We start from the raw sequence: 72,089 nt of genomic DNA on the forward strand, positions 1-72,089 counted from the left end.
CTCAAAAGAGAATTAAGAACACTTAGAAAAATTCAAATTAAAAGTAGTATTTATTTAGACTATCATTTTTAGACAAAATATTTTAGTAATAATTATAGTGAATTTTATATATTATCTTGGATTCATATACTTTGAGTTAGATACTTAAATAAAAAAAATTCGACATTCAATTACCCATGTATAAACTTCTCCTATATAATCTTGCATTGATATACTTTCAAATATTTATTTAAATATAAACATTGGACATTAACACATTCGTGCAATGCGCATATAAAACTAGTCAATGAATGAAAATGTTTTGTTGATAATAAGTCAATAATGCATATATTCCACGTACATCAAACAAGATAGAAAAAAAAAAAACTCATTAACCCCCCCCCCCCCCCTCTCTCTATATATATATATATATATATATATATATATATATATATATATTTATTTATTTATTTATTTATTTATTTTACATAGTGAGAGTAGAATTGACCCAAGAAAATATTGAGGGTAAATTTGGTAAGAAATTATAAATGTACAACACAAAGAATCAAAGATAAGTATTTAATGCCACTTATATCACTAAAAATTTTTAATCTCAGTTAATTAAGCACTAATGTTAAATGTCAAAAAGAAAAATGTGAAGAGTAAAATTCAAAAAAAAAAAGGTAAAAGAACAACACAAATCTACTATACTAATAAGAGCCAAAGAGAGTTAGGCCTAAAATGGGTAGAAAAAATGGCGGTCAAATTATTTAATCAAATAGATAGTTCAGATGAATTATTTAATCTAATAGATGGTGTTGAAATTCATCTATTTAAATAAAAAAAAAAAAAGTAACAATTTCATTTTTAATAAAAGTTATGCAGATAAAACCCTTCCACCTGAGAGGTCACAGGTTCAATTCCCAGAGGGAGAGTTCTAGTGCGAACTGGATACTTGCAAAACTAGATATATAATCTAAATTGACAGATTTTTAGATTTTATAGCTGATAATTAATTTATGAATGAAAGTTTAATATACACACTTGTTTTCTGTAACTATATTTTATAATTTTAAAATTTTGCTTCTGTCTGAAAAAAAAAATCTTGAATTTCTTAATTAATTACTACCGAAATCAACATATCACAATCACCATAGTGCTAAACATAATCCTATCCAAACAATAACAATTACAATCATAGATTTGACATTTCATGAATGGGGAGGGGCATTAAGTGGATGCGGTTGGCACACTCATCAAAATTGCAAGATCGGCCAGAAAATTTCACTATATTCATTTTTCTCATATAGAAAGAGAAGGGGATAAATGTGCAGATTAACTTGCGAATTTCGGGTAAACTAAAGATTGGGGGACGCTCATTTTAGATAACGCCGCGAATGACATGAAGGATCTGCTCTAGGTGGCCGCTCATAGTACTCCGAATATCATAATTAAATGGTGCTCTCGTTGGAGAGCTTTTGAAGCGCAAAAAAAAAAAAAAAAAAAAAAGATTTGACATTTCAAATTTTATCTCAATCACATTAATCATAAACAAAAAGCATCCAATCACATACTAACTAGTAAGCTAGTTCATTCCCCGTACGCAATATTTTTATTTATTTATTTGATGATGATAATTAAAAGAGAGAAAGAGAGAATGAATTGAAACTTTTAGAAACTAACATTACGATAGAAAATAAGAATATTATAAAGTTAAATTGGATCAATTTGAATTTACCAAAATTAAGAATTGATTAAAATGAAAACAAAAAAAAACAAAAAAAAAAACAAAAAACAAAAAAAAAAAACAAAAAAAGAAGAAGAAGAAGAAGAAGAAGCTTTGGTACAAATTAAAATTAGAAAAATAGTATTTTTGTCCTTGAATTATAGATTAATAGATGACTAGGTATGTATTTTAATTTTTTAATTATTCGCGTAGATTTTTGCCCTTCACAATATGTTTGGTTAATATAATAGATTTTGAAGAAATATAAAAGTTATTTTATAGCGAATGAAATATGCAAAGAATAGAATAGTAATTCTATTATATTGTGTGATTCGTTAAAGGAAAAGACATAACAAATTGTATTCCTATCAAATGTTTGATGGTTTAAGTAAGAAATATAATATGTATTTAAAAGATATGAATATTGCCAAGTACTTCGTGATCTGGTGGCATCATCTTACCATTCTAATCAAAAGGTCCTAAGTTTGAGTCTCATCCCAATTAAGGATGTTGGCATTATCATGTTATTTGAGTACATACTATGTATAGGTTAGAGTCCTATGAATAAATAATGGAATAAATTTTATTTTAGAAATGACATTCTATTTTTGATCTATTCCATGAGCCAAATGTGTTATAAATACTACGTAATTACTATGGTCACCTTTTTTACCTAATGCTTGGCAGAATCCTTAAGATATCACGAAAATTTTATAAAATCTAAAATAAGAGAGATAGACTTGTAAAAGACAATCCTCACTTCTTATTCCTTCAATCAAATGAGTCTAATTCCCATGAAGAAGCCTTGCAAAAATCAGAGACTAATTGTCAATTCATGGGACTATCCCTCTAATCTTCACAGATCTTCTCTTCTGATCTTCATAGGAATGCTTACAGAATGCAATGCTTGTATGGGTAGCTCAGTTGGTTCTTGAGTGACAGATTGTGTGTAATTTAAAGATGCATAATTGAGCTTTGCAATTGTAGTGTGAAAGTCACTTACAATGTGGTGGGCTCATTGTGAACAACAAACACTGATCTTCCTAACTAATGAGCCATTGAATTACTGCGATTTACTACCTCCACAAATTCTATTGGGTTAGGGTGTGGGCGGCCCCAAAGTGAGGAACTTATATTAGCATATATAGCGTTTGTTTGGTTTTAAATTTTATTCAATTAAAAACATTTTAAACAATTCTTATCTGCATAACTTTTATTAAAAATGAAATTGTTACTTTTTTTTTTTTTTTTTTGGTTTAAATAGATGAATTTCAACAGAGTTTTGACCAAATAAGTGCTATCTGTATGTCTCATCTGTGGATCCCATGCACTTGTCTGTGGATCTGTGAAGTTCCCAAATCAATTTTTTTATTAATTTATTTTGGAATATTACAATGGAGAGAACAACTAACGTACACGTCCACTATGTTTATATATTCACCATGTATATATTCAGTCACCAATTACGTGCACACCCACTATGCATATATAAAAATGCTATTTATATAGCTCCAAAGAGTGATCCGGCTTAAGCATAACTCTTGTACTTGAATGTTAATCTTTCATTTCTTTTCCTATGGTGTTGATCAGTAGTATATATTCTTTGTTTTTCTATGTTTCTTTTTATTTACAGCAAAGTCGACAACCATTACTGGATCGAATCATTATTGCCTGGGTCATGATTCACATAGCTGTGTATCACGGTCTAAAAACACATAAAGTACATTATTATAACAAATAGAATACATTATTTTAACTCATTAAATACATTTTCTTACCCCAAAAATTTTATTATTCTAACATATAAAGTACGTTATACATTATTCTAACTCATAAAATACATTATCTTACCCCATAAATTTCATTATTTAACACAAAATACATTATTTAACACATAAAATACATTATCTTACCCCCAGAATATTTATTATTTTAACACGCGCTGAGCAATATATTCTTATTTTTTTTAATATCAAAACGACTTCGTTTGAATCTACGTGGTCCCTTCTCCACTCGAATATATGCCTTATGCTCTTAATCGGGTAAATGACCACAAAAAATAAATCAGCATAGGTTGTACATTGCTAATCAATTCAAATTAAAAAGAAAATAAAATGTGTAGGTTAAATTTGTAATTTTGTGATTACCGAATAAATCAGCTGATGATCTATTTAGGTGAGTTGTGGTATATATTCATTGTATGTAGGCGAGAAATTACGTGATGAACCTTATCTTTAATGTCGATCCATCCATTTTCACACCTCTATCTCTTCCTATATATACCCTACACCTCACTCCCCAACACATCACATCTACATAGAGCCACTCAAACACCCTCTCTGATCTTCCCAATGGAACAGTGCCTTATTAACGACACCCTCTTCTTCTTCTCCTCCTTCTTCTACTACTACTACTGTCTTTCCTTGTTTTCTCCGAATTGAACCAAATCTTGTACTCTTCGGATTGGTACCATGATGTTTGTCTGTCCGGCCTGTTCCATCATTATTTCAGAAAAAAAGGGGTAAGGTTGGCAGGTGACAGAAGAGAGTGAGCACACATAAGCCTTTCTTGCATCATATATATATATATATTTCGATCTCTACATGCTTGAAGCTATCTGTGCTCACTCTCTATCTGTCTCACCAACTCTCTCTCTCTCTATGTCTATCTAATCTGTGTATGTGTATTACTGTATTTATATACAATCTAACCTTCCGACATTACAAGAGAAATCAAATTTATTAACTGATTGAAAAATTTATAAGTGTTTAAATTAAATTTGTTAGTATTTTACTGTTTTATTGTAATGCGATTTGTGATTATACCTTAGAAATGTTTTGAATATATCTTAAATTTATGTTTTTGAATAATTTTTAATTATTGCAACAATATTATATTTAATTTATTTATATAGTTGACTGATAATATTATGGCCATGGTGCTATTTATATGATTGAATAGGTTAGTATAATGTTGGGCAATCAGTTAAATTAATCCAGTAGTTAATTAACATAGTAATTTGTTCAAGTTTTAAGTTTGACTTTTGGTGATGATGATATATTGAATTTTTATTATTTTTTTTTGGTTTAAGCTAACCAATTGTAAATAATTTAGATTAATTTTACTTTTTTACTGATTGGAATCACATACAAGGCAGGGCTTTTATAAACCAGAGGGAGTCCATGAAATATTTCTCATAGTGTTTCCTATTTAGACTAGAAAGATAATGATTGATAGAAATGGATAGCGAAGACAAAATCCCACATTGACCTGTCGCTTTATAAAATCTGTAGTCTCAGATAAGCTTTGCCGTTTTTGATTTGATTTGATTTGTGGCGTTATCAAAATGCCAAATCTTGAATGTTCTTAATTGGATCTAATCTCGATTATGTTTGGTATGCATGTGTTTTTGGTGATGAGAAAAATATACATTCATTATCCAAAGAGTATGCACTTGGTAAATTCTGTTTTGTTACTCTAGTCATGAAAGGACTATAATGAGGTAAAATATATGTCTTTTCTACTATAATGTTTGGCATTTTTTTTGATAATCATGCATTGATTATGTTATTATTATAGTATACTTTTTTTCTCCAAAAGGTTGAATCCCCAACCAATCTCAAAGACCATCTCACACTTTGGCATGACATAGTATTTGGAAGGACGTAAATCACGATAATTTCAGTTGACATGTCAAATATCTGCGGACTCAAGGGATCTGCCTACTTTTGGCATAATCTCCACACTGTTGTTGTCGAGTTTAGAACATTGGCCTCTTCTTCCAAATACTACCTACTGAACCAGTAAGTTAAACTTGTGCCGCCTATTATAGTATAGTCTTGATAGGATGATTGGACAAAAGATCCAAAGTTCAAGACAAAGTGTAATTGATTTTCTATAGAAACTTTCTATTGACTTTTTTGTTTGAGTCGATTATTTATATGTAATTTAAATTGATTTTTTTCCTTAAGGTTTTGTCGATTAAAGTTACAAAGTGAGTTTCACTCAAAACATATATATTCAGATACCAGTTACATACAGACTTTTTTGTGTGGTTTAGGAACAAATTGGGATTGCTAATGGCTCTGGCAAGGAGTTGGCACTTGGCATGTTGGAGCTAGCCTGGCTCATGGGACCTTAATTAGCCCAATTAATGTGGTCATCATTGGAAGACTGGCAACAACTGAATTAAAAGGACATATAGTAGATACAGCAGCAGTGCGTGGGGTATATATTGCAACCAAAGTTGAGATTTTAAGGTTTTCTTGAATCTTTATTAAGGTCATATTGCAGTGTACATGAAGTCCAGATTGCTGTTAAAAAGTGTCAAATACTCTCATATACAAATACTTTTATGGGTTGTTTGGTTTATGAAAATTTCAATTTATTTCCTACTTTATTTCTAAATAATTTATGCGTTTGGTAAAAAGAAATTAAATTTCTATGTAATTTTAACTCCTTCATAGCAGAGTTGCGAATCCCGGCTCATGCCCACCATTAGATTTTTTAATTTCATGAATTGTGGGGGGAAAAGCATGGGGTGATTGTACAATAATATTCTTCATTTTGTAGGTCTATTTTTACTTACCAAACAATAAAATTTAGATTCTTACTTTATTCTTCTTCCCAATGGTAATTCTTTTTCCATCTAATTCCCTCGTGGTTACCAAATGTCCTATTATTACTTACGCCTAATATAAGGGCATCTCCAACCATTTCCCTTTAGATATGTATCTCCACATCATCACTAATAACAATTTAAAAAAAAAAAAAAAAACAAAACAAAAAGTCACACCCAAATGCATATGTTGGGTGCAACCACTTCTTAACAACTAACACACGGCCTGCTGGATGTCGCTTAACTTTTATTTTTAATGTAAATGTCAAAGATGTTGTGACACATCCTTATCTTTTTTCCAAATCACTTCTCCCATTAGTGGATAATCATGCTTTCCTAAATATTTAGGGTTGGAGATGCCCTAAGGTTTATTAGTGAATAAGGAGGCCCAAATTTGCTCTACGTGTGCTCACCCCAATCTTAATTAAATTTGTTGGATATATTCCTTTCTTCCCCAGGTCAAAGGGAAGAAAATATATTCTTAACTGTCCTTGTTTTGATGGATGATGGATGATAGAGAAATGAATGCTCTTCATGTTGTAGATGTGTAAGGAATGGAAATAATGATGAAATTCAACTAGCCCTAGCCCTATCTACCCCGTGATTTAGAAGCATTTGTTTGTATTTTCCTAAGCTCATATTCTCCCACCTACTCGCCAGCTTCTATGGTTGAAATTGAATTATAATGCATATGGACCAAATTATCATTAAAAGATTCAATTTAACTTATTAAATAATTTAACCCATGAAATTACAAGTTTATTTCTCTCTATCTAATTTTTCAATCATCACAAATTAAATCTTTGACTCTTTTATATATATATATATATATATATATATATATATATATATATATATATATATATATATATAATTTATTTGAACAGTTCTAGTAGTTCTAGTTCCACCTAACTGGTAAGATCTCTTATAACTTCAAGCAAGTAACAATGAGTTGAGAATCTTACCATTATTACTAGCATACTTCACTCTATTTACTATCGTCAAAGAGTTAGTCACTTTCTATCAAGTGATAATAATATGTTTTTGAAGCGCCTAAACATTAGCTATACATATATGGTTCACCATCTCCCCTTCGGCCCTTCTTAACCGGCCACTCTGACAACAAACCTAATAACTAATAACCTCAAGTGCAATCTACTCTTGCCATCTACTATTACGACTTATAAATAACTTATAACTCAACAAGAATTTCTATAAATCTATAATGTTGTAGGTATAAGTGTTACATATTTGATAAAATTATATGGGGTGCTAATGATATAAAAGAGACAGAACAAAGCTTTATCAAAGGCAAATTAAAGCAATAAAGTTACTGAAACTTTATTGGCAACCTCTCTCCTGTTTATCATAAACATACAAAAAGAAATAAATGTAAAATCTTACGTTTAATTTCACCCCCACTCTAAATAAACCACATTAAAAGAGTTTTATGCAACAAATGTGATTAAATCGATATTAAATATTAACCATAATTAAACTCATAACTTGATATTATAATTATGTTCTACTCACTCATCCACCCTTTTGAGCAAACGAAACATATCATCAATCTGCTATTAGAGCACACAAAATAAGCTGTGATAGCAAACTCATGAGTTATACAAAATATGGGAATACTATGTTTGACTAAACTGTTTGATAGCTCCATATATATAAACTGGATCAAATACAGGCAAGGCTGCTTTTCATGGGATTAGTACGAATTGCATCATTACAAATGCATAAATGTATTACACAGTATTCAAAAATGCATCAGAATCAAAGCACAAATGCATCATATCTAATGATGCATTTTTGAACATCTTGTAGTGTATGTATTTATGCCTAATTAATGGTGAGTGAGGGCAAAATCACACAGTTGTACGGAAAGCTCTGCATGTACAACAACCTGACCCTGTATGTGTGTGTATATATATATATATNGGTCCCTTCTCCACTCGAATATATGCCTTATGCTCTTAATCGGGTAAATGACCACAAAAAATAAATCAGCATAGGTTGTACATTGCTAATCAATTCAAATTAAAAAGAAAATAAAATGTGTAGGTTAAATTTGTAATTTTGTGATTACCGAATAAATCAGCTGATGATCTATTTAGGTGAGTTGTGGTATATATTCATTGTATGTAGGCGAGAAATTACGTGATGAACCTTATCTTTAATGTCGATCCATCCATTTTCACACCTCTATCTCTTCCTATATATACCCTACACCTCACTCCCCAACACATCACATCTACATAGAGCCACTCAAACACCCTCTCTGATCTTCCCAATGGAACAGTGCCTTATTAACGACACCCTCTTCTTCTTCTCCTCCTTCTTCTACTACTACTACTGTCTTTCCTTGTTTTCTCCGAATTGAACCAAATCTTGTACTCTTCGGATTGGTACCATGATGTTTGTCTGTCCGGCCTGTTCCATCATTATTTCAGAAAAAAAGGGGTAAGGTTGGCAGGTGACAGAAGAGAGTGAGCACACATAAGCCTTTCTTGCATCATATATATATATATATTTCGATCTCTACATGCTTGAAGCTATCTGTGCTCACTCTCTATCTGTCTCACCAACTCTCTCTCTCTCTATGTCTATCTAATCTGTGTATGTGTATTACTGTATTTATATACAATCTAACCTTCCGACATTACAAGAGAAATCAAATTTATTAACTGATTGAAAAATTTATAAGTGTTTAAATTAAATTTGTTAGTATTTTACTGTTTTATTGTAATGCGATTTGTGATTATACCTTAGAAATGTTTTGAATATATCTTAAATTTATGTTTTTGAATAATTTTTAATTATTGCAACAATATTATATTTAATTTATTTATATAGTTGACTGATAATATTATGGCCATGGTGCTATTTATATGATTGAATAGGTTAGTATAATGTTGGGCAATCAGTTAAATTAATCCAGTAGTTAATTAACATAGTAATTTGTTCAAGTTTTAAGTTTGACTTTTGGTGATGATGATATATTGAATTTTTATTATTTTTTTTTGGTTTAAGCTAACCAATTGTAAATAATTTAGATTAATTTTACTTTTTTACTGATTGGAATCACATACAAGGCAGGGCTTTTATAAACCAGAGGGAGTCCATGAAATATTTCTCATAGTGTTTCCTATTTAGACTAGAAAGATAATGATTGATAGAAATGGATAGCGAAGACAAAATCCCACATTGACCTGTCGCTTTATAAAATCTGTAGTCTCAGATAAGCTTTGCCGTTTTTGATTTGATTTGATTTGTGGCGTTATCAAAATGCCAAATCTTGAATGTTCTTAATTGGATCTAATCTCGATTATGTTTGGTATGCATGTGTTTTTGGTGATGAGAAAAATATACATTCATTATCCAAAGAGTATGCACTTGGTAAATTCTGTTTTGTTACTCTAGTCATGAAAGGACTATAATGAGGTAAAATATATGTCTTTTCTACTATAATGTTTGGCATTTTTTTTGATAATCATGCATTGATTATGTTATTATTATAGTATACTTTTTTTCTCCAAAAGGTTGAATCCCCAACCAATCTCAAAGACCATCTCACACTTTGGCATGACATAGTATTTGGAAGGACGTAAATCACGATAATTTCAGTTGACATGTCAAATATCTGCGGACTCAAGGGATCTGCCTACTTTTGGCATAATCTCCACACTGTTGTTGTCGAGTTTAGAACATTGGCCTCTTCTTCCAAATACTACCTACTGAACCAGTAAGTTAAACTTGTGCCGCCTATTATAGTATAGTCTTGATAGGATGATTGGACAAAAGATCCAAAGTTCAAGACAAAGTGTAATTGATTTTCTATAGAAACTTTCTATTGACTTTTTTGTTTGAGTCGATTATTTATATGTAATTTAAATTGATTTTTTTCCTTAAGGTTTTGTCGATTAAAGTTACAAAGTGAGTTTCACTCAAAACATATATATTCAGATACCAGTTACATACAGACTTTTTTGTGTGGTTTAGGAACAAATTGGGATTGCTAATGGCTCTGGCAAGGAGTTGGCACTTGGCATGTTGGAGCTAGCCTGGCTCATGGGACCTTAATTAGCCCAATTAATGTGGTCATCATTGGAAGACTGGCAACAACTGAATTAAAAGGACATATAGTAGATACAGCAGCAGTGCGTGGGGTATATATTGCAACCAAAGTTGAGATTTTAAGGTTTTCTTGAATCTTTATTAAGGTCATATTGCAGTGTACATGAAGTCCAGATTGCTGTTAAAAAGTGTCAAATACTCTCATATACAAATACTTTTATGGGTTGTTTGGTTTATGAAAATTTCAATTTATTTCCTACTTTATTTCTAAATAATTTATGCGTTTGGTAAAAAGAAATTAAATTTCTATGTAATTTTAACTCCTTCATAGCAGAGTTGCGAATCCCGGCTCATGCCCACCATTAGATTTTTTAATTTCATGAATTGTGGGGGGAAAAGCATGGGGTGATTGTACAATAATATTCTTCATTTTGTAGGTCTATTTTTACTTACCAAACAATAAAATTTAGATTCTTACTTTATTCTTCTTCCCAATGGTAATTCTTTTTCCATCTAATTCCCTCGTGGTTACCAAATGTCCTATTATTACTTACGCCTAATATAAGGGCATCTCCAACCATTTCCCTTTAGATATGTATCTCCACATCATCACTAATAACAATTTAAAAAAAAAAAAAAAAACAAAACAAAAAGTCACACCCAAATGCATATGTTGGGTGCAACCACTTCTTAACAACTAACACACGGCCTGCTGGATGTCGCTTAACTTTTATTTTTAATGTAAATGTCAAAGATGTTGTGACACATCCTTATCTTTTTTCCAAATCACTTCTCCCATTAGTGGATAATCATGCTTTCCTAAATATTTAGGGTTGGAGATGCCCTAAGGTTTATTAGTGAATAAGGAGGCCCAAATTTGCTCTACGTGTGCTCACCCCAATCTTAATTAAATTTGTTGGATATATTCCTTTCTTCCCCAGGTCAAAGGGAAGAAAATATATTCTTAACTGTCCTTGTTTTGATGGATGATGGATGATAGAGAAATGAATGCTCTTCATGTTGTAGATGTGTAAGGAATGGAAATAATGATGAAATTCAACTAGCCCTAGCCCTATCTACCCCGTGATTTAGAAGCATTTGTTTGTATTTTCCTAAGCTCATATTCTCCCACCTACTCGCCAGCTTCTATGGTTGAAATTGAATTATAATGCATATGGACCAAATTATCATTAAAAGATTCAATTTAACTTATTAAATAATTTAACCCATGAAATTACAAGTTTATTTCTCTCTATCTAATTTTTCAATCATCACAAATTAAATCTTTGACTCTTTTATATATATATATATATATATATATATATATATATATATATATATATATATATATATATAATTTATTTGAACAGTTCTAGTAGTTCTAGTTCCACCTAACTGGTAAGATCTCTTATAACTTCAAGCAAGTAACAATGAGTTGAGAATCTTACCATTATTACTAGCATACTTCACTCTATTTACTATCGTCAAAGAGTTAGTCACTTTCTATCAAGTGATAATAATATGTTTTTGAAGCGCCTAAACATTAGCTATACATATATGGTTCACCATCTCCCCTTCGGCCCTTCTTAACCGGCCACTCTGACAACAAACCTAATAACTAATAACCTCAAGTGCAATCTACTCTTGCCATCTACTATTACGACTTATAAATAACTTATAACTCAACAAGAATTTCTATAAATCTATAATGTTGTAGGTATAAGTGTTACATATTTGATAAAATTATATGGGGTGCTAATGATATAAAAGAGACAGAACAAAGCTTTATCAAAGGCAAATTAAAGCAATAAAGTTACTGAAACTTTATTGGCAACCTCTCTCCTGTTTATCATAAACATACAAAAAGAAATAAATGTAAAATCTTACGTTTAATTTCACCCCCACTCTAAATAAACCACATTAAAAGAGTTTTATGCAACAAATGTGATTAAATCGATATTAAATATTAACCATAATTAAACTCATAACTTGATATTATAATTATGTTCTACTCACTCATCCACCCTTTTGAGCAAACGAAACATATCATCAATCTGCTATTAGAGCACACAAAATAAGCTGTGATAGCAAACTCATGAGTTATACAAAATATGGGAATACTATGTTTGACTAAACTGTTTGATAGCTCCATATATATAAACTGGATCAAATACAGGCAAGGCTGCTTTTCATGGGATTAGTACGAATTGCATCATTACAAATGCATAAATGTATTACACAGTATTCAAAAATGCATCAGAATCAAAGCACAAATGCATCATATCTAATGATGCATTTTTGAACATCTTGTAGTGTATGTATTTATGCCTAATTAATGGTGAGTGAGGGCAAAATCACACAGTTGTACGGAAAGCTCTGCATGTACAACAACCTGACCCTGTATGTGTGTGTATATATATATATATATATATATATATATATATATATATATATATATATATATATATATATATATATATATATATATATATAAAGTTAAGCTAAGAGTATTGGGAAAAGATGGAGATTATTATGAAGAAAAGAAGAAGAGTGGAGCGGTGAATTTGCAGAGAAGTGAGAGAAACAGCATTGGAGGCGTAATAGTAGAAGTAAGGATAGCTATAGTTGATCTTCCCCAATCCTCCGCCGGCAGCCGGCGTTTCTGTGGCCGGAGGAGAGTCCAAGTAATTGGAAGGAGAAGCCGGAGTAGTTGCGCCGCCCCACGAAATGTACGATGACGGTGGCAGAGGTGGTGCTGGAGGCGGAGGCCCATATGCAAGCAGCGGTGGCAGCGGCGGCGGCTCTGAAACGACTTCCAGCTGAGGCGGTGGAGACGAGCATATGATGGGACATGTAGCGCAGTCGCTAATGCAGACCAAACCGCCGGGGGATTGAGATTTGAGTCCGGGAACCATTGTGCCCAGCAAGAAACACAGCCAGTTGAGTGTGAAGAATGAAAGATTTGTGGGTTTTACAACTTCCATGGATTTGGAAACACTTTTCTTTTCTTCAGCTTCTTTTGGGCAAGACTTTGTGATCTCTGCTTTTTATTTACTTAAGACTTTGTCATCACCTCGAGGCTTGTGTGCTTTTGCCTCTGCTATTTCAAAAAGTTTGATTTTTGTGCTTTCTTTTGTAAAGAAAATTGGATGCTTTTGTTCCCTTTTGATTATCTGCTGTAATGCACTCTATTTTTTCTTCAAATTTGTGATAGATTTCACTATAAAATATCATTATATATAGTTTTTTTTACTAATTGAATCTTATTGTATGATATGATATGGTTAATTTGATGGGTACAATTGGATTTATTAGAGTAAATTTAATTACTTTTTGTTCATATTAGTGTAATATGATTCAGGTAATTGAGTTAAGATTTGTGATATAGTATAAATTTATTAAACGAGTTGAAAATGTAGCTAGTAATAAAAATATTATTTCAACTAGCAAATGATTAATAATATGGGTATTATTATCTAATAAGGTCTAGTACAACTAAATGGGAAACTATATATAATTTGGTCTATATAGTGTAAAAGAGTTGGATTTGGTTGGTATACTAGCGATGCGGGGAGTAGCATGCTAAAAATACACTAATGAAGTTGGTGTGACGCCCCGTGGCTGGGGTACTCAGGTCGGTCACAACATGTATTGACTATTGATGTGATGGTTAGTGAAGTGGCGGCAAAATTAACTTGTGTAGTGATTGCGTCCAACCTTGGTAATGATTTTTCGACCGTATATGACCATCAAGAATTGGCATATACGTGATATCTAAGATATCGAGCCAATAGAATTTTCCTATAACAACATCAATAGATATTGGCATACTTGCATACACTTGTATGCATTAAATTTTATATATTAATGCTAAACTTAATATTATTAAAAATTCGATTAAAAATAACTTCAGTCAAGCCTCGTTAAACGAATCAGACAACCATTTTGGGACGGAGGTAGTATTAGATTTTCCAACCTCGATGTTAGTAGACTTTCTAACCTCTGGCTTAATAGACTTCCGAGCCACACTATTAGACATGTTAATTAACTCTGACATCACTTCACTAATAGCCACATCAATACCTTACACACGTCATGGCCAACTTGAGTGTCCAATTAATGAATGTCACGTCAGCTCTGTAAGTAACTTGTCATCATTATGTCTACTTGCCACTTAGTATAAATAGGATATCCTACCTATTATAGGAGATTTTCTTCTCACAACTTGTATCGTGTCTTATTATTATGCTTCTATTATTCATATTTATAGTGTAACTTGAACCGATCTAATTTAGAATATGAAGAGAAAATGTAGGGCAAAGTGGAAAAATTGTTTGTTGTTGTATGATGACATTTCTGCTAGTAACCAAACAGGAATGACAACCAAATCATCTGAGCATTTCACCACTTTTCCTTTCTTGCATGTGCACCTCTTACACTACTTTGGCTAGTGTTTTTTTGACTAACAAGTAAATTTTACTACCCACGGTGTGAAACTTTGAATTTTGAACTTAAGTTTGTCCCATTTTGCCTTCTTTTTCTTCTCTTTTTTCTACTTTCAGACAGGCATTGATCAAATATTGAGACAATGTAATGACCCCACCGGCCCAGTCTTCATCAGATTACAGTTTTGCTAATCATGAAAAATAAGTTGATCAAATCTTCATATCTTTTTACCAACTCAATCAATAATGTAATCTTAATTAGTATATTTAAAATGTACATTGTATTCAAGAAAAGTACATTATTTAGTACTGAAAGTACATTATTTTGTACAATGTACATTCAATACATGAATAATATACTTTTTGTTATGATCCAAAAAATAATTTGCCCCCAGTCAATTAACCCATAGGCTGCAACCCCTCTTCCTACATTTACCTCTAAATATTCATATCTTTATGTACGGTTATTTATTTATTTGAGTATAATTAGTATGTTCATTTTTTTTTTTAAATTTGTGATGGGGTGGACTAAAATTATAAACTGAATATAATTTTTTTTTTTATTTAGGAAATGTGAATATTAAGAGGTAATTTAGGAGGAAAAATATCAATTTTCTTGTAAGTATGACACCAACTAAATTAAGAAAGTTAAGACAACCTGGTTTTTTTTTTCTTATGAAAGAAGCAAAGACAAATGAAAATTAAATAAATTGAGGCCTCAAAACGTCAACAAAGTCACCCCTGAAGAATTGTCATACCCAAGAAAGAAATTAAAAAATAAACTCTAAACTAAAAGTCACTGTAGCCAATCATACTTGGATTCCTCTCTCTATGAAATGCTTCACCACATTCATGGACTCAGTCAAGGCTACATCATATCAATGCTTCCTATACTGATGGGAAAGTGATTGGAAATATGGTTATGCCTTTTTATTGACAATATCCATCATTTGTGGGCACCAATTATGAGTCACACTTTATGCTCTTTTTTTCTTTTGTTTTGGCAAATTGCATACATATATACCCTTTTGTTGTGGACAAGAATTTTAAGATATTCCTAGAAGCTTCCATTTTCTTTTGGGAAGCCTGCTAGGCAAATCAAAACTAATAGTGGCTAGCTCCTTATTCACACAGTGATGACTCAAACTGACAATCTATTAGTTGCAAGGAGAGTGTGTGTGTGTGTGTGTTTATCAGCTGAGTTAACCCCAATTGCAAGCAATTCAATCTTGAGGGAGCTTTATACCACCATAGCAGATAAAGTTGGTATCACCAGTCACAACATTATCTAATGGCCTCAAGGATATCTGTTCAACACACAAGAAGAAGCAAATCAACAAGAAGAATAAATAAAGTAAGAATGTTGAGCCCGCACGGGCTTAGCTTAGTGGTTTAGTAGACAGTATTTGGGAGAAGAAAAGAAAGAATGTAGATTATCAATTAAATGCACTATAGGATGACCTTACACCACCATGAAAAGCAAAATTGTCAAATTTATGTATATGTGATCACAAAAACGTTGTGTTATGATTGATCTGAACACAAAAAAGTTCTCAGATTCTATTCAAGTCTACACAAATTATCTTCTTGTCAGGAAGTAAGGGTGCCTATGAAGCAACTCGTGATGAGCAACCATCCTCCCAAGTCCTGGTTTCCCAGAAGCTGCTCTTCAATTGTTACTGCTGTTTGCTTCCTTGTTTTTGGAAAGGTATCTTAATTTCTTCATATCATTCTCCAGTAAATGTGCCTAAAAAGTTTTGAAGTATGTGTGCATTAGTGGATTTCCTAAATGATTTTGCAGTTCATGATTTAGAAACAAAAAGATTTTTCCTTAATATTCTTATGAATGTGTTATATGCATCTATTGCTATCAATTAATTAATAAAATAACAATTCTCTATATCTATGATTACCCAATATGATTGACTTAAAAATTCTGGTGGATGCAACCCAAGGCATAATTTTTATCCAAGACGAAAACTAATGAAAGAAACATTTAAGCAATGTAGTAAGGTCCATGCTTAACTGATCCTGTTCCAATGAAACTACCACAAGAAACGACGAACCTGGCAGAAAATTTAGGATCATTCCATTTGAGAAGCAAATGCAGGATAATTCAACAGCAAGGTCCAGCATTATGACCAGTATTTCTTTTGCACGCTTTCCATCCCAAGTTCTTTTAGCCGGTTAAGCTCCGGTAAGACTACTGAACTAAGGTCTGGCCTATCCCTCTTCCTGAGCTCAGCACAGCGGAGTGATAGTTGCGCAAAGTTAAGAGTTTCTTCTATTGGCCAGCCTTGCACCGTTGGATCTAACAATTCTGCAAATGTACCCTTTTCTATAGCCTTTTCTACTTGGTGGGTTAAACCCATTGGGGGCCTTGCTGTGATAATTTGAAGTAACATTACTCCAAGTGAATATATATCTGATTTAGTCCCTAGTCTTCCAGATTGCTGATATTCAGGGTCTATGTAACAAAATGTCCCAGCAGCCGAAGTCATGTGATACTGTGTGACACTATCAGCTACAGATTGTGGGACTAACCGTGCCAAGCCAACATCACTGATTTTGCAGACGTAGTGGCGGTCTAAAAGGATGTTGGCTGGCTTAAGGTCTCGGTGCACAAGAGGTTCTGGCTTTGATTGGTGAAGGAATAAAAGACCTGTAGCAATATCTGCGGCAATCTTGAACCGAATTCCCCATGGAATTGGAGGGGTATTGCCCTTTCGAAACAAACGATCTTCCAAGCTACCATAATTCATGTATTCATATACTAAACATCCATACTCAGGACATGCACCCAAGAGGAGGACCATATTCGGATGTCTAATGAGACTGAGGATCTCAACCTGAGGGTGATCAAGAATTTTATTGATGAGAAAAGTGCCAAAAACAGCCCATACTATATCCTGTTTCTAGGAAAAGTAATTTTTAAAATCTGGTTAGGAAGGAATTATGTACCTCTTGTTGAAATTGTTTCCTTCCTTGAGCAGCATCAGGTCTTAGAACTTTGATGGCAACAGGTGTATGATCAAGTTTTCCCTTGAAAACAGGTCCATATCCACCTTCACCAATTTTCATTGCTTTTGAAAATTTATCAGTCGCAGCCTCAATCTCTTCTATGGGATATTTTCTGTAGCGGGCATCATGAGATAAAACATTTAATGCTTGAGTTTTTTCTTGTGCTTCTTTCTTAGCCTTCATCTCTGCAAACTTTACTCTTTGTGCTTCTATCTCAGCTAACTTTTGAGCTTTCTCAGCTGCTTCAATGGCAGCTTTGCATTTAGCCTTCTCCATCTCCACCATCGCAAGAGCAGCCTCTTCAGAAAGTCTAGCTTGCTCAAACCTGCGAGCCTCTTCCATTTTCGACTGTTGAAGCTGTTTAGCCTGAAAACAATTAAAATTCGAATTTATAAAATTGTTCTTTAAATATTTTGGGATGTGTATTCTTCTGAAAAACTACTCTTCTGCCAATTATCCAATTGACTTCCTCCTAACCACAAGAACAATGAGCACCTCCTCCACATCAGAAAAAATGAATAACTGTAGAAACTGAGAAGCTAGCATGCTTAGAAATCAGAAGAACAGGTTGGTCATTAGGTTCTTTTTCACTCGTTAAATTAGATTTTTAGGGGATGTCGCAGTCCTATATACTTCTCTTAGAAGCTTTATCATCTTTAGCACCTAATTTTCTTTTTCTTTCTAACTGAGATAGAATACCATTTGCTTGGCTGAGACAGCCTCTTTGCAAGCTGTGTTGTACATGTCCATGGTTTGTTTTAGCTCTAGCTTTAGTCTTTTCATCTCAGCTTCCAAATCTTTCTGCAATAGCACAATTTCACCATATTCTTAAAGTTTATTAACTGAAAGTATTCTTTCTAAGAAAAGACAAATGCAGAATAGTCAGGATTGCCCACTAAAATATGACTGTGTGGTTTAAATCTACCACCTGGTTATTTTGCACTTACAGAAGCCGCGTTTTCATTTGAACCATCTGATACTCTTGTGAAGTCTACATTTTGAACTGTCAGATCAAGTGAACCCTGACGAAATGATGCAAGGTCATCACTATCATTATCACTGAGGGAATTGCGAGTGGATGAATTCCTTGCCCGTCTTATAGGAGCATCAAAACTGTCTGCCCCCAAGATTTTTTTAGGTCTCGTGTTTTGTTCCCCCCTCATATGTGATGATTGCCTGTTTTAACAATCATTAGAGTCAATATCACTTAATATAACATGTTAAACTACTTGTTGCAGAGTTTCACATTAAGAATCTTCAAACCTGTACTGGCCAAGTTTTCATATGTTCTCTACTTAATTCTTTACCTGACATCCTCCAGTTCAGCACTTGTGTTCCTAGAAGACGGTCTTGAGTGAGGGGGTGTAAACTGTGCTTGAGATGGAGCACATGCCAGAGGTCTCGCTGCAGGCCGGAAAGATTGTTGCTTGCCTTTTGAAATTACATACACAGAGCAAAAATCCGGGGCAGTCTTGTTTATGATGGTTGGCACATCATGAGTCCAAAATTTCCTGCAAAAGCATCACCCCCACTGTCATTTCTCCAGATGCATGCGGCATGTACAGGCACTTGAGAAAACTGCGAAGAGAATAACCTGGCAATAGCGCTCCTTGTTGAAGCACCAAGAACAATGTTGGAAATACGGTACTTGTTTATGTACTCCACAAGTGCCTTGGACACATCACTATCCTCAACAATAACCTCTTTCACTATCAACTGCAATATATAGCCTCAAATACATTGAATGTTTATATGAAAAATTTATATTAGCCAAAATTTCATAATCGGAAGGATCAAATTCAAGATTGTTAATGTGCCATGCTGTTAGGCGGAGGCCAGTAAAGGCCAAGTCTAGCACCTGGTGGCTTGGGGATTGTTGGGCGGAGACTTGTAAAGGCCAAGTCCACCACCCAACGGCGGTCTATAAGGAAATAAAGTTGCGCCTTCACTATCAATTATAGTTTTTGGCGTAATGGTAAGCGCTTGATCCTAACACATGCATATGCACTGGGATTCCTTTCCAATGGATAACTATGATAACATAAATGGAATGAGGAAACATCAACTTTAATTAAGATGTGCCCTATCAAATCTTATCATGTCAAGTAAACTTTTACCAAATTTATTTTTTATTGCATTGGTATTCCCTTCCAATGGATAACTATGACACCATAAGAGAAGGAAAATGCAATATGGACAAAATTTGATCCAAGTCTTTCCCTCATATGACATGATTTAGTTGGAACCTGCTAACTTGTACATAAATGCACACAAGTGTCTACATAAATACACACAATCTCATATTCCAATACATAATGCACACAATCAAAAGAATTGCAAATTTGTCACTCTTTGACATACCCCTTTACGTGCAGAGTATGCGCGGAAGGGTGTAAAAACGGATTGGGAATCCTGATCACTTGCTCCACCATTTGCATCTGGAGAAGAACAATCTGCTCGAATACCAAGGTTTCAATCCATTAAACAATATTGATGCAAAAATGCCGTAAAAGTTGACAATTTATATGTCCTAAATTTGTTGAAAACTAATTTAATGGTGACCGAATTCGCCAATTTCCTTCGAGAATCATTTAATCCGAGGATCCAATCAATTCAAAAAAAAAAAAAAAAATAGATGTGAAAATTGAAGAAGAATTGAAAGAGGGTACCTACGGTACGGTGTGCTGAGCTTTTGGTCCGGACGTGGACCAGGATGAGAGTGATATTGTTGTTGACGAGGAGATAATCGACCGCCCATTTCACGGCGGAGGCGCTGTGCTTGTCTTTGTCGACCGCGACGACGGTGAGAATGCCGCCGCCAACGGCGGCGTCGGGGGGAAGTTGGGGAGCCATTATATTATGGCGCGATGATGATCATAAAATTAACGGAATAAGCAACGGGGGCAGGGTTAATTTAGTAATTGGACAGCGCGCCACCAGCCGATGAGGACTAGCTCCGCCGCTGCTCCCGCCACCGCCACCGCTACCGCTCCCACTGGCTCTTTAGGGATTAAAAAACAAGGAGAGAGCGCGACACAACCGTTTCTCTCCTCAGCCCTTTAACTGAAAAAACTGACAAATGAATATTACATGTATTTATTTCCTTTTTTTCTAATTTATTTTTGTTTTCTCCTTCTTAAAAGCAAAAATGGTGGGTGTTTTTGTGTCTCTCCACTCTCCACCATCCACCAATGCATCCATTCAAATATCAATTTTTGATTCATAGGACAATTTTAGTGGTTTGTAAATATTTTTTTTTAAAATTATACACTCCCTCGTCTCATTTTAAGTGTCAGAATCAGTTAACTTAACTAGAGTTGATTTAAGTTATTTACGATTTAATTTTTTATAATATTAATTTATAATTAGTATATAAAATTTATATATTTAGAAACTAGAAATATTCTTAAAATAAGAAAAATTAAATATGTATTTTATAAGAAAATACTGATGAACATAAACAATGGAAAAGCAGTTAGTTTGACCAATAGATACTCCGTATTAAATATTACACATAAAATGGGGCGAATGGGGCAAATGAAGTATTTAATTATTCAAATATAATAAATAGACTATTGATGGGGATATAGGTTACGGTACAGGCCAAGATGGGTAGGGGGTCGAGAGGTGGAAGGTAAACAAGCCAAGAGGGGTGCCGTCGGATCGGGTCATCATCGAAGGTGTGGCGCGCGACCCCGTGTGACGGCCTTGGGCCCTGTTCTGGGGCAGGGAGTCGCGATGGGGTCGATAGCCGGCACTGTAGCCTGTCGGTTGGGGCGCTGGCCTCGGCCGGTCACAGTGCGTCCAACACGTGGTCCCACGCCCCTTTGCGAGGGTGGTGTGGCATGGGGTTGTGGGGGTGGTGTTAGTGTTACAGTATGGTCCGGAGGAGTCTAAGACGTGGGACGCTTGGAGGCTGGAGGAAGAGTAAACCGATGGACATACACGTGGATAGTGCAAATGCGAGTGGTTTTTACTCTAAATAGTGTGCCGAGCTTCCTATCAAGATCACTGCTAGAAAAACTACTGGAGCCCTGGTTTAGTGGTTCTTGGTTTGTACCCTCAATCTATCCGCTCGGATTCGATTCTTGTCAATAACATAATTGTTTTAGCAATCTTTGGGCCCTAGTCTTTGTGTTTGGGCTTATGACATGGATTGCACACATTGTTTGGGACTAGTGTTCTGATAATAATATTACTATTTTCCTACTTCCATTCCGTACCTCTATAGATTCCAACAAAATCATCAACGATATTGATTGAGCATCTAAAAATTAAAAATATTATTAAAAATAAAAATTTTAACAATCACAACGTGAAACTCAAACTTTTTTTTTTTTTTTTGAATACATATATACTTTCTCAACATGTTTTCCTACCTCCATTCTGTACCTATATAGATTCCAACAAAATCATCAACGATATTGATTGAGCATCTAAAAATTAAAAATAGTTTTTTTTTGAATTCATACATACTTTCTCAGCCTGTTGAAGTACAAAGAGTTGAGTTAGTATGACCTCTACTCTAAAGGCTCAATATCGTGACCTCCCGTATGGGAGAACCACTACATGCCATTTGAGCACAAGGCTAATCTATAACACAAGGCTACTTTCTCAACATGTTGAAGCACAAAGAGTTAGTATCACTCCCACTGAGGCTCGATCTCATGAAACTCAAACTTGTAAAACTCACTTCAAGTTGTTTAGGCAAACGAGAACTAACATATAAATCTACTTGTTCAAAATTCTAGCACAAATTAGGCAAATATTTGAGCAATTACACATGAATTTATTGTTGGAAAAATTAGCTATAATTGGCGTTTAAATTGGCCATTTCGTGGGTTAACTTTTAGTGGGGTTCACATTCGAATTGGGTCGACTCAAATTGAATTTAGTTTGCACATGATAGATAATTTATGGGCTTATTCAAATCAGTAATTCAAAGTATATGAATGCACGATAATATATGAGATATATTGATTAGAGGAAATTGCATGTTTGGTCATGTGACTATTGCGGTCTTGCTAATTTGAGTATGTGACTTTAAAAAGTAACAATTTGGTCCTCTAACTAAGCATTTTTTTTTAACAAATTTGATCCTCCCGATCAAATGTTGCCGGAAAAACGTAAATGTTTTTTAAATTATTTATTCATGGGGATAAAATGGTCAATTCACATCATTTCTTCTTCTTCCTCCTTTATCCCCACTGCCGCCGCTTCTTGTCCAAGTTGTTTCCGCCGACGACCACCAGTATCCCGTCCCCCTCCGATGTTGTGCATCCGAACATTGACTGAGCCATGGCAACAACTTACTCACTATTCTCTGCCTGTCTCACTCATGTTTTGTGCTAGGTAGGAGTAGTAAATTAACGTTTCTTGTAACAAAAGTGTTCCCTAAAATGGATCCCAAAATAGAAAAGAAAACTCTTGGAGATCATTATCTGCAACACCCACCACTTTTGACACCAGAATCAGGCTCCCCACCAGGAACAACATTAATCCTAGTACCCTTAAGGGAACCAGCCTTGGCATCATCGGTTGCCACAAGTGATTTCTTGCTGATGATTGTATAGATTTGGGTGAGAATAGTCATGAACGCCTCTCCACGTTGGTTGCTCCCAGTGCAGAAGTTTCCATGAAGAACAATTTCTCCCTCTCTGCAAATTCCCGGGCATCATCGGTTGGCACTGCGCGCATGTTAGCTAAATCGTACTTGTTACCAATTAGCATTATGACGATGCTCTTGTCTGCGTGCCCTCGAATAGGTTTATTCCTTAGGAATGGAATAAGACAGATAGAGATACTGATGGATAAAGGAGGAGGAAGAAGAAATGACGTGAATTGATTGTTTTACCCCATGAATAAACAATTTAAAAACATTTACATTTTTCTGGCAACATTTGGTCGGTGATTTGGCCGGTAGGACCAAATCTGTTAAAAAATGCATAATTAGAGTACTAAATAATTGTTACTTTTTAAAGTCGCGTACTCAAATTAGCAAGACCCCGATAGTCACAGGACCAAAACTACAATTTTCTCTATTGATTATAATTGTCACTGAAATAAATGTTTGCAACTTTGTAATATTCCTAGTCTAAAAACGATAGTCTAAATAAATACTATTTTTTGTTTGAATTTCTCTAAGTCTTCTGAATTCTCTTTTGGGTAGCATTGTCATTGTCTTCATCTTCAGTACTTGTCATCTTCTTTATTATTGGTAGTGTGTCTTTGTTTCGGAGAGACGACTGACCGGTCTCCGCAAGTGATTTTTTGATAAAAAAAAAGTTGAATTTCAAATGACATGTTTTTGGGGCTTTATTTATCCAAAATAAAATGTTAATATGTTTAATTGTAACTTAAAAAAAATAATAAAAAATTTAGAGAAATAATTGACTTTTTAAGTAAAGTTTGAGAGTGCATTTGACCTTTTTTTCTTAAAATAAATATATGTTTTTTATAATCAAATATATATGTCCGTCTATTTATATATTTATTAATTTATTAATATTTAATACGGAGTATTATTTATTGGATAATTCAAGATTCGTGAATCAAACGCAGAGAATTAGCAAATAACCCTAATTTTACATGATGTTGGGGGCGTCATCTGAATGATTGTTACGATCAACTTAAAAATTCAGTTGGTTTCACAATCATTTTAGGGCAACCAATTTCAGAAATCACAATCTAGACGTGAGTCGATTAATTCTCTCTCGCACCAATACGGTGGAACGTGACGGTGGAGTGTCGGAGAGTATGCAATGTCGACGGTGTACGTACTCGAGCCGCCGACGAAAGGCAAGGTGATTCTGAAGACAACTTACGGGCCGCTGGACATCGAGCTCTGGCCTAAAGAGGCCCCCAAAGCTGTCCGGAACTTCGTGCAGCTCTGCCTCGAAGGCTACTATGACAATACCATCTTCCACCGCATCATCAAGTCCTACCTCATTCAAGGCGGTGACCCAACCGGCACTGGCACTGGTACTTCTAATTTTTACTTGATTTTGCAGTGTTATTTGTTTTTTGTATTTTTCTCGCGAGCTGCTTGATTTTTTGCTAGTATTATGTAGTTCTGTTTAGTTTTAATGCCCAATTTAGTCTTCTACTTTAGTGATTTTTTCTCAATTTAGTACCAAACTACATTTTTTGTACTTAATTAGTTCTTAGACTTCGATGGTTTTACCCTTAAGTTATTGGCAATTAGAAATTAGAATCAATGATTAAATTGAGAAAAATCAGACTAAATTAGGTAAAACGACTATAGTCGAAGACTAACTTGAGTAAAATTCCTATAGTTGAGAACTAATTTGGGTATTAATAGAGGTGAAATTATCAAGCTGTCTTAACAGAGGACTCAATTGAGTAAAACCATTAAAGTCTCGAGGATCTAATTAAGCACAAAAAGTCCTTTAAGACTAAATCGAGAAAAACCACTATATTTGAAGAATAAATTGGGTATTAACTCGTTTTTGTTTTGAATTTCTGACTATATTGCACATGTTATAATTCCTATGTGAGGCAGGGCAATAGGCCTACTCATAACATATAGGAAAATTGGTTGGAGATTGAGAATTTGAGCAAATTAGAAATGAAGGTGAAAATTTGGGGGAGGAGTTTGATGAATGTGCTTGCAACTGAATTATGGCAGGAATTAAGGGTTTAGGTTAGAGTGTGTTTCCTTACAAAGCCCTTGTGTTTCTTTTTACGTGTATAGCGTCTTTTTCTTCTGTTTTTGTTGTGACTTCGATGACTGAAGACTTTGATTTAGTGTCCTGATACTCATTTCTGGACCAATGAACTGAATATCAATTATCAAAACCATTTTGAGTAATTTGGTTTGACGTCTTTATTGTTGGCCCTGTAGTTTCTGTATGCATAACCAGCTCCTCAGTATTAATGTTATAATGACATAGTTCACTAAATAGGGGTTTGTTCTATCCTTTATGTCGATCAAAGAATGAGTTACACTGTGAAATTCCTTTTATGTCATTTTTTTCTGTAATGAGAAGACTGTTGGATCAGTTCATCATGCAGCATTACTAAATTCTATGCCATTTTTCAATTACATTGCTAGCTCGTTTTGCATCTGTTGACCAATAGTTCACATGTTCAAGCTTTGGAAACAACCTTGTAAAGCAAATATAATATTGTAGTATTGTACACATATTCCTTACCCAGACCCTGTATTATGTGAGAGTTCCACACTTGTTTTGTATCCATTCATTAAGATGATTCTTGCTTACATGCAGGTGGGGAGAGTATTTATGGTGGTGTGTTCCCTGATGAGTTTCACTCTCGTTTAAGATTCAAACACAGGGGTCTGGTTGCATGTGCTGGTGCTGGTTCACCCAATACAAATGGGAGTCAGTTCTTTATAACATTAGACAAATGTGATTTTCTTGACAAGAAGCACACGATTTTTGGAAAGGTATGCTTGTCCAACAATTACATGTTTTAGATTTGCTACTACCTTTGATCGTCCACAAAATGTCTACTTGCTGATTTGGGAATTACCTGCTTCCATTTCTCTCCTTCGTAGATAACCGGTGATTCAATCTACAATCTTCTAAGCCTAGGTGAAGTTGAAACTGAAAAGGATGATAGGCCACTGGATCCTGCCCCTAAAATATTATCTGTTGAGGTTTGTAAGATTTTCATTTTCTTCTTGCCCTTCATGTGCCTGCCATGATATTCTGCATATAATGAACTTGAAGAACACAAGTCTACTGCATAGAATTTGGTATTTTGATTGATACTATTTGGTCAAGCGAACTTGCTTCTTCTATTTTAGATTGTACAATGTAGAATCTTAAAAGCATAGCAATTTTTGTTAGGAATAATATCCAATGGACTATATTAAAAGTTTTTTCATTTTCTTTGTATAATTGGTTAGGTATTGTGGAATCCATTTGATGATATTGTTCCAAGGGTAACGACTACAAGGGCTTTAGCCTCTTCAGCTGACACTGACAAAAAGGATAAAAACCAGAAACCTAAAAAGTAAGTTCCTTGCCTAACTCGTGTTTGGACCATTTGGAAATATTATTTATTTATTAAAATTTTTGCATTTTTTGGTATAATGATATAACTGAAGTTATAAGTCTGGTTCTGTATTACACAGAAACTTGAATTTGCTTTCATTTGGTGAAGAAGCAGAGGAGGAGGAAAAAGAATTGGCTACCATCAATGTGAGGATAAGAAGCAGTCATGATGTGCTTGATGATCCTCGCCTGCTCAAGGAAGAAAACGCTGATGAAGTTTTGGTAATGACTTATGCACTGTTATACATATCATCTTATTATGCTAATAAGTCTAGGTTTAACCAGTTTGAGGTGGAAAGCTCTTGAGCTGAGGGTTTGTTGGGTTTCGAGTGAGGAGAGTTCCTGACTAAGTGCAAAGTGGGTCAAGGTTTAAGTAGTTAGAGTTGGAAATATTTTGAACTGAGAAGTTGTCACAGATCAGGAGTTCAAGTTAGATGAGCTTTTGACTACTTAAAGCCGGCATGCATCTAAAGTGCTTATCATCCCGAACTTGGAGACATTTTGGAATAGGGTTAGGGTTATTGAGAAAAGACTACGAGGTTTCTAGTATATGAGATTGCATGTAGATCCAGTTCCAAGAAATCAAACAATCACAAACTAAATTGTTACTTTTTTGGAGAGGATTTTTTGCTTTGACTTTATTTACACTTGTTTTGGGAATATGCCAACTAATCAATTCCATTACTTCAGAAAGAATGTTCTTTGTGTTTAATATTTCATGTCATCATTCATAAAAATGATGTTTCTTAATGGCTGTCAATTTGTGTATGGAATTGACTCTTTCTTATAAGTCCTTCAATAAGAAGCACCAAATAGTGCTACTTAAGTTTGTAGATATAACTTGTCCATGTCTTTTGCCGTTACTTCCAGAGAGCATTAGCATGCTCTGCAAGCATTACTGCTTCTTAATTCCAGAGAGAGAGAGGGGAGGGGGGAGGCAAAGCAAGATTGTAACAATTAGTGAATGCTCTCTTTTCCACTCCCTTTTTTAGTTACCAGAGTGTGAATCTTGTTATGGATACTATGAATCTGATTGCATAGTTGACTACAATCTAAACTTTATTTCTCAACCCACTTGATTTATATTCATATAGAGAAACCTAAAATAAAACTCCAATTTTCTGTTGAATCTCCTCTGTCAATATAGACCTAATGATCACTCAATGAAGTTTTTCTAAATCAAAAAAAAAAAAAAAAACCTCAAAATATAATGGTATCGGTCAAGAGGGGAGAGTGAATAAGAAGGTTGTGGTTAAATTAGCATGAATTACCACACTAGCATCTTCTAAGTGAGTTGTTTTGGGAATTTCAAATATAAAAGAGTAGGTTACAATACTACCATGTGAGTTGCCCTTTAAGTAGTAGGTTTTTCTAAAAAACATCCTTTTTCAGTATGTGGCTGTTCTGGTTCAGTTCCTAGGCTACATATAATCTTATATGCCTTCTACAGGAGTTCTATGCTTGTATTGCGGATAATAAGCACCTAATTATATGTCACATGTATTTAAAAGCAACCTATTGATGCAGAAGTTATCTGAGAAAAAAACAGCAAGGGATGTCCAAAGTGTCAAAGAAGCATTACGCTCAAAAAAGGATGAGGTATCAAGAGAATCAGAAGCAAGATCTCCTGAATCCCACACTGAAAGTGATGATGATGATGATGCCAACTTTGATGCACGAATGCGTAGGCAGATACTGGAAAAGCGAAAGGAACTAGGAGACATGCCGACAAAGCTAAAGTCTTCTAATGGTTAGATCTCTTGGATATGTATACACATGCTGACACATAAGCAGAGAAAGCATATTATTTGCTTTGTGTCCATTAATTTTTTCTTTAATTGTGGGTTCTTAGTCATATAATCTGTATTATGAAAATGTGCTATCAATTATAGTGATGTCTAACTCTAAAATTTGCATTTCTGCTTAAAATTATTCAGAGAACTCCAAGGCAAAGATTCGTTCAGCATCTCCTTCAAGGTATGTCAAATTTTCTTTTAATTTTTTTGAGACTTCTGTTTTTTGCTACGTGTCATTGAATGATGACTCTAACTGGGCTTCTTTTGTAATTCACTAGTTGTATGCTAACTGATTTCTTGTAAATTGTCTTTTTATGGGTGCTGTGTATCTTCTAGTCAAGTTAGTTGATTTCAAAACATTAGAACTTGGAGAGTATATATCTTATTCTCTATTTTAGAAAGAAAAGGGGGGAAAACTTTTTGAATAAGAAAGTTTCAATCTTCAACCAACTTCTCCAAGCCTCTACACACCCATGTTTCATCTCTTATCCAAACTAAACATATCTGACTAAACAGTGCCGAAGATCCTTTTCAGGGTTTTCATTCTTGTGCTGGTATCTTTACTACTTTTAACCTCTAAAAAATCTTCCATCCTTTGACTATTCCCAATTGTATACCCAGGTCTGCTGAAGAAAGTGATGCCCAACCAAAAGTTGAAAAATTATTTATAAAGAAGAAAGGAATAGGGTCTGATGCAAAGGCTGAACGCATGGCTACAGCAGATGCAGACTTGCAATTACTGAGCGGAGCTGAAAGAGAAAGACAACTGTTGAAACAAAAGAAGCGCAGACGTCATGGACAAGAAGATGAAGTATGTTATAGATTGTTCTTTGATAAAACTTGCTATGCTGCTGATTCTCTACTATTGTGTCAATTGTGTTCAGATCTGTTCAAAATAAAGGGAACAAAGGGATTGGGGTGTTCCAAAAAAATGACACCTATCTGCAGGTTGAAACAAAATATTTTGAACATTGGTGACATAAAACATTAATCCGTGATAATCTTAATGGAATTATAAAGTCAATAATCAGTTTTGGGATGAGGTTTTTGTTTTTCAATCCTTGAGGTGTTTTTTTGACTCTTCATATGTATTTCTATTTACTCGTGATTTTACATCTGATTGGTAGATATTAGCAAAGTTGGAAAAGTTTAAGGCATCAATTTCTAAAAAGCCCAATGCATCTAACGGTGAAAATGAAGGAGAAAAGGGCGAGGATTTATCTGATTGGGCATCTGTCAAGCTAAAATTTACTCCTGAGCCTGCAAAGGTTGTAAAATCTCTCTCTCTCTCTCTCTCATGTTCCTTTTATATCCAATGGATCTATATCTTCTTGCGTTTAATGGACGACTCGTGTATCATATATGTAACATGAAAATGTGTTTGCTTTATTTACTACCTAATAGTATAAAAAGTTTCAAGCTTAGGCTGATATCTAGCAATGATGATGATATTATTCTTCTATTCTGAACTGTATTGCAGAACAATATGTCTCGTAGCAATGACCCTAATGACTATGTGGTGCATGACCCTCTTTGGGAGAAAGGTAAAGAGAAGTTCAATAAAATGCAAGCCAAGCAGAAGCGCCGAGAACGAGAATGGGCGGGGAAGTCTATTACCTAAGCTCATATGTCCATGCGGGATTTAAACTATGCAAGGAACGAGCCAGACTTCAGTATACCTGCCTGCGGGTCAATCAGTCATACCACCATGATGCATTCGTTGTCGAGGTTCGCTTAAACAAAGTGCAGCGCCTCTAGGTAAACTCCTCTCCTACTGATGAAATTGCAAGCCATTTTTGTACCAGCATGGACGAACATTCTCCCTGCGCTAAATGCATTCCAAACTGATGTAAGATTGTCCTGGAAATGTAATTTTACACTCCCTGTATTTAATGGGTTGATTCAGATTTGATTTCTATACCCTTTCTCCTGTTCACCTGTGAAATAGTTAAATACTTAAATATATTGTTGTTTATGTGCAACCCTTGAACTAAAATGTACTACAGAGTATTATTTTTGTTATATCTCTACCAAGAGTTTGGAGTAGAATTTTTACCCTACTTGTACGTGTTATCAAAGGTTAGACATTTTGGGCTTGTTTGACAATCATCGGTTAACGGTAGCGGTCATCCGCTAACGAATTATATTAGCGGGTTTGACCGACCAACGGATTGTATTAGCAGTTTGTAAAAAGATGTTTGATAAAATTAGCTGTATAGATTAGCGGTTAACATGTAGGATGTCATTTGGTTATATTATTGTTGTTATTGTTTAGGTTAGCGGTTAAAAAAATGACCTATAAGGGCATTCATGTTGTTTTATTATTATTATTATTATTATTATTATTAACAATAACAAAAAAAAGGAATAATAATAATAATACAAAACAAAATTATATTTAATATAAAAATTAAAAAACAAATGAGAGTTTTTTATCCCACATCGGTAACCAGGAAGATGAGCTCATTTGAGCTGCTCTTAGTTACAATTTCTTCTCTTTTTTTTTCTTTTAAAATTATATAAAGGTGTTTTGGGGAAAAGAAGATCTTTTCTAAAAAACATTTCTATTTGCTGCATGTAGCAACTTGGCGGTCATTTATCAAATTATTTTTCAGTACGTTAAAATGTTAAAAATAGCGAAATTGTCACCACATTTTTTTTAATTTATTTTTCTAATCCTAAACGTTGATCTTGACAAGATCAATGTCTCTAATCTCACCCACAACCGCACCGGATATACACAACCGCACAGGAACCCATTTCTAGATGTATCAGCACTTTTCATAAAGAAAGATGTTCTCACCTATTAGACTATATAAGAACAAGTCCTTAGAATAAAACTAAGAACCAATTTCAGCCTTACATCGGAAAAAATTGGACGAACAAATCATATTTAAAAAAAAAAAAGTATAGTTAAAAAATATAGTGATATTTTCGTAATTATTATCAATTTTACTATGCAAACTTCTATAATTGTAAGATATCTAATTAAATGGTCAACGAAATTGTGATCTTATTCAAAAAAATAAAAAGATAGCAAATCTTTGGAGTTTCTTTTTGTATATTATATGGATGATGATTCAACCCACAAGGACCATGATTGGAAATTGGTTGGTCCTATTTTATTGGAAATATTAGAAAGACTGGATTTCTTGTCTTATGTCCACTTTTCATGAAAAAAAAAGACCAAATGAAGCAGGGTTTTCTTCAAACAACATTGAGCATGTTTCTCATATCTTCTCGAGAAACTAAGGGGCTATGTCGTAAAATTGTACTCAATTTTATATGTGAAAAAATTCTGTTAAGATCTCTTACTTTTATTTCCTAGTTGGCAAAATAATCTGCTCAGAACAATAAAATTTGCAATTTTCAAAATTTTTGATATTTGCGCATTTAGTATTAAAAGATTGCACTTGCAAAAGTGCATTACACTTAGGGTTTTGGTTTTAGAATTTATGATTAAGTTTTTTGTTTTATTTGGTTTAATAGTTCACTTTTTACTACTTAAGTCTAACATTTACGGTTTAGATTTAAAATTTAGTCATTTTATTGATTTTTTAAAAAATTTATCTATGTTTGCATATTTAGTTATTACATATTGCACATTTAAGTGTTCAAGTTTGCAAAGTGAAATTGACGATAATTACAAAAATGCCACTGCATTTTTTTAATAAAAAAAATATGATATGATCTATTTAATTTTCGTAGATGTAAGGTTGAGATTGGTTTTTAGTTTTTTTAGTGGGTTTACTATTGTCAACTAGTAGGTTTACTATTAGGGCTCTTAGACTAGGACTCTCTGACACTTTAATTCTAGTTGTGTGTAACTCTACATTACGTATGTATTGATTATATTCTCGTTGTATTCTGATCACATTTTTGGTTAATAAATAATATCGGTTCTAATTTTTTTTGAACTTTAAATTAGTACTATTTATAAAAGGATAAGTGTAGTTTTGACCCCCATAAAAAAAAATTAAAAAAATGGTGCAGAGTACTTTTCCTACTGATTACACAGAAAACTTCTATCTTTACACATTCAAGAGAGTTAGAAGGGAGAAAGGAAGGGGACAATCTAACTTAAGCGCTGGAAGTGCGACGAAAAAACTTGATGTAAGATGCACGCTTTGGTTTTGCACTATTTCTTTGTCATTGACGTGGATCAGATGTTTACTACCATTTTGCAAAAGAAAACTCCATCGTCGTTGATCTTTATAATTGCCTGTCGACGGGAAACCTTATTGCCACAACATTCTCCGCTCAAATCAATGTCAACTTTTGTCTCCCAAGCAAAACCTCTGGTTTTTTAATAAAATGATTTGAGTGGCGGCTATATAAAACAGCAAATGCTCCTTGAGCTGCAATCACTCTTTGTATATGAGCTTCGGCACCCTGCTCCAGTCTCATGATTGTTCTTTTAGTCTGCTGGTGTTGATATCTTTGTCATTGGGGCTCAGGTCGATGTTAAGGATCAAATGATCAATGCTTCAACATCTGAAAAGTGAGGTATGTCCTCATCGCTGTCACCGGGCAAATCTTCTTGCTCCAACAGTAAAGCCTCTGCGCTTGACTCTGGGATTGTCGCTTTTGTAGAGACCATTTCAACACAAAATGGTTCATTCTTTTGCAGAGTATCAGCAGAATCTAGCTCATGTTTAACGGTAACAGTCTTCTTCTGCAAGCACAGAGGGTTAAGATATGCGAGTGGCTGGGGATTGCGGTTACAATTGAGGTTCTTGATCACTTTGCGTAATTGTTTCCTTAGCAGGTACAGGGCTACAGGGCACATATTGTAGTGTAATTGTTTCCTTAGGAGGTACAGGGCACATATTGTAGTTATTCTCCTGAAATTACTAGATTCGGACCTTCATTTGAGCTTGTATTCCTTCCTATCACGTTTCCAGTGCCACTATTAGGTACCTCATAACAAACCCCACAATCACTGGAAGAACGGTTTAGACCCATTCCTAAATGCTGTAGCAATTCAACCTTTTGAGAAGACTTATAAGATTGTTCAGATTACTTTGTTCCCTCTTCTTCGGGACAGACCATCCATTATTGTTTGTATGGCTATTCGAAGCATTTCTAAGAGAGGAGAATGTTGATTGAAAAAGTTTTCCTCTAGTATCAGTTCTCCAGAAATGTTGCTCAGCCCAAAGAATCAGCTGAGAAGTCTCAATACCATTGTGGTGATGGTATGTAAGACACTATAGTGAAGCACCCGCCCATAGGTGACGTTCTTAAGCCCATATTGGTTCTCATCTATTTATCGTACTTTATATTAAAGATATATTAGTTTTGATATTTTATACTTAGTTTTTAAATATCTTAGACATCTACGTTAATCAAATTTATCTTGACAATTAACATTTTTCACAACTCAAGTAGTATATAACCTTCTAACAATTTTAAGATTCTAATGGTTCATTATTATCCATATCTTAATATTAAAACATTTAAATTTAAAATTTAACTTATCTATTTATTTATATGAATTTTATAAAACATAAATCTATAGATCGAAGACATTTTGATAAAATTGAACGAACAATGAATTTACCAAAAATATTTGTAATTGTCATAACATTTAAAATATTTCATAATAATCTAAAATTTTAAATTTAAAATATTTCATAATAATATAAAAACTTAAATAATAATTAATTTGGATACCATTTATTTCAGATCTAGTCTCCTTCATCAGAGATGACGACCAGTGACCGCCTCGCCGGTCGTCGGATTTGGCTGTCAGAATTTTTTTTTGGACAACGAAATTAAATGACCTGTAATAATAGATCATTTGCATGTTCTTGGACTATTTGATATGTTAAAAGATTTAGGGTGCGTTTGGTTCGCACATGGGAATCGGAATCAGAATGGATATCAAATACTTGGTAATGGTAATGGGTTTTGGTGAAAGTATTTAGCATGTTTGGTAGTTGGGTGGAACGGAATGATTATTAATAGTTGGGGAAGAAATGAGGAAGGGAAATAAAACCCTTATATAATAAGGGTATGAGTTTTGTCATTAATGGGGTATTCCAAACCCATAGTACCATTCACAAAACCTATCAACCACAATCATTTTGATACCCATACCTTATGCCTAAACCCACCAACCAAACAATAACAATCACTTTTAATTGCATTTTTAAAAGTTTAAGTGCCGAATTGACTTTTGGTGTAAAATTTAGAGGCCTATTTGACCATTCTCTCACCGGCAACAATTAATGGGTAAATAAGTCGCTTTAAAATTCAATTGCATGATTTTACATTGTTCTAGAAGCTAATTGCAATTTTTTTTGTGAATTCGATAGCTCAATTACAATTTCGTGTGTAGTTCAGTAACCTATTTGACCATTATTCCAAAAATAAAAACAATCAACATTTCAAAAATTAAATATTAAACAATCTATATCTATACTATATATAAAAATAATATCCTCCTCCAAAATTTTCCCGCCCAAACGTAGGGTATTTTAGTAATATGGTAATTATTATTATTATTATTATTATTATTATTATTATTATTATTATTATTATAGAATAATATTAATTATTGATTGTAATTCATTATTAGTAATTATGGTAATGGTAATTAGTAATTATGATAATTATTATGATAGAATTTAGTTTTAATTCGTTATTAGTAATTAAGGTAATGTTAATTAGTAATTATGGCAATTAGTAATTATGATAATTATTATATGATAAAATAGAATAGAATAGAATTATAAACCTTCCTTCCACGTTTCTGATCATAAAATCAAATTTTATGAAAAATTAACAAAATTTTATTTATAGAATTAATAAGGTAATAATTTCATTTAGAATTATTAATTAAAAATGTTAAGTAATTAATTATACATTTCTTTTGAAAAATTAACAAATTTATAATTCTCACCATTTCTACCTATAAATACAATGGATTGTTGATTTTGAAAATCATAATTCTTCAATTTGCATTGTCTGTCTCTTCTTCCCGTTCTCTGTGAAATCATATCTTGGCGGCTCTCTCATTTTCTTCTTCCACCGCCCTGTAAATAGAATGGATTGGTGTTGCATTCATTATAATATCGATTACAATATCACTTTACAATATCAATTTTAAGATAATAATTATTTGTTGTAGCACAAGATTGCTTTTGTTTTAATACTTTGACGTTAGTCTCAATATTTATACTTCGATTTATGTATGTGTATGAAATATTTGTTGCAGTATGAACACATGGTGTTGCTGGAGTTGCTAAACAATGGTCATCTAGAGCCGGAGAAGAAGATATGCAAAGGAGTCGGTGACGACGGTGATGTTTTTGGAAATCAATAAAAGAATAGCACACTTTTTAATTGTAAAATTCAGTGTTTCCTTAAAACATTTCTGTATTTGATTTTGAAATAATTATTAAATTTTATATCATTTACGATATTGTATGGCATATAAATAAATAAATAAATAAATAAATAAATATATATATATATATATATATATATATATATATATATATATATATGCTTTCCTCCTCATTTTCTTCTTCTTCTTAACTTTTTTATCCCTTTTATTAATACATAATAATAATTACCATAAATACTTATTAATAAATGTAAATTTATATTAGATAATTATATTAATTATTAAAGAAAATATAATTTAATTGTACTATGGAAACATTATTTTTAATAATTTCGATTTAATAATATTATATCTTAATTATAAAAATTATACCTAATAATTTTAATATTACAAGAGACACAATAAATATCATAAATAATGTTTAATAATTGTCAAGTTGTATTTGGCAATAAAAACTAATACTTAATTATTAAGTCAATTATAAAAAATTTTGTACCTATAGACACACTATTTTTAATTATTTCAGTTTAATAATATTATATCTTATTTATAAAAATTTTAAGTAATACTTTTAGTACTACGGATGTGACTAAGGATTATCTTAATTATTAAGGATATGTATTTAGCTTGGTAATAAAAAGACTTCAAAAATATGAATTATAGTAACATGGTAATCAATTAGTAATACAATTATATTAGACAATCTAATTAATAATTTACTTCTTAAATTATTTTTTTAATGATAGAATAGTTTCCTAAAGTATATACACAAATTATACTAATAAATATAGTGTTAAAAGTATATATATATATATATATATAAAAGCCATAAAAGTGTCATAATAATTAAATGGAAGAATGAGAATATAATTTATTTTGTAATAATATTATACCTTACACATAAAATAAGTATATTAGGCAATTATTTTCAAAAAAAAAAGTATATTAGGCAATTATGCTAATTGATAATTAATATTTATTTACATTCATTTTGGCAGTTATTACAAAAAAAAATTAATTTCTTATAACTGCCGAAATATGTACTTAAATATTAATTATCTATTAGAAAAATTGCCTAATATACTTATTTTATATTTAATTTATAATATTATTAGTACAAAATAAATTATATTTCCATTCTTCCATTTAATTATTATGATACTTTTATTGTTATATATTTATTTATTTATACTTAAGGTATAATATTATAAGAATGTAGAAAATAAATTATTCTTTCTATTTTTCTGTGTAATTACTATGATAATTTTNATATATATATATATATATATATATATATATATATATATATATATATGCTTTCCTCCTCATTTTCTTCTTCTTCTTAACTTTTTTATCCCTTTTATTAATACATAATAATAATTACCATAAATACTTATTAATAAATGTAAATTTATATTAGATAATTATATTAATTATTAAAGAAAATATAATTTAATTGTACTATGGAAACATTATTTTTAATAATTTCGATTTAATAATATTATATCTTAATTATAAAAATTATACCTAATAATTTTAATATTACAAGAGACACAATAAATATCATAAATAATGTTTAATAATTGTCAAGTTGTATTTGGCAATAAAAACTAATACTTAATTATTAAGTCAATTATAAAAAATTTTGTACCTATAGACACACTATTTTTAATTATTTCAGTTTAATAATATTATATCTTATTTATAAAAATTTTAAGTAATACTTTTAGTACTACGGATGTGACTAAGGATTATCTTAATTATTAAGGATATGTATTTAGCTTGGTAATAAAAAGACTTCAAAAATATGAATTATAGTAACATGGTAATCAATTAGTAATACAATTATATTAGACAATCTAATTAATAATTTACTTCTTAAATTATTTTTTTAATGATAGAATAGTTTCCTAAAGTATATACACAAATTATACTAATAAATATAGTGTTAAAAGTATATATATATATATATATATAAAAGCCATAAAAGTGTCATAATAATTAAATGGAAGAATGAGAATATAATTTATTTTGTAATAATATTATACCTTACACATAAAATAAGTATATTAGGCAATTATTTTCAAAAAAAAAAGTATATTAGGCAATTATGCTAATTGATAATTAATATTTATTTACATTCATTTTGGCAGTTATTACAAAAAAAAATTAATTTCTTATAACTGCCGAAATATGTACTTAAATATTAATTATCTATTAGAAAAATTGCCTAATATACTTATTTTATATTTAATTTATAATATTATTAGTACAAAATAAATTATATTTCCATTCTTCCATTTAATTATTATGATACTTTTATTGTTATATATTTATTTATTTATACTTAAGGTATAATATTATAAGAATGTAGAAAATAAATTATTCTTTCTATTTTTCTGTGTAATTACTGTAGAAAATAAATTATTCTTTCTATTTTTCTGTGTAATTACTATGATAATTTTATGCTACTTTCTCTTTTTCTGTGTAATTACTATGATAATTTTATGCTACTTTCTCTTTTTCTGTGTAATTACTATGATAATTTTATGCTACTTTCTCTCTATATATTTATATACTTAAAGAATAATGAAAGTATAATTACACAATATTTTTTTACAAACATAATTACAGAATATTAGTTTAATTGATTAATATTTATTATGATAATTATAGTAATAATTACCATTACCATTACCATAATAATAATATAAATACAATTATATATATATATATTATACTTAAGGTATAATACTTTGAGAACAAAATGAATTAGCATTCTTATTCTTCTATCTAATTACTATGGTAGTCTCTATATATATATATTTCTATACTTAAAGTATAAAATTATAATTGTACAATATTAGTATAATGACCTAATAATTATTATGGTAAATAACTAAAATATTAATCACACATATATTAGTATAATCGACTAATAAGTGTGATGATAATTAAGCTAATAATTATAGAAATATTAATATAATTATAATTAAACATGGGTCGTTAGATTTTTATTTTATAGTTATACACACACACACATAAACATGGGGTGTTTGATTTTATTTTATAATTACAATTAATTTTTTGATTATATATGTGTGTGTGTGAGAGAGAGAGAGAGATAGAGAGAGAAAACAAAATAAACAATCATTCATATTCTTCTGTGTAATTACTATGGTAATCTCTCAATGTATATTTTTATACTTAAGGTATAAAAGTGTAATTGTATAATATTAATTTAATTATTTGATAATTATTATGGTAATTAATGAATAATTGCATAGATATTAGTATAATTGACTAATAATAATTATGCTAATTAAGTTAATAAATACACGAATGTTAGTATAGATTTAGCTAAACATGAGTTGTTGTATTTAGTTTTATAATAATTACAATTAAATTATTTCTCTTTTTAACCATATTTATTTTAGTAATAATATAATTACACATAGATTTTTTCAAGATAATTGCAGACAAATGAGTCATATATTGTTCAATTAATTGAGTGATACTTTTGCATTAATCTTAAAATCAGATAAATGTTACTTCCAAATATTAAAGTTGTTTATAATTTCATTTTTTATTTTATTGTCTAATTATATAATAAAAAAAAATTATTCGTGCATCGCACGTGTAAATTGAGATATGAGCGAATTTCAGATTGAGTGAGAGGGGGGAACGGTCGTGGTAGAGGTGGGTAAATTATGCTATGGACCACAGTCCACCTTGCAAGGTGGACTCGGGTCCATGTTCATAATTTATAACTCTATGTTTATCAATGTATTTTTTTTAAATGTTAATAAATAAATTAGCTTATCCAATGTATTTTTTTTTGTTCCAAGCTATACAGTTTTCATCCGATCACCATATTATTTGCAAACATAATTATTTTACTCTAAGAAGTCTAACTATAACACGTTAAAAAAATTAACTAAATTAATTACACAAATAAAACCCTAAGGATAAATAAAGTATAACCTAAAGAGCCAAATTTTGACATGTTTAGGTAGAATTATAACTCTTAACATATTATACAGTTCAACTATTATGCAAAAACACACAACAAATAAAACATGTCCACAAACCAAACATTCATGAAATAAGGTTAATCTATACACTTAAAAAAACAGAGTTAATCTATACATGCTTATAATTCATGAAGTACTAAGGTTCTGGATATTTTACTCCAGTAATTCTGAAATAAAGCACTAAAAAGTTGTAATTCTAGATAATTTACTTCATTAGTGATGTAAATTAAAATAAGTATAAAAATTTACAATAACAATATATAATATACTATCAATGTCATCTACAAAAATGTTTTCAATAATGTGTAATTCAAAACAGTTACATTGATATACTATTATGTTTTATTTTTATACAAAAATGACAAAATTGCTATATATTAACACAAAAAATATATCATCNACCATAATAATAATATAAATACAATTATATATATATATATTATACTTAAGGTATAATACTTTGAGAACAAAATGAATTAGCATTCTTATTCTTCTATCTAATTACTATGGTAGTCTCTATATATATATATTTCTATACTTAAAGTATAAAATTATAATTGTACAATATTAGTATAATGACCTAATAATTATTATGGTAAATAACTAAAATATTAATCACACATATATTAGTATAATCGACTAATAAGTGTGATGATAATTAAGCTAATAATTATAGAAATATTAATATAATTATAATTAAACATGGGTCGTTAGATTTTTATTTTATAGTTATACACACACACACATAAACATGGGGTGTTTGATTTTATTTTATAATTACAATTAATTTTTTGATTATATATGTGTGTGTGTGAGAGAGAGAGAGAGATAGAGAGAGAAAACAAAATAAACAATCATTCATATTCTTCTGTGTAATTACTATGGTAATCTCTCAATGTATATTTTTATACTTAAGGTATAAAAGTGTAATTGTATAATATTAATTTAATTATTTGATAATTATTATGGTAATTAATGAATAATTGCATAGATATTAGTATAATTGACTAATAATAATTATGCTAATTAAGTTAATAAATACACGAATGTTAGTATAGATTTAGCTAAACATGAGTTGTTGTATTTAGTTTTATAATAATTACAATTAAATTATTTCTCTTTTTAACCATATTTATTTTAGTAATAATATAATTACACATAGATTTTTTCAAGATAATTGCAGACAAATGAGTCATATATTGTTCAATTAATTGAGTGATACTTTTGCATTAATCTTAAAATCAGATAAATGTTACTTCCAAATATTAAAGTTGTTTATAATTTCATTTTTTATTTTATTGTCTAATTATATAATAAAAAAAAATTATTCGTGCATCGCACGTGTAAATTGAGATATGAGCGAATTTCAGATTGAGTGAGAGGGGGGAACGGTCGTGGTAGAGGTGGGTAAATTATGCTATGGACCACAGTCCACCTTGCAAGGTGGACTCGGGTCCATGTTCATAATTTATAACTCTATGTTTATCAATGTATTTTTTTTAAATGTTAATAAATAAATTAGCTTATCCAATGTATTTTTTTTTGTTCCAAGCTATACAGTTTTCATCCGATCACCATATTATTTGCAAACATAATTATTTTACTCTAAGAAGTCTAACTATAACACGTTAAAAAAATTAACTAAATTAATTACACAAATAAAACCCTAAGGATAAATAAAGTATAACCTAAAGAGCCAAATTTTGACATGTTTAGGTAGAATTATAACTCTTAACATATTATACAGTTCAACTATTATGCAAAAACACACAACAAATAAAACATGTCCACAAACCAAACATTCATGAAATAAGGTTAATCTATACACTTAAAAAAACAGAGTTAATCTATACATGCTTATAATTCATGAAGTACTAAGGTTCTGGATATTTTACTCCAGTAATTCTGAAATAAAGCACTAAAAAGTTGTAATTCTAGATAATTTACTTCATTAGTGATGTAAATTAAAATAAGTATAAAAATTTACAATAACAATATATAATATACTATCAATGTCATCTACAAAAATGTTTTCAATAATGTGTAATTCAAAACAGTTACATTGATATACTATTATGTTTTATTTTTATACAAAAATGACAAAATTGCTATATATTAACACAAATTTTTATACAAAAATGACAAAATTGCTATATATTAACACAAAAAATATATCATCCGTAACAAAATTGCTATATATTAACACAAAAAATATATCATCCGTATAAATAATTTCTATAACTGAGTTGCTGGAAAACGAGATAATTAGCCCAATTAATACAAATCATAAACATTGATATATAAAATGTCTATAGTTTCAGCACCGGATGCATATATATACACATTGGCTATTAATTAGGTAATTATTTGCTCAAATTCAAACAACGATAACATCAAAAAACATAATCGATCAAACTCAATTCTTCAATTGCACTATATAATATTCGATATTATAATTTTCATAATTGTATATCGGTCTAAATATTCTAAACATATTATAGCAAATCCATTCCGTGAAACGCAGGGGCGGAAATACTAGTAATAATAATAACAAGAATACAAAACGAAACAATCTTAATACTTTCATTAATTATTATGGGAGCTTAATAGGGAAGACAAATTTATGGCCATTGCTCCACCGCCTCCACGGTCCACCTACGTCAATTTTCTTAACATAAATATTACCACAGTTTACATCAAAACTAACATCTCCTTTTGAAATATATAAAAATTTAGAAATATATCCATTGGAGTATGATAAACTTCCCCATCTCTCATACATATCACTTGTACTGAAATTGTTTTATGCATTTCGTAAAATTACATAAAATCAATAACACAAAACTTTTTGCATTCCTGCAAAGCCAAGAATGGCAGAGGAATCAACTGGTTTTTCAAAATAGTCACCTCTCAGGCATCTCTATTGTTGCTTCTTCTCAATTGCATTGGCCACCAACAGAATTTTTGGAAGTTTAAATAACTTAAAACTAACATAAAGTCCGCTATGACTGGCTTCACTTGCGTTTGCAAGATTTTAAAATTGTGAGTGAATATAATTCCGCTATATTCAAAATAAGTTTATTATTATGTGGGGAGAAAATTACTGATGATGATATGCTTGAGAAAACATTCTCTACTTTTCATGCATCAAACATGGTGCTGCAACAACAATATAGAGAGAACGGTTTTACAAAATATTCTCAGCTGATTTCATGTCTTCTTGTGGCTGAACAAAATAATGAGCTGCTGCTGAAAAACCATGAAGCACACCCTACTAGCTCAATCCCATTCCCTGGAGGGAAGGTGTATCGTATTATAATGACAATACAAAGGGTCGTGGTCGTGGCTGCAGTTGAAAGCGCGGTCATGGAAAATATCGTGGTTATAATCCCGATAGTTGACAAAATCGTCGTGGTGGTTACAATTGCAAGAATAAAAATTATCACCAAAAATAGGAAAGTGCTAGTGCAAAAACAAGACAAGGAAAAGCGTGGAAATTATCCCAAAAATGCTGAAAGCATATGTTATCGTTGTGGCATGAATGGTCATTGGAAACGCACTTGTCGTACTGCAAAGCACCTTGTGGACCTCTATCAAGCATCCTTGAAAGATAAAGGGAAAATATAAAGTCCGACAATGTTTTTATAGATGGCGATTTTGATATCACACATTTGGATGTGGGAGATTATCGTGGGCTAGTTGATGAGCATCAAAATTGATATTTCTTGTATCTTTAAGATCATTAAGATCTTTTGTTATGTTTGTAATACTTCTAATAAACTTTATCTCTTTGCTTTATTGAAGAAATGAGCACATCATCAATTGTGATGAAATCCAAGGCAAATGAAGAAGGCGTATATATTGTGGATTGTGCAATCACACATACAATTCTCAAAAGAAAAATATTTTTACCTGTTGGAAAGAGATGATGCATTTGTCACTACAATATGTGGTAGTGCAAAATGATTGAAGGCTTTGGAAGAGCCAATATATTATTGCCTGGATGAACAAAATTGATGATTGATAATGCATTGTTCTTTCCAAAGTCTCACAGAAACCTACTGAGTTTCAAGGATATTCAAAATAACGGATATCACGTGGAGACTATAAAAGAAGGAAATGAAAAATGATTTCAAATTACAAAAGAAATATCAGGAATGGAATATATGCGATGTAAAAATTCCATGATTTTCCCTTTGGAGTATATTGCACAAGAATAAGTGTTATTGAGGCCAATCTTATCGTAAATGAAAGGTTTACTGCTTTTAAGATTTGGCATGATCGGTTAAGTCATCCAGGATATGTGATGATGAGAAAAATAATCGAGAATACAAATGGCCATACCTTGAGGAAATAGAAAATATTTCGAGGAAATAAATTCTTCTGTTCTACATGTTCCCAAGAGAAATTGATTATAAGGTCATCACCAACCAAAGTTGGTGTTGAATCACCTGCATTTCTAGAACGAATTCAAGGTGATATATGTGGATCTATACATCCACATAGTGGACCATTTAAATACTTTATGGTCCTAATGATGCATCAACTAGATAGACGCATGTATGTTTATTATCATCTCGTAATATGGCATTTGCGAGATTACTGCTCAAATAATAAGACTGCAAGCACATTTTCCTAACTATCCAATTAAATCAATCCAGATGGATAATGCTGGAGAATTTACATCCCAAGCTTTTGACAACTAGTATATGTCACTTGGGATTGATATTGAACATCCGGTAGCGCATGTTCATACGCAAAATGGTCTAGCAGAATCTCTTATCAAAATGCTACAATTAATAGCTAGACCATTACTTATGAAAAGCAAACTTCCATCTACTGTATGGGGGCATGCTATTTTGCATGCAGTGGCGCTAATTTGTATTAGGCCGACAAGTTATCATAAGTATTCTCCACTGCAGTTAGCGTTTGGTCAAGAACCTAATATTTCTCATTTGAGAACATTTGGTTGTGCAGTATATATCCCTATTGCTCTTTCACAACCGACTAAAATGAGTCCTGAAAGGAGATTGAGAATATATGTTCAATATGAATCTCCCTCGATAATAAAATATATTGAGCCATTAACGGATATATGCTTACTGCAATATTTGTATATTACCATTTTGATGAACATCCTTTCCAACATTGAGAAATGAAAATAAAGTTGTGGAAATGATAATAACATGGAATACCTCATCATTGCTTCATCTAGATCCTAGAACTCAACAATGTGAACAAGAAGTTCAAAGGATAATGCATTTGCGAGATCTTGCAAATAGACTGCCAGATGCATTTGCTGACCCAAAAAGGGTGACAAAATCTCATGTCCCAGCAGCTAATGTTCATGCTGGTGTTGACATCCCAAAAAGTCAAATTGGGGACGAATCTCAGGTACGCTTAAAGTGTGGAAGACTTATTAGTTCAAATGATACAAATCCTCGAAAAAGAAAGGTCAACATAAAGAATGATCTTTGTGAGAATAGTGACACGGATGACATTCATGAGAAAAGTCAAAGGAATGAATATGAAGGGAATGAAATCCTTAGAGAAATTCATTCACCTGAGATTGATAAAAATGAAGATATTTTGATAAATTCTACTAATGCTAAAGATATATGCAATATAAATGAAGTCAATTTAGATGACTACTTTGCATATAATGTAGCATTGAGTATCATGAATGATGATATAGATTATGAACCAAGATCCATTCATGAATGTCAAAACAGAGACAATTGGCCTAAGTGGAGAGATGCCATACAAGCATAATTGAATTCTCTAGAAAAAAAATGAAAAGCATTTGGCCCAATCGTTCGAACACCTAAAAAGGTGAAAGCTGTGGGTTGCAAATGGGTCTTTGTATGAAAGAGAAACAAGAAAAATGAGGTTATGAGGTATAAAGCAAGGCTCGTGGCTCAAGGTTTCTCTCAAAGACCAGGTATCGATTATGATAAAATGTACTTCCCTGAAACAATCAGGTCAGATGGGTATAATCGACTTAGTGAATATTTACTAAAAGAAGGTTATACACTTATACCAATAATCCAATTTGTCCATGTGTTTTAATAAAGAGATCTGAACATGGATTTGTTATAATTGTTTTTTATGTTGATGATTTGAACATCATTGGGACCCTTGAGGAAATCCCAAAAACAACAGATTATTTGAAAAAGGAATTCGAGATGAAAGATTTCAGAAGAACAAAATTCTATCTAGGCCTACAGATTGAGCATTTGGACAAAGGCATACTTGTCCATCAATCAAATTATACCAAAAACGTACTCAAGAGATTTTATATTGACAAAGCTCATTCATTGAGCAGTCCAAGTCCAATGGTTGTCCGATCTCTTGATGTGAAAAAAGGATCCTTTCGACCTTGGGAAGATGATGAAGAGATCCTTGGACCAGAAGTGTCATATCTTAGTGCAATAGGTGCACTAATGTACCTTGCTAACAACACAAGACCTGATATTTCTTTTCCTGTTAATCTGTTAACAAGGTATAGTTATTGTCCAACAAAAAGACATTGGAATGGCATCAAACATATATTGCGTTACCTCCAAGGAACAATCTATTTGGGGTTATTTTATGCAAAAGATCCCAAATTAGACTTGGTTGGTTACACAAATACCGGATGGCGCGATCCTAGACTAGTTATTTGTTTATGAGTGCAAGTGCTGCTATATCAAGCTTATTTGTTTATGAGTGCAAGTGCTGCTATATCTTGGTGTTGACAATTGTTGCTACTTCCTCAAATCATGCCAAGCAAATCGCAGTTCATGAAGCAAGCCGAGAATGTGTATGGCTTAAATTGTTGCTACTTCCTCAAATCATGTCGAGCTAATCGCAGTTAAATTACTCGGTATATGGTATATTAGGGAGACGTGCATCGCTCAATATAGCAGATATATTCACCCCCGACAATCGTGGAATCGGTATGCGTTATCTTCTGGAGTTTTGAACCCACAATCTCTTATAGAAAAGATAAGCTCCTCTCCACCAAGCCGTAAAGATTGACTTTGTTTCGGCGAAGTCGAAGGTTGCTTACAAGATCAATGAAAATTGGACTCATGAGGACTCTCTGACACTTGTAATTCTAATTGTACGTAACACTACATTATGTATATATTCTCATTGTATTCTGATTACGTTTTGGTTAATGAATAATATTGGTTCTAATATATTCATCATACCATCTTCAAGCTTTTTCCGTTTTCATTTTTTGGAGATCGAAAATCTCCAGAGAGTGGAAAAAAACTGAAATGGCGAAGAGTGAGTGTAGGGCTGACTAATTATACTTGATTGACTATGAGAGGCCTGATTTAATTAGTTGTATTTAGTGTTTAAGATCGGAATTACTCCTGTTTTATAGTATCCGGCGTACCATACGTACTACACACATACTCCCAATCAAACATAAATCATATACTCATCTTTTTTTTACAAAATATTTGTTATAATAAAATTTATAGAACAATTTAATTAACTTATCTATTTATTTATATAAATTTTATAAAACATAAATCTATAGATGGAAGACATTTTGATAAAATTGAACAAAAACAATGAATTTACCAAAATATTTGTAATTGTCATAATATTTAAAATATTTCATAATAATCTAAAAACTTAAATACTAATTAATTTGGATAACATTTATTTTGGTGCTTGATCTAAGAAAGGTTGCCTTCTCCGGGAGAAGGTAATCAAATCTGGTCGCCTTCGTCGGAGAGGCGTCCGACAACGGCCTCACCGATCGTCGAATTTAGCTAACTGAAATTAAATGATTTGTAATAACATGTCATTTATCAATTCTTGAGCTTCATTGCCTCAATTTGACATGTTAAAGAGTTTAATTGTACTTTTTAAAAGTTTAGGTGCTGCTAAAGATCTGTAGTCTAGTGACACCCGGTTGCATGCCCACATGGGAGGGGGTGGGTTCGAGCCTCAACAGAGGTAATATTAGTTCTGTGATATTACAAAAGGTGCAATTCAATCGCATGATTTTACATTGTTCTATAACTTAATTGCAATTTTTTTTTTAATTCGATAGCTCAATTACAATTTCATGTGTAGTTCAATAATAACCTATTTGACCTTATACCAAAAATAAAAATAGACAACATTTAACAATAATACAAAACGAAACAATCTTAATACTTTCATTAATCATTATGGGAGCTTAATAGGTAAGACAAATTTATGGCCATTGCTCCACCGCCTCCACGGTCCACCTCAATTTTCTTCATTTATCTTGGTTTGGTTAAATATATGGCAGTACACTACTTGATCAAGCAACTTAACATAAATATTACCACAGTTTACATCAAAACTAACATCGTCATTTGAAATATATAAAAATTTAGAAATATATCCATTGGAGTATGATAAACTTCCCCATCTCTCATACATATCACTTGTACTGAACTTGTTTTATGTATTAAAATTACATATATAAAATCAATAACACAAAATTTTTTGCATTCCTGCAAAGCCAAGAATGGCAGAGGAATCAACTGGTTTTTTGCATCAAAATAGTCACCTCTCAGGCATCTGTATTTTTGCTTCTTCTGAATTTCATTGGCCACCAACAGAATTTGGAAGTTTAAATAACTTAAAACTAACATATTACTGGCAGCCCAGTAGCACATCTAACAAATAATGCTTTTGAATAAACGATTAATCCACAACATCCTACCAACCAGACTTGGTTATCCTACCTTACGCCTATCGAGTCATTTCAAGCTTTGCTTCCTTTGCTGTTTTTAACTTTCCTTTCTGTGGCGGCTTTTCTCTTTGCCTCTCTCTGAGCTTGCCTCTTCTCTTCCCTGCACAAAGCTCAACAGTTGTAAGAAACACTCCGAAGTGAGCGATTCCATTCTCAACTAGACACAGATGGATGCTGATTGCAACCTCCATGATCGATATGAAATATGTCATTGATTGTAAAACAGTTTCGCAGTGATGAGTAATATATAATTGGCCATTCATTTCATGTCAAAACACATTAATTCATGCATGAAATGAAACTAAACCTACCTGGATTTCGTAATTTCCTCTCTAGATGGAGGCTTCGCCCTTTCCTTCCTCCCTTTTTTAGCCATTTGATTGTCTACTTTCCGGTTAACAGTTGAACTGGCTTTTAACTTTCCATTTTCTTTTCCATCAAAGTTCTTCAGTGAATGTTTCTGATCAGGTCTCTTCCTCTTTTTCGTAGTGCTTTGGCCTTTTACTTTTACTTCTTCGGTGGAACTATACTTCATTTTTCCATCACCCTCTTTATCCAAGTGTTTCTCAGTGTCCCCTTTGGCATTCTGCTCGGTGTTGTCAATCAACTCATTACCTTCTGTTTCTTCTGATGCTTCACCGGGTGTCTGAGTTCGCTTAGAATTACTCATTTTCTTCAACTGCACAAGGAAACAAAAGCGCAACTTAGTTGAAGAATATTCATACACATTCTACCCACCTTTTCAGACAGAAATTTCCAAGGAAAGGTTCTTCTCAAGGATTTGATTATTGCCAAAAACACAATAAATAAACGAGTTCAATATCTGAAAAGCAGAAAATTGCAATTGGGTGCACAAAAGCAGTAATAAAATAACAAGAAAAAGGATTCACAAGGCCCACCTTTGCAACAAAAAACCCATCCATGTTGTTGACATGAGGATAGAATCGGCGTGTCTTCTCTAAAGATGTGTGGAAGCGGTGTTGTCTAAAACGAATAAACCTGGAATATAAAACAAGCTTCATCAGCTACAGAAGTAAATTATTGAGTGAACACATAAGTAGAGAGCAGTTATACCCTGGACGGCCAAAATCAATTCCACACGGGACAAGTTTCACATCTCTCTTCTTCAGAGCATAGTCTATAACTGCTTCATTCTGCAAATTGCAAATTTGTGAAGAATGAGTTAACAATATAGACTTCATAAGGATTATCTTTCGGCATACACCACATACCTCATCAACCATAATGGAGCACGTTGAATAGACAACATATCCTCCTGATTTTGAATTAGCATCCACCATATCAATTGCAGCAAGGATTAATTCCTGCAGGCATGATAACAAATTAAAATAGTTTTGGAAGGCTACAATATTAAGACAAAAAGCAAAAGGCAACTATTACTGATAGAAAATGATCCAAATATACATCTAAAATGCCTCGCCATAGAAACAGGTCTATACCTTCTGCAAGCGGGCACAATTCTGTATGTCATCAGCAGTTTTAGAAGTCTTCACAGACGCATCCTTAGATATGATCTGCATCATAGATAGAAATTGTCTAGTCAAAGATAAATAGAATCTAGAAAAGAGGAGCCACTACAAGATACATCAACTTTAAACCATACCCCAGTGCCACTGCAAGGTGCATCCAACAGCACCCTATCAACTGAGTTTTGACCTAAAACTTTGGGCAGCTGCAATAATTTCACATAGGGAAAAATGGAGTTTAGACTATTGAAATGAATTACTATCAAGTGCACAGAAGAAGAAATACTTAATAAATGCAACACAGCAATACAGCATCGAACATATCAAACACATTATAGAGTATTTATTTGCAAACTATTTTTGTGATAGGTATAATTTTATACTAAAGCATACAAAAGAGTATCAAAGTTACCCTAGGACTAAAACCCATAGTAATTCTTGATACTAGAAAAACAAAGCACGTCTTTGAATCTGAATAAACCCTTATAGATTTAGTAGTAAACAAGTATACATGGCTTGTGATCAGCTATGAATACTTTCCAGTTTCCACATACCATGAACAAAACAAAGATCACCTAGTGACCCAGTTCAAAACAATTATGAACCTTTTTAGGAGACTGCAAGATGCAAAAGCTTCACAGGATATCAAATTAACTTCCTTAATGTACGAATTTGATATATGGGGGCTTTTTTCATTGTGGAATGTGGAGAGGGAAAAAAACGTACTAGTACTTCTTTGTTAATTTTAGCACATTCATGATGCACAACACAAGGGAAAGCATTCAGATGATTAAAAAAATGGAGGAAAAAAAATCCTGAACTGTATAAGAGTTGGAAAAACAATTATAGAAAGGCAAGCTTCTGACCTCTCTACCATCATAGTTGCAAACAATGGTATTTGTTACTCCCATGCGCTGTAAATTAGCAGCAAGTGATTTAAGTCTTGACTCCTTCATCTCATTTGCATAAACAATACCTAGTTGTGGGGAGAGGGGAGCACATAAGCAACAAATATTATTCACAATACTGTGCAATTAACAGTCTTGGCATAATGCCAACATAATTTTAAATGAGAAAAGTTTGCAAACAGCAAAGCAAAGATTTCTGTAGAAGATTTCAAATAAGACATAATCAAGTGCTTGTTTTGAAAATATATTGAAAGTTATTAAAGAAACCAAGACAACAACAACAAAACAAAAACAAAAACAAATAAAAACAAAAACAAAAACAAAAAAAAAAGGAGAAGCAATCTCTTATTCTTAGCTAATCTTGGTATCAGGATATCAGGAGAAAGGAGAGAACATTGCAATTAACTCAAATGATTATGTGCTGTGAAGTGCTTATATCATGATCCATAAGATGAAAAGGAGTAGTTCCTCAAAAGAATTGCAAAATACACATCTAGTGGCATAGAACATTCATTAATCAATTAGTCAATACATACCACCGTTTTTCATAAGAGCAGCAACATAAGTAGTTTTGCCACCAGGAGCAGCACTGCAATGCATACAAAATATTAAGTTAGAATCAGATGCAAGAATTGTAAACAAGGTAATGGATTTATAACCGTGACTGTCTAAGATTTTAGAAGAAACTGCAAACTCATACCATACAATAAAGTAACCTACTTAGAAGCACAAAGTCAATAAATAAAAAGAGGAAGACTCAGTGTTAACTATTGTCAACTAGTAGGTTTACTATTTTTACATTCTAACTATTAGCATAATTTTTAGAATAGCATAGTCCGTAAATTAGCCAACAGCCAACAGGTATACAAGTAAAAAGGAGTTGATGTTACTTACGCCATGTCTACTATGCGTTCTTTTTCCTGAGGAGCGAGAGCCATCACAGGCAAAAATGAACTTGCACCTTGAAGCTGTTAATGTGCAATATATGGATGAGGAACAATCAAATTAATAATTGAAAAGAATTAGGCTAAAGTTGGCTGAGCATACCATGTAATGACCAGCCATATACTCAGGAGTTGCACCAATTGGTACTTGTGAGTCATATACAACCAATCCAACCTAGAGAAATTTCAAGTAGTGACAAATCACAAATTTGAAATGTAACCATATGATTAGTCAAATATATTATGGAGTAACAATTATACAGAAAGTCTCACCTTTGACCATTTGCTTAGTGGATCTAAATTGACACCCCTGTTCAACAGGACACCAGCCAAATCCCGTCTACGAGTCTAAATTTAACTCAATGGTTACACACAATTAGTACATGTACATGTCAAACTAGGAACAGATTACTTAAAAATTAAAGCTATGAGAGGAATCTCACCTTCAAAGTGTTTGTTCGAAGACATATTGGTCGAGGCTTTTCAAAGGCTTCAATAAGTTCCATAAGTTCAACAACCGGGAACATCTATAATTGAGATTATAAAGAAATAATAAAATTGCATACAAATCCAGCTTCCGAAAGAACAAAAAATAAAATAAAATAAAAAACAAATACACAAAGATAGCATTTAGAAGTTCGCAAATCACCTCAACTAAAGTTTCAATCATGAAATCATTGTACCCATAGTATGAAGCTAAATCCCTCTGAAGTTGGTCAACATAATCCTTACGTGTGACTCCTTCTTGCCTCAATGACTTCAAATTTGAAAGCACCCGTACAACTGATATTATGATATCCAAATAGAAAAACCAGTAATTACCTTTAGTGCCTAAAAATAATAATCAAGTGTGATATTAATGAATATTAATCATAGAACTCACTCTCTTTTACCCTCCTCTGGAGACTGGAGAGATCAGGAGGCCTTTGTGTTTCTTCTTCAAGTTCCTAAGTGTTACACAGGATAAAAGCCATATTAAGTATTGAGTCTCTAAATGTGTACTAAAATACTAAGTAAAAGCAAAATATACCTCACTGGTAGGCAACCTAAATTCATCAGCTTCTTCCCTGATATTGAGCTGCAATTCTGCTTCTCCTTCCTCCTCTACCTTTTCCCTTTCTTTGTCAATAATCCTTGCCTTCTTCTCAATATCAGAAACGTCAGAATCGGAGCCTTCATCTGAATCCTCCTCCGCAGCATCATCATAACCTTCATCATCATCGCTGCCTCCGAGAATATCATCCGCCATAGCATCATCTTCAGAATACATATCAGAATCAGATTCACCTCCCAGCTCTTCTTCTTCTCCCTCGGATGTTTCATGCTCGAGCTCTTCATCAGTTATTTCAGCAGCATCACTGAGGAGATTCTCTTTTTCCACTTTTTTCGACAAGCAAGCTTCGTCCTTCTTCTGCTTCTTCTTCGGGTGAGATTTTTGTACTCCCCTACTGCTTCCCTTGCTAAGCTTCGGAGCAGCCATTGAAACTCGGCAGAAAGACAGTAATCACTCAATGCCTATAGAGCAAGAAGAAAAGAGGTGCAATGCCTTCGTGCGGCTTATTAAGGGTTTAGGGTTTTTCTTCAGAATCGCACATTATTTAGGGCATCCCAGGTTGTGGTTTATTCAGGGGAAAAAAATGGCTAGAGGTTTTCTAACTAATTAGCACTTGTTTCCAAAAAAAAAAAAAAAAACCTAATTAGTACTTTGTTCTTTTATCGTTAATAAATTGAAGTTGGTTTTTTTTTTAAACAAAAAAATCTATTACAAAATTATTTTTTATAAAATATTAATTATGATAATAATTATTATTTATATTAAAATTTAGGGAAAATGGCATCTTTAGTCCCTGAGTTATAGGGGTAGTGTAGACTCAGTCCCTAAGTTATGGCTGTATGCGAGTTTAGTCCCTCAGTTATTCACAAAGTGGCGAGTTTAGTCCCTGGACATTAAATTTGACGAAAAAATTAAAAAATATTCAAAATTTGAGGGGTAAAATAGGAAATTCACATTTTATTATTCTTCTTATATCAAAATCACTTTTACAACATTATTTTTTCACTTCTTAGCCTAATTATTTTTATTATTTTTCATTTTTAAAAGCATTTTAATAACTTTCAAATGACTTGTTAGGAACCTGACTCTCGTATAACAAACTTAAAACTTAGCACAAATAAAGAAATGCATTATCATTGTATTTAGGTGTATGAAACACACTATCCTAACAAGTTTTTATTTTTTTACTAAGCAACAAATGTAATAAAATTAAAACTTTTGAGATTTTTTTACACACTATCCTATCTCAAAAGTTTTAATTTTATTACATTTGTTGCTTAGTAAAAAAATAAAAACTTGTTAGGACAGTGTGTTTCATACACCTAAATACAATGATCATGCATTTCTTTATTTGTGCTAAATTTTAAGTATGTTATAAGGTTCCTAACAAGTTATTTGAAAGTTATTAAAATGCTTTTAAAAATGAAAAATATTGAAAATAATTAGGCTAAGAAGTGAAAAAATAATGTTGTAAAAGTGGTTTTGATATAAGAAGAATAATAAAATGTGAATTTCCTATTTTACCCTTCAAATTTTGAATATTTTTTAATTTTTTCGTCAAATTTAATGTTCAGGGACTAAACTCGCCACTTTGTGAATAACTGAGGGACTAAACTCGCATACAGCCATAACTTAGGGACTGAGTCTACACTACCCCTATAACTTAGGGACTAAAGATGCCATTTTCCCTAAAATTTATAATAGTTGTAAATATTGTCAAAGACTTCGTGGTCTAGTGGCACCCGGTGTCCCGGCCTCAGTCCTTCAGTAAGTTGAGAAAGTAACTATGAACAGATAATACATTGTAACAGAATCACTAGCACTTAAATAAAGATTTTTATTGTTTAGTTCAGATCCAACTCATATTTAATTAGACATTGATAAATGTAATAATTTTAAACTAAATAAATTGATAAAGCCAAACACCTAGCTTGTGTTCATATGACACATCTTTGACTCTCTAAGGTATTGACTATTTGGACTGCAACTCACAGAATCGAAATTGATACTACCTTATAATAAAGTCAATAGCACTCAAAAAATAAATTAATAAACATAAATTAGTTATTTTATTTTATATTTCTTGAGTTACGGATCGGGTAACAATTTTTATTATTTTGTTTGGTTTAACTTAGGGATGGCAATTCAACCCGCCCCTGACGGGAAAAACCGATCCCCGCCCCGACGGGGGCGGGTTCGGGGAATTATTTCGGGGAACGGGGGCGGGGATGGGGAAAAATTCCTAATCCCCGCGGGGGAACGGGGACGGAGACGGGGGACGGGGAGGGTATTCCCCGCCCCGACCTCGACCCCAATCCCCGCCCCGTCCTCGATTCCCCGTATATTATTATATTATATTATATATTATTTATATACAAAGTATATAAGAAATTAAAAGTTAAAATCCTAGAAGTTCATTTGTTTTGTTATGTACTTATATTTGGACTTTGAAGGAGTTTGAAACAATTTAAAGTGTTTGGGCATTTTATGATTATGTATTTTTGTTTGAAATTTGAAACTTTGGATATTTATAGTAATTTTAGAGTTTAGATATTTTAATTTAATTGATTTATGTATGTTGAATTTGGACTTTGTTTAAGGATTCAATGCTTAGTTTCTTTTTAATAATATTAATTTTTTTTAATTTACATCCCCGTCCCCGAAAAATCCCCGCTGGGGAACGGGGCGGGGACGGGGAATGGGGAGGGATTTCGGGGACGGGGACCCCATTCCCCGCCCCCGCCCCACCCCGTTGACATCCCTAGTTTAACCCAATATATATTTTTATACAATAAATCTAAATTAAAGAAATTAAATTTAAAAAAACTAAATGTTTTGGCTAGGTGTCGAGTCATACCAATATTTTTTATTGTTTGGCGATTGGCACAACCTGATCAAACCTATATTTTAACCATACTAATTCAATCTAGTTTAAGTAATAACTAGATAACTAATGGCTGGCCCCACCCTCATTTGATTGACGAGAGAAATCCGCAACCACCACTTAAGAGTATGAGGGTGTTCATTAGATAAGTCTCACTTCGTGACTCTAGCTGACAAATTATCACAATGAGGTAAACTAACATATGTTGTCAGATATAAGTCAAACTTGTAACATTGTGGTTAACCCGTCAACAGTTTGACCAACTTGGTTGGGGTTGCCCTCATCCCCGTTTGGCACCACTCAAACGAGAGAGAGAATTGAGTATGCTGTAAGAATTTGAAAAAAATGTCTTGTAAAAATTTTGAAAGATATTTTTCATCAAAATGAGTTACTTTTATTTTGATCAAAATGAGAATTTTTCGTTGACTTCATTTTTCGTTGATTGCTAAAGATCGAAAAATTTAAAAAGTAACTTTTGAGAGGTTTTTTTTTTTTTTTTCTTTCAAATAAACTGTTAATATAATTTTTTTTGTATTTCATTGTTTAAAATGGTCAATGATGTATCAATTTTACCTAATCAGAATAAATTAGCTACTATCTACTGTTTTTTTTAAAGTATAAACAACTTTAACGATTCAATTTAGTCATTTTTGTGTTTTAAAAATGTCATTTGCATTTCTTTTCTTTTACCGACTCAGATTAATTAACTACTAATCCCTTTTAAAAAAAAAACCTACTAAATGAGTGTCTGACCCTCCCAATCACTCATACACACAAGTTGCGTAATAAATGAGTGTTGGACCTTCAAATGACACTTTGAATCAATGTATATTCACTATGTACAGAGATCAGCGAACATACTTGCTCATACACTAGCTAGAGCAGTGTGCTCCCACTCTGGTCCATTTATTTGGTTTTCCTCTTGTCCCGAATGTATTAAACATTTAATTTAATAGTTTTAATATAGCTTATTTTAGTTTTTTTTTTAATTAAAAAAAACAAGATTTTTAATGTAAAATTAGTTGTTTATAATTAACGGCTAACATATATATATATATATATATATATATATATATATATATATATATATATATATATTAAAAATGTGTGTACTTTATAAAAAATTATACATGTTTCTATAATTTTTAATGTAAAAATAATCGTTACTTTATAGAAAGATGTTTGGTAAATTAGTTGTTAATTGCAAAATAACTTTTTCAAAAAGCTGAACAACTTTTTAAGTTTTAGCATTTTTAAGCAATAATTTTATATATATATATATATATATATCTATATATACTGGAAGGGGGACATCCGGATATATGCATAGCTAACTATTTCTATTGCTAGACCAAAACCTCCATTGTGGATAGCCATTTTTGTATTTTTAAGCAATAATTAGTTGTTACAAAAAGCTAATTAATCAAACGCATATATTGGTTGTTTAACCAAGTTAAACAATTAATAGTGGTCAAATAAGCTAAAATTGACTGATAAACTAACTATATTACCAAATATGACATTTAATATTTTAATCAAGTCAAACATTTTATATGATCAAGCAACTAAATATAATGTCAATCCAAAAAGTTATTTACTCAACAATGACAACCCTTACGTCTTTGTCAAGTTATCATTTATCACCATAGAGATATGAGACAAAATGGCACAAAACATCTGCTATAGTTATGATTATTGTTACACAATCAATCACGGTTATTGAAACAAATTCCTTGACCACTTTGACGGTATATTTTTACTCATACATAAATGACACCACCACGTAACTGATGACTAAACCTTGAAAGAAATTGGGTTTAATGAAGGTTGGGTAACAAACATTATGTTGAAACTTTTAGGTTGAATGTTCTATGTAATGAGAAAAAGTTCTAGTGGATTCGGCGTAGCAAGGAGATTTGTCAAAGTGACGTAATATATTCTTATCTCTTTGTTACGTGTATAAAACGGCTCATTTACATTATCAAAAAAGATGTAGATAGTGACCTATAAAAAGGAATATAATCCAATTCATTATGGATTTGTAAAATTAAAAGAAAAATGAAATGCAAATCTCATATCAAATACAATGTTAACACTACAAATTTACAATAATATTATTTATATTTATTGATTATTCATAAGTCATAAAGAATTAAAGAACTTAGCATTATTTAAATTAGTTTGAATATCAAAATTATCATTGACCCACTTTATAGTGCCATGGACATTGTCAGGATATTATGGGCTGAGACTCGAAGTTTTGTCAGCATGTGTCAGCAGGTAAATGAAGCATATCTTTACAGACTAATATGCTTATTAATAATTCGAATTTCATCACAAGATGAGTGCTACAAGAACTGTCTTCCCGTAAGGTTTGCAACTTTTTTTCTCATCTCTACAGGTTTAAGTCCTTTTACATACACAATTTTCCTTCCTAGCTCACGTAGTTAATAAAAATGCACATTATTTTATATTTATCCTCAACCACCCCTCACATTGGATCTGATTATTTGATAGTACTCTTTAATTGGAGTGTTATAGTTTATCTGTACTTAAAAGCTAAAATAAAATTATGTTTATTGAATAGGGAAATAAAGAAAGAGAATATATTTTCATCCTTGAAGATAGAGAATTGCTTTGTAAATTCATGATTAAAGTTACAACTTGATATCATCGTATGTCTTAAATGCATTAGGGGGAGTGAATGACACACTGGTGCACATAAACGTTTATGTAAGGATGCATAATGTTGAAAGAATTACCTATCGATACACACTTGCTTATATATTTATTTATTTATTGATGAGCTCTTAATTATGTTATAGAATGGATATATAAATATGATTTGCACTATTGCTGATAATGCAAGTTCCAAAGAGGAGCTATGAAAATTTATTTTGTAAATTGTTGGCTCAAATTTGTTTAAATTTGAAAAATATCTTACGAGAAGTAAAGATTTTATGAAAACAACAAAGTTCTTAAAAGATTTAAGAATTAGGAAATATTTTAGAAGATTTAAAGAAAATGGTATCCGACAAGGTGACCCCTATCTCCGTATTTTTTCATTATCTGTGCGGAAGGGTTATCTGTGCTCCTACAACGGGCTGAGGCTTGGGGGGATATTCACGGCATCAAGATTGCTCGTGGGGCTCCTTCTGTCTCACATCTGTTGTTTGCGGATGACAGTTTACTGTTTTTTAAGGCTACCCAGCAGCAAGTACTTAAGGTTAAAGATTGTTTGGAGGAATATTGTGCAGCATCGGGGCAAGCTGTTAATTATACTAAGTCCAGCGCGATGTTTAGTACAAACACAAGTGCGGATATGCGTGACTTTGTAGCTGAATGTATGGGAGTACGTGTGACTGAGGATCTGGGGCGATACCTTGGCTTTCCATCTGTGTTGGGCAAGAATAAAACTGCCATCTTCCGGTTTATTGAGCAAAGGGTTCGTGAGCGAATAGGTGGCTGGCAACAAAAACTTATCTCAAAGGCAGGTCGGGAAGTATTAATTAAAAGCATCGCTCATTCCTTACCAATCTTTACTATGTCTGTTTATTTACTCCCGGGGCATACCTGCAATGCAATTGAAAAGACTTTGAACAGATATTGGTGGAGTGGAGGTGATCGCCAGAAGGGTATACATGGGCTCAGCTGGTCTCGTTTGAGTGCGCCAAAAACGTGTGGAGGTTTGGGGTTTAAAAAGATCCGTGAATTCAATATTGCTTTGTTAGCTAAGCAGGGATGGCGATTGTTGACTACTCCATCATCGTTAGTCGGTCGTCTCCTGAAGGCAAAATATTTTCCTAGCTGTGACTTCTTGGATGCTCAAATTGGCAATAACCCGAGTTATATCTGGCGAAGTATACTAGCAGGGCAAGAACTCCTTAAATCAGGGTGGTCCGTACAATTGGCGACGGAAAAGACACAAGAATTTGGGGATGGCCTAGGTTATCTGACATGGATAATCCTACTCTTCGCACCCTAGGAGTTACTGAACTTTATGATGCTACAGTTAGTTCTTTGCTTGATGAGCAAGGTAAATGGGACTTAGAGATTTTACATGATCTGTTTAAACCTGAAGATGTTCCTAGAATCCTTGCAACTCCCATTTCGCTTGCGCTATCTGATTCTTGGAGATGGAGAAGGGATATTAGAGGTGTCTACACGGTCAAACATGGTTACCAACTGCTTACAAATCAGCGCATGGATGTTGGCCAGACTGCTGCTTTCTCTGCTTGGGATAAACTTTGGAAACTCCCAGTTTCGCCAAAGGTTAAAAACTTCCTTTGGAGGTGTGCTCGTAACATCGTTCCGGTTCGGGAAGTTCTTAAGCAGAGGCATGTGTGGATCGGTGGGGGGCTGCGCTTTATGCGCTAGTATGGAAGAGACCACTGAACATTTATTCTGTTCGTGCCCTTTTGCATGTCAAGTTTGGGGTGAAAATGATGTCTCCCAGGGGAAAACTATGCCTGAGTTCATGCAATCTGTGTTGTGCTCTGCGGATGGGACTTATGTTGTGCGTATGGCTGCTGTTTGTTGGGTATTGTGGTTGGTTCGAAATGGAATTGTGTGGCAGAATGAGGTTAGAACAGTGGATAGTGTTTCCATGCAAATCCAACGGTTGCAACTCAGCTGGAAGGAGGCTTATACTAAGTCTAATTTAAATGTTCATAATGATATTCCCACTGCTTGGACCCCCCCTCAGAATGACTTTCTTAAATGTAATGTTGACGCAGCAATATTTGATGATGGTGCAAGTTATGGTGCAGTGCTGCGGGATCACCAAGGTTTTTTTTTTTTTTGTGGCTGTGAAGGCTGATCGACTAATGACTACGCGTGACCCTCTTATGGCAGAAGCATTAGCGGTCAAGGAAGCTCTGACTTGGCTCAAAGATTCTCGCCACTCTAGTGTCATTATCGAAACAGATTGTTTAAATTTTGTGCTTGCTTTTCATTCTCGTTCTGTTGATTTTTCCGATGTGGGTTATTTAGTTAAGCATTGCCGATCTTTGCTAGTGACATTGGGAACGTTTCAGTTCGCCATGTCAAGAGGTTAGCGAATCAGGTGGCTCACGTGCTTGCACGGGCAATTGGTTCATCGTTTGGCCTGGGTTCGTGGTTTTCTATTCCGCCTGGTTGTATTTCTGAATATTTGATTCTTTAATGATATTTCATCCTCGTTTATTTTCAAAAAAAAAAAAATGGTATGAATTAACTTTCATTCTTTTTCATGACTATAGGAGTATATGTGCAAATGAATATGAAGAAATATGGAATTTGATTTGTCATTAATGTGATTTATATAAGTTGTGATGAATGGTACAATAATCACATTAATAGTTACATATGACATTTGATGGTTAACTTTTAAAATGATAATGAATACAAATAGCGTGAATTACTCCAATTTTTTCTAATATGAATATTGAACACTCATACCACCTCAAAATTTTCATGACCATATATGCAAATGAATATGGAAAAATATAAAAATTAGTATATGGATACTATTCTCATGAAATGAGATTTATACATGCTATATGCTTATCATAGTCTTAATGAACTCCACCACTATCATGAACAGATACTACATCACATCTAAGACTCGAACCCACTCACATCATACATGTAGGAGTGTAAATCAGGACACCAAGTGCCACTAAACCACAAGGTCTTTGGTTATCTCTTTTGATATATTACCTAATAATTTGTATGATCATATATTTCGTACATCATATTTAGTTTATATTAGGGGTGGGCAAAACGGTTTGGGTTACCCGAACCGAACCGAAAAACCGACCGGCCCATGTTTTACAAGAAAACCGAACCGAACCGAACCGAAAAACCGAACGAATTTTTACTTAAATATAAATATATATTATATATAATTAATAAATAACTATATCTATATATATATTTTATAATATATATATATATATATATATATATATATATATATATATATATAATTGGGAATTCAATCCATTCCAGTAACTGGAATGAATTGAATTCCAAATTATAAATATATAATTTATGAATTCAATTAACTGGAATGATTTTCCAATTCTGGAAATTCGTTCCAGTAAACTGGAATGAAAATTCCAGTTCTGGAATTTTAATTCTAGTTTTATTTTTTTATTTTAATTTGTTTGAATTGTTAATTTGTTATGTTGGTATTTAATATTTAGATATTAGATTTTGGATTTGGGTTATCTGATGTTTCATGCATAGTTATTACAGTGTCCTGTTAAGTCACAGCGCCCCCGACCGCTTTGTCTTCTAGGAAATGTTGAAATCCGGGGGCCGTAAACCGAACCGAAGTTATCCGAACCGAAACCGAACCGAACCTTAATGCTAAACCGAATGGTTTGATCTTTTTTAAAACCGAAAAACCGAACCGAAGACCGAAACGCCCACCCCTAGTTTATATAGTATTATAATGAGTTTATTTGGCATACATAGCTAAAAGCTATTAAATAACTACAAATTGAAAAGTTTAGGGAAAAAAAAAAAGTAAGGATTACTGAGTATTGAAGTTAGGTGATTAATGCTAACATTAATTGTTGAGTAAACTTATATATGTAATACAAATACACACATATGCAGAGGCAATACCGAAATTGGTTTTTATCCATACAAGCTCTGAAATTAAGTCATCTGATTATTAGTTTAATACAAAAATAGTTATTCGATTACTTTTTTTTTTTCTTATCGAAATTCAGCTAGAGTTGTCGGTGTTTTTGAAATCTCAAGTTACTCCAACTATTATGTGTACAAGCCCTACCAAATATATGGCAACCTCTCTATGTCTTATGTAGTTGGTTCGGAACTAAAGGAATAAACCCTGGTTTGAGTGAATATTGACACTAGTACTCATACTATATATCTATGAGTGACAGTTCAACCTTTGTCTATTTGTTGAAATAACTAATATTTTTCTTTATAAGTATAAGTATCAATAAAGGAAGCACATATTACAATAGTGTTTCCAATGAGAATGGACGGAAAATGCAAGGATAGTTTGAAATTTAAAAAACACGCTTAGTTACGACTGAAATTGTGGTGGAAAAGTTATTGTAGGACCATTTTTAGTATTGTGTCCAATAACAATATCCCTCTCTACTTGCTTATTTTATACTTTTTATTTAAAATAAAGTATTGTTATTCATTTTTTAAATATTATAATAAATGGAAAGTTGAAATATATTTTTTATGTGAAGTATATATGAAGAAAGATTATAATTTTTAATGAAAGAATGACAAAGGGTGTATTTTTTTATTTTTTTTATTTTTTTTGTAAAATAACAATATCATTAGTAGAAAAATAATTTTTTAAAAAATTATTTTGTCAATGCTATACAGGGCGTTTGTGGGAAAAGAATTGCAATTCCGTGGGAAAAGAATTGCAATTCCATGGGAAAAGAATAGTGTGGGAATAAAGTAAGAGTTTAAATTCCATCGTTTGGTTGGAGGAAATAAAATTACTAGGAATTTCAATTCCAATGTTTGGTATACATGGGAATTGAAAGGGAATAAGTAGTATAAAGTCCAAAATGCTTATTATTATTATTATTATTATTATTAAATGACAAGTACACAAAAAATATAACATATTAAATTCAAATACTACTCATCTACCCTATCTCTTGAACTAGACATATTGTAATTAATTTTCATGCAAATACTTCATCAAATGTTAAGCTTCATAATGTCAACATACATCAAAATTAATCAATGAACCAAGATGTACTAATGTGCTTTTCAAAGTTTAGGCAACTCAAAATTTGCTTTCAAAATTTCTGCATATAAAGATTTACACAACTCACGTCATTCGATCACTATTTTGAACAATTCTGCATATATATTTTGAACAGATCGGCGCACAAATAGAAAATTTTGCTTTTCAAAATTTAGACAAATACGTTATATACACATATCAAATTCAAATATTTAAAAGTTTTGAAAAAACATACTTGATTAAGGTTGACCTAGAATGATTATTAGCTAAAAAGAATTAAAAAAAAATGATTATTGCTTGCTCGGCTTTCTTGTTGATAGTTGTCGAAGATAATACACGGTATTAGCTAAAAGAGAAGGTTAGACATCAATTTTAGGTTAAAAAAGAGGAGTAATTTTGTCTCATGAGTATCTTTTGTTATTCCAAAAATCCACGGAATTAAAATCCCAATGGGGGGCATGGGGTTCTAATTCCATGAAAATGAGGGAATTGCAATTCCTTCCAACCAAACGAAGGAATTTAGTTGCCTTCGGAATTAGGTGGGAATTAAGTGGGAATTGAATTTAAATTCTTTCCAACCAAACGCCCTGATAGTGTTTCATTCTAAGAGCTTATTTTAAACTATAATCTATTTATCAAACAAAGCTAATATGGAATAACTTATTTATAATTTAAAAGTTCTGACAAACACAATTAATAATATATCACACCAAAAAAAAGTAGTAAAAACATTCATTTTAAGATTTTAGGATACAATATAGTTGTTGATAGTAGTAATGGGCCGGGGGTTATACCAAGAATAATCAATATAAATAGCCAAATAAGGTCATGGAATAATCATAAAGGAAATTTCACAAAACAAAATATTGTATCAAGTAATACTTTTTTTTTTTTGAATACTACTAACTCTATTACAATGCAGTATCTGTTCATAACTACTTTCTCAACCTATTGAAACACAAGAGTCAATATTGCTCGAACCCACCACCTCCCGTATAAAGGGAATGATTTGATACCACTGGACCACAAGGTCCTTGGCATCAAGTAATACTTTTAATACAATGTGAATTGAACTATGACAAATTGAGCATTACATTTCGATAACTATTTGTATAAGGCACACAATATATATAATTGCTTCTTGTGCATGTCCCCGAGTAACTAACATTGAGTTTTACATATGTTGTAATGTCTTGACAATGACATAATATTCTTGATATTGAAGCTAACTCCATATGTAGCGGATAACGTACTCCATGAGTTGACTCAATGAATTGTGTTAAGTGTGTAAAAGACCTTATCAATTATCTTGTCACCAATAACTTCCATGGTTACAGGCGAACACAAGAACAACCGTGTAGAAGCTCAAACTTTGTGCCAACTTGCCTAACCCAATGCATTATTGTTTTCATTAGAAAATGGTGGGTGTGGAGTGGCATGCCAATTTGAACTTTGAAGTAGCTTTTAGGTTGAAGTCAAAGTTTAACATGCATATTCCAAAGTTGAGATCATGCTATGGATTGCAGTTGGGTTGAGGAAGACACCATGCCACATGCCAATTAAAGTCAGGTCGTGCTACATGTTAAAAGTTATGGTGAGGTGGGGGTTGGGTCATGCCACATGTTGTGGTCGATGTTATGTTGTGATGCGTGCCAAGATCGTGTCAAACTGTACTCATTTTTTAAATTCATGAACAACAAGGTTCATTTAAACAAACTCATTATTTATTATTTTAATTGGCAAGTGCTTAGAATACTAAGATAATTCATCATATATAGATGTTTTTGCAAAATTTTATAAAACCTCATACAAGATTCTCTAGGTAATTAAGTTTTCAATCATACTCAGATGTTGCATAATTTTAATGAGTGACAACTTATTTGTTCACTTTTGTTATTCTCATGCTCACTAATGCCATGTGGCTATAATAGTACCCCGTAATTTTTACGTAATATAGGTAGCATTTTCATTTACCACACTTTCCTTGCATATTGAGCTAACCCAACTCAAGCTCCTGCTCTAATCTCGCATGCTCCAACTTGATAATGCATTTAGACAAATTTTAAGAAAATCAAGCACTATCATTAGTTTCCCTCTCTATATTCTAAGAAGTATCAATGTAAATAAGTAGCTATATCTCCCTTAAGCCCTAGAGCTCAAGCTCTAAATAAAATAACAACATTGAGTTACCACATAATACTTACGAACTCTTGGGCTATTAAGCATTTAAGCTCAAATCTCAAGCTAACCCACACTTATTCAGTTATTCTAAGCATCCTAGACCCACTCTAGACAACACAAAACGCATTACCAAGGCTTAACAACTATCCCGCGCCAACTAAATTCAACCATTACTCGAGTAATGGATTGTTCCCCAATCAACGACTAGCTTAAGCAACAATCACTTCTTTATCCTTTATAAGCATTTTTTATTGCATTTCATGTACCACTCGACCTCACATTTGCATCCATGCTTCTAGTTCTTGAGTTTCAAGTGCATAGCAAGAATATACTCTCTGCAAGTACAAGTAGTAATTTTTTTAATGAGCCGCTAAATTATTAAGATTTTATCTTACCACTATCATGTTGAGTCGGGATGTGAGAGCTTGAGCCTGAGGGCAAGGAAATTTCATTTTTTTTGTGGGCAATTACAAATAGTATTTTCTTTCTATACTTACACTTGACAAAACTAGGCTTCCATTTATATTGACTTCATTAATTAACATGGATTTAGTACAGTAGTTATGCCGTGGACCCAGGTCCACCTTGCAAGGTGGACCTGGGTCCAATACACGCCGTTTCACTTTTTTAAAAAAATAATAAAAATTAATGGCGTTAATGGCTCCTTATCGCAACAGAACACAAACTCTACATTCACAGACTTTATACTCCATATTCACAATTTAAAAACTCCACATTCACACATTACATGGCTATATGTTTAGTAACTATATTACCATTGTTATGCATTCACACATTCAAAACTCTATATTGACAGGTCATATACTCCATGTTCATTGGGAACTCCACATTCACACATTACAGGGCTACAAGTTGCTATAGCTCTATTAACTCTACTACAGATCCACACATTTATAACTCTACATTCACAAATTCTATACTCCATATTCACAATTTGAAACATCCACATTCACACATTTCAGGACTATATGTTTAGTAAATTTAAAAAAAAAAGGGTAAATCACCGATTTGGTCCCTCAATTGTTCTCAAACTGTCAATGTTGTCCCTTAACTCTGTATTCATCAATTTGGTCCCTGAAATTAATTGTTTTTGGTCACATAACTCCATCCGGCCGTTTTCTGATGACCACTCCGATTAAGCAGGGGTAAATTGGTCTTTTCCTTTCTTCAACGCTCCCTCCCTCATTTCCGGTGAGGACTGCGATTAAACATCCGGTGAGGACTCCGAACTGTCCCTCAATTAACAGTTCTCTCTATCTATATCTCTCTATTTCTCTCGAAACATCATGCGGTTCTCCGACAGAGGATTCAAATGTTCGACTTCAAAAGCTCTAAACCCACCAAGACAACGAGGAGGACGACGACAATGTGTTTCCTCTTCTTCTTGCTTTCCTTCTCCATAATCCTTTCTGCCGCTTAAGAAAATTCCAGTCCCGCCGCTGCCGTCATTCTTGCATTCTCCTGTGCCGTTGCGGTTTTGGGGTTTACCACATTTCTCTTCGCATAGCACATCCAGAAATGAGTAGAAATATTTATTATCATTAATCTCAAACTTTTCTTTCCATGCAATTATGACCCGGAACGAAATACCCATAAATTGACAATTCGGGTTGCAGGATAAGCTTGAACCAGAGAATCCAAGATGGGTTTTAATTGCTTGGAAGTCCAGATCGGGATAAAATCATGGCTGAGTCTACACTGGGTTTTGAGGTCCGGCTTGAAACCCAGATTTTTCTTGGTGTAATTGAAGAAGCTAAGAAAGACGGGTGGATGGTGTTGCGTGAATGAGGTGGAAGGGCTTGAGAATTGACAGCCAATGAGCGGTGTTCCTCTGCGTGAGAATGGTGGAGATTTGGTTGACCAATTGGGCATGTTTGATCTTTTCTCTCTAACTGGTTTAAGAGTTGGCAGTGATGCTGAAAATGGAAAGGTGTTGATGTGAAGATGGTGAGACTTGCGATGTAGTAGCATCTGGGTTGCCTGAATGAATGGATACAGATCAGAATTCAGAGAAACTTTTAAGTTTTAACGGCAAAGAAAATTTCGTTCCCCGGAAGGGAAGTCAGTGGGCAACAACGACGTCGTTTGACACTTTGAGAATGGTGTTATAAGAGGGATGAAGATTGGAAATGACCAAAATACCCACGCTAATCGGAGTCATCGTTTGCTTCTCGACAGAACAGTGCCGAATAGAGTTATGTGACCAAAAACAATTAATTTCAGGGATCAAATCGATGAATACGAAGTTAAGGGACATTGACAGTTTGGAAACAATTGAAGGACCAAATTGGTGATTTACCCAAAAAAAATAGTGAAATGACGTCGTATTGGACCCAAGTCCACCTTCCAAGGTGCAAGGTGGACCTGGGTCCACGGCATAATTTGCGGATTTAGTAGAAGGTAACTACAAAGGTGTGTAGTGGTCCACCTTGTTTGGATTTAGTAGAAGGTAACTACAAAGGTGTGTAGTGGTCCACCTTGTTTGGATTTAGTAGAAGGTAACTACAAAGGTATGTAGTGGAACTTGCAAGATGGACCTGGATCCATGACATAATTTGCAGATTTAGTAGAAGGTAACTACAAAGGTGTGTATGAATGAGACTACTTTTGTATCCACTTATGTATACAATGGAGTCTCATACCGTGTACAAAATACAAATTAATAAAGAAGTTAGCAAACCAAACAGGGCATAGCATAAGAAAAGCCAGCTGTCAAAGTGAAGTCCATTTGTTAGAAGGGAGCTGTCAACAGCACTGGATCCAAACCCCTCAACGCATATACTGCTTCTCTCTGCTCACTGTTGCTGAGCTCGTCTTCTTTGCTTTGCTTTGCTTTGCTGATGAGGTAAATTCACTCCGCCTTTTTCACAAACAATTCGTACGCACACATGTATATGTATTGATATCGGCAGATGTCCAGGTAAGGAGAGAGAGAGAGAGAGGGGGAGGGAGAAGGGCGGAGAGCGAGTTGGTGTTTGTTTTAGAGAGAGAAAACATGGAGGAGGAGCACTGCGAGGAGGAAGTGCTTGGCTCGAGCTATACGATGGAGAAGGTCGCCGCCGCTAAGCAATTCATAGAGAACCACTACAAGAATCAGATGAAGAGCATCCAGGAACGCAAGGAAAGGTGAGCGTATGTGCTTGCGTGCGTTTGCTTGCGTGTGCAGAGTTGTTTGGGAATACGGACGCGCCACTGGCGCAATTAGCTCGATGCTTACTCGTTTCTGCTGTTTTGCGAGATCTAGAGTGTCGTACTAAAATTCCGTTTGTGGCTCCCTTGGATTTCGGTATTTCTGAGGTTCATGTTCATCGATTAAATTTGGTTAGGTTTATGGGTTTGTTAATTTATATGTGTTCATGTTAGATGGGCGATACATAGGAGAGGCGAGGCTTTATTGATTTAGTGATTCAAGCTATTTAGACGAATGCAGTTGAAGTTGTGCATTGCGAAGTTTAGAACTCAATGTTTTAGTGTTCTAACTGAAGATTACCACATCTACTTATTTGGAGAAAATGCTTCTCATTTGATCTAAACAAAAGCTGTATGTTTTGAAGGCTTTCTGCTATTCTCTGNAATGACGTCGTATTGGACCCAAGTCCACCTTCCAAGGTGCAAGGTGGACCTGGGTCCACGGCATAATTTGCGGATTTAGTAGAAGGTAACTACAAAGGTGTGTAGTGGTCCACCTTGTTTGGATTTAGTAGAAGGTAACTACAAAGGTGTGTAGTGGTCCACCTTGTTTGGATTTAGTAGAAGGTAACTACAAAGGTATGTAGTGGAACTTGCAAGATGGACCTGGATCCATGACATAATTTGCAGATTTAGTAGAAGGTAACTACAAAGGTGTGTATGAATGAGACTACTTTTGTATCCACTTATGTATACAATGGAGTCTCATACCGTGTACAAAATACAAATTAATAAAGAAGTTAGCAAACCAAACAGGGCATAGCATAAGAAAAGCCAGCTGTCAAAGTGAAGTCCATTTGTTAGAAGGGAGCTGTCAACAGCACTGGATCCAAACCCCTCAACGCATATACTGCTTCTCTCTGCTCACTGTTGCTGAGCTCGTCTTCTTTGCTTTGCTTTGCTTTGCTGATGAGGTAAATTCACTCCGCCTTTTTCACAAACAATTCGTACGCACACATGTATATGTATTGATATCGGCAGATGTCCAGGTAAGGAGAGAGAGAGAGAGAGGGGGAGGGAGAAGGGCGGAGAGCGAGTTGGTGTTTGTTTTAGAGAGAGAAAACATGGAGGAGGAGCACTGCGAGGAGGAAGTGCTTGGCTCGAGCTATACGATGGAGAAGGTCGCCGCCGCTAAGCAATTCATAGAGAACCACTACAAGAATCAGATGAAGAGCATCCAGGAACGCAAGGAAAGGTGAGCGTATGTGCTTGCGTGCGTTTGCTTGCGTGTGCAGAGTTGTTTGGGAATACGGACGCGCCACTGGCGCAATTAGCTCGATGCTTACTCGTTTCTGCTGTTTTGCGAGATCTAGAGTGTCGTACTAAAATTCCGTTTGTGGCTCCCTTGGATTTCGGTATTTCTGAGGTTCATGTTCATCGATTAAATTTGGTTAGGTTTATGGGTTTGTTAATTTATATGTGTTCATGTTAGATGGGCGATACATAGGAGAGGCGAGGCTTTATTGATTTAGTGATTCAAGCTATTTAGACGAATGCAGTTGAAGTTGTGCATTGCGAAGTTTAGAACTCAATGTTTTAGTGTTCTAACTGAAGATTACCACATCTACTTATTTGGAGAAAATGCTTCTCATTTGATCTAAACAAAAGCTGTATGTTTTGAAGGCTTTCTGCTATTCTCTGTTGTTTGACTCTGTCAAATAAGTAGACTGAGGAGTCTGTTAGAGCAAAAGTTCCTCAATTGAGGTCAATGTTCTAATCAGTCTAGAATGGGCATGTTATAGTAATATCCTGAGTTCCTGACTAGACATTGTTGAAGTCAATGATGACTACGTTTTCAGATGGTCTCTTGAGTCTGTGTTAGAGCAGAAGTTATTCAATTGAGGTAAACGTTCTAATAAGTCTAGAATGGGCATGTTGTGGTATTATCCTGACTAGTCACTATTGAAGTCAATGATGACTAAGTTTTCAGATGGTCTTTTGAGGGTGATACCTATTTATGAGACAAAAGAAGCCAAAAACTAGTAGAAATGGTTGAAATTGTGAAACCAGCTGGCACTATGAGATACGAACCCAGGCTTATCGAAATTCTGAAATATTTGGACCAAAGATCTTTTCATTGAAAAAAGGGAGGCAAAGTTGAAGTTTAAGCACTTTTCAAATATTTGTGTGAGCCATAAATGGTCCTTCACGGATTAATCATGGAGGTTGTCCAAGATGAGGCTTGTGTTGCACACTCGTATGTGTCTACATATTATGGAAAATGGCAAGAGCAATAATGAAAAATAAATAGAGCATTCATTGAGACTAAAGATGTGAAGGATGAGGAGAATTTAACTTATCCAGTCAAGAGAGATCACTAGTTCACAACTAGGGACTGTGTTGCTATTAAGACAATACCACGAAGCAGCATTTCATTTTCTAGTTTTATTGTTTTTCCCCCCATAAGTTTCTATCTTCTTCTTCTTCTTTATTTTTTATTTTATTACTTTTGTCTTTGAGAGCAACTGACCTTCAAGTTTTGATTTGATAAATCTAATGGACTAATGCAACTATCAAGTTTGTCGTGGCACATCGGATATCCTAGAACTACAAGTTTGCAGCGAGCTTCATAGCTATGATTTTATTGTGCGAAAATGCTTCACTTTTCCATTATCTTGTCATATGTGATTTAATGAAAAAGTTGCCAATTGGGTTTCTGTATTTTTGCAAAAATGAAGATATTTATAGCTGTGTAAAACTCATAAAAATTGAGCTTCCCTAGATATTATTGCCTTTTCTATTGTTGAAATGTCCCCCCACCCCTTTCTCTATCTTCTTCCTTGCTGAAATAGCTATTTTCTTTCTTCTTGCTTATATTGTATATTGATTGTTAAAATTACCTAGATTTGGAAGTCTTTTGG

At 33.0% G+C, this 72,089-nt stretch overlaps 7 protein-coding genes and 2 long non-coding RNA genes across 16 annotated transcripts in view; 6 read left to right on the forward strand and 3 right to left on the reverse strand.

Annotated features, from left to right (window-relative positions):
* The first annotated feature begins 4,742 nt into the window (after nt 1-4,742).
* On the forward strand, nt 4,743-6,097 carry LOC116006106. Its single transcript, XR_004095053.1, has 2 exons — nt 4,743-5,508; nt 5,766-6,097. It is a non-coding gene; the product is annotated as an uncharacterized LOC116006106 (long non-coding RNA).
* A 3,208-nt stretch (nt 6,098-9,305) lies between these two features.
* On the forward strand, nt 9,306-10,660 carry LOC116006105. The gene is made up of 2 exons (XR_004095052.1): nt 9,306-10,071; nt 10,329-10,660. It is a non-coding gene; the product is annotated as an uncharacterized LOC116006105 (long non-coding RNA).
* Nucleotides 10,661-12,904: 2,244 nt separating this feature from the next.
* On the reverse strand, nt 12,905-13,387 carry LOC116005894 (classical arabinogalactan protein 9-like). Its single transcript, XM_031246127.1, has one exon. It carries the CDS (start codon nt 13,385-13,387, stop codon nt 12,905-12,907), a length of 483 nt encoding a protein of 160 aa, XP_031101987.1.
* Nucleotides 13,388-15,531: 2,144 nt separating this feature from the next.
* LOC116007683 (U-box domain-containing protein 35-like) lies at nt 15,532-20,966 on the reverse strand. 3 transcript variants are annotated; one of them, XM_031248429.1, is made up of 9 exons: nt 20,539-20,966; nt 20,231-20,322; nt 19,464-19,585; nt 19,177-19,380; nt 18,817-19,045; nt 18,569-18,670; nt 17,810-18,235; nt 16,915-17,697; nt 15,532-16,155 (listed from the first exon to the last, which is right to left on the reverse strand). In XM_031248429.1, exons 1-8 carry the CDS (start codon nt 20,720-20,722, stop codon nt 16,984-16,986), a joined length of 2,073 nt encoding a protein of 690 aa, XP_031104289.1. In that variant the 5' UTR covers nt 20,723-20,966; the 3' UTR covers nt 15,532-16,155; nt 16,915-16,983. The 3 variants fall into 3 exon arrangements, with proteins under 3 accessions (XP_031104289.1, XP_031104290.1, XP_031104288.1); XM_031248430.1 differs by lacking the exon at nt 15,532-16,155 and adding an exon at nt 16,254-16,595 and having other exon boundaries at nt 20,543-20,966; XM_031248428.1 differs by lacking the exon at nt 15,532-16,155 and adding an exon at nt 16,254-16,595 and having other exon boundaries at nt 20,539-20,965.
* Nucleotides 20,967-24,415: 3,449 nt separating this feature from the next.
* LOC116007173 (peptidyl-prolyl cis-trans isomerase CYP57) lies at nt 24,416-30,755 on the forward strand. Of its 2 annotated transcripts, none has more exons than XM_031247780.1 (10): nt 24,416-24,850; nt 26,119-26,297; nt 26,409-26,510; nt 26,763-26,869; nt 26,991-27,132; nt 28,441-28,660; nt 28,848-28,887; nt 29,328-29,517; nt 29,834-29,974; nt 30,187-30,755. In XM_031247780.1, exons 1-10 carry the CDS (start codon nt 24,631-24,633, stop codon nt 30,325-30,327), a joined length of 1,482 nt encoding a protein of 493 aa, XP_031103640.1. In that variant the 5' UTR covers nt 24,416-24,630; the 3' UTR covers nt 30,328-30,755. The 2 variants fall into 2 exon arrangements, with proteins under 2 accessions (XP_031103640.1, XP_031103639.1); XM_031247779.1 differs by having other exon boundaries at nt 24,417-24,850; nt 28,438-28,660.
* A 12,489-nt stretch (nt 30,756-43,244) lies between these two features.
* LOC116005895 lies at nt 43,245-43,718 on the forward strand. The gene has a single exon (XM_031246129.1). The coding sequence runs from the start codon at nt 43,245-43,247 to the stop codon at nt 43,716-43,718; it is 474 nt and encodes a 157-aa protein (XP_031101989.1).
* A 4,696-nt stretch (nt 43,719-48,414) lies between these two features.
* Nucleotides 48,415-53,771, reverse strand: LOC116007187 (25S rRNA (cytosine-C(5))-methyltransferase nop2-like). Of its 2 annotated transcripts, XM_031247795.1 has the most exons (16): nt 53,192-53,769; nt 53,045-53,108; nt 52,811-52,944; nt 52,605-52,688; nt 52,435-52,509; nt 52,265-52,336; nt 52,112-52,185; nt 51,754-51,806; nt 51,176-51,285; nt 50,447-50,515; nt 50,283-50,357; nt 50,055-50,147; nt 49,897-49,976; nt 49,722-49,821; nt 49,134-49,501; nt 48,415-48,922 (listed from the first exon to the last, which is right to left on the reverse strand). In XM_031247795.1, exons 1-16 carry the CDS (start codon nt 53,639-53,641, stop codon nt 48,835-48,837), a joined length of 1,989 nt encoding a protein of 662 aa, XP_031103655.1. In that variant the 5' UTR covers nt 53,642-53,769; the 3' UTR covers nt 48,415-48,834. The 2 variants fall into 2 exon arrangements, with proteins under 2 accessions (XP_031103655.1, XP_031103654.1); XM_031247794.1 differs by having other exon boundaries at nt 49,897-50,147; nt 53,192-53,771.
* A 5,650-nt stretch (nt 53,772-59,421) lies between these two features.
* On the forward strand, nt 59,422-60,476 carry LOC116005896. The gene is made up of 2 exons (XM_031246130.1): nt 59,422-59,959; nt 60,085-60,476. The coding sequence occupies exons 1-2, from the start codon at nt 59,422-59,424 to the stop codon at nt 60,474-60,476; spliced, it is 930 nt and encodes a 309-aa protein (XP_031101990.1).
* An 8,275-nt stretch (nt 60,477-68,751) lies between these two features.
* The window catches only part of LOC116006512 (serine/threonine-protein kinase tricorner), a 9,980-nt gene continuing 6,642 nt past the window's right edge, over nt 68,752-72,089 (forward strand). For 3 of the 4 annotated variants that reach the window (XM_031246919.1, XM_031246922.1, XM_031246923.1), the window contains exons 1-2: nt 70,030-70,142; nt 70,218-70,423. In XM_031246919.1, the coding sequence (XP_031102779.1) occupies nt 70,293-70,423 (131 nt within the window). In that variant the 5' untranslated portion in view covers nt 70,030-70,142; nt 70,218-70,292. Of the gene's footprint in view, nt 68,885-68,959; nt 69,166-70,029; nt 70,143-70,217; nt 70,424-72,089 lie in introns of those variants that run through there. The other variant, XM_031246920.1, reaches the window with a different exon arrangement.

This window comes from Ipomoea triloba, chromosome 15 (genome assembly GCF_003576645.1).
Source record: "Ipomoea triloba cultivar NCNSP0323 chromosome 15, ASM357664v1".
NCBI lineage: Eukaryota > Viridiplantae > Streptophyta > Magnoliopsida > Solanales > Convolvulaceae > Ipomoea > Ipomoea triloba.

What these genes read in the sequence shown, in the direction of transcription:
- LOC116005894 (XM_031246127.1), bottom strand. Translation starts at nt 13,387, where the DNA reads ATGGAAGTTGTAAAACCCACAAATCTTTCATTCTTCACACTCAACTGG.
- LOC116007683 (XM_031248429.1), bottom strand. Translation starts at nt 20,722, where the DNA reads ATGGCTCCCCAACTTCCCCCCGACGCCGCCGTTGGCGGCGGCATTCTC. An exon ending in ACAAGGAGCGCTATTGCCAG is followed by an intron (nt 19,381 to 19,463) that starts GTTATTCTCTTC and finishes ATGCTTTTGCAG; the next exon opens with GAAATTTTGGACTCATGATG. An exon ending in CTGTCTCAGCCAAGCAAATG is followed by an intron (nt 18,236 to 18,568) that starts GTATTCTATCTC and finishes AATTGTTTTCAG; the next exon opens with GCTAAACAGCTTCAACAGTC.
- LOC116007173 (XM_031247779.1), top strand. Translation starts at nt 24,631, where the DNA reads ATGTCGACGGTGTACGTACTCGAGCCGCCGACGAAAGGCAAGGTGATT. An exon ending in AGCACACGATTTTTGGAAAG is followed by an intron (nt 26,298 to 26,408) that starts GTATGCTTGTCC and finishes TCTCCTTCGTAG; the next exon opens with ATAACCGGTGATTCAATCTA. An exon ending in AAAGCTAAAGTCTTCTAATG is followed by an intron (nt 28,661 to 28,847) that starts GTTAGATCTCTT and finishes AAAATTATTCAG; the next exon opens with AGAACTCCAAGGCAAAGATT.
- LOC116005895 (XM_031246129.1), top strand. Translation starts at nt 43,245, where the DNA reads ATGGTGCTGCAACAACAATATAGAGAGAACGGTTTTACAAAATATTCT.
- LOC116007187 (XM_031247794.1), bottom strand. Translation starts at nt 53,641, where the DNA reads ATGGCTGCTCCGAAGCTTAGCAAGGGAAGCAGTAGGGGAGTACAAAAA. An exon ending in CACTAAGCAAATGGTCAAAG is followed by an intron (nt 52,337 to 52,434) that starts GTGAGACTTTCT and finishes AAATTTCTCTAG; the next exon opens with GTTGGATTGGTTGTATATGA. An exon ending in GAACGCATAGTAGACATGGC is followed by an intron (nt 51,807 to 52,111) that starts GTAAGTAACATC and finishes TATGCATTGCAG; the next exon opens with TGCTGCTCCTGGTGGCAAAA.
- LOC116005896 (XM_031246130.1), top strand. Translation starts at nt 59,422, where the DNA reads ATGCGTGACTTTGTAGCTGAATGTATGGGAGTACGTGTGACTGAGGAT. An exon ending in CCCGAGTTATATCTGGCGAA is followed by an intron (nt 59,960 to 60,084) that starts GTATACTAGCAG and finishes TTCGCACCCTAG; the next exon opens with GAGTTACTGAACTTTATGAT.